Raw genomic sequence first — 72,089 nt, 5'->3', positions numbered from 1 at the left:
ACACATCGGGACGTCCCGCGTTATTGAGACGTTCTCTGTTGTCGCGGATTACTTTCCTACAACGGCACAACAACTTCAGGAGTGCTTTATGTCTTTATTAGGGATTGAAATGAAGCGTGCCGACCAACTTGTAAATGGTAAATATCTCGTAAACGATTTTAATTGACCACACATTACAGCTGGCACGTTGCAAAGAAAAAACTTAAGAACTCAAGTCACTTTTTTTTTTCTGGTTTTTTTTTTTTTTTCCTTAAAGTCAGTTTTACTCGTTACATTTCAAAAAAACACCCCAAATTTCGACGTACTCGACGGGTGAATATAGTACACCAAGACACCACTGTGGATTACATTTGACGTAACACTTCCTCAGGATCACCTTCACTGAGATCAATATACTGAATTAGAAACTTTGTGTATCCCATTTTGTTTGTTTAAAAGCACAATTTTTTTTTTTATACTTTCTGAAGGAAGAAAAGAAAAAGGAAGGAAGAAAGAAAAAAAAAAAAGATACAATAATGAAAGTAAGGTAAGTGTGATGGCAGCGCGGTGGAGGAGCCGGATGGTGTTGAACAGCATCAGAGAGAGAGCAGGCAGCTGGGAGTCGGAACGTGAGCACTCCCATCTCTACTGCTGCCTCCTGGTGCGTGGTGTGGGTCGTGTAGCGTGACGCGCTGCTGGATTGCCCCACCCTGCACTCCTCGTGTTAAGCTCAGCTCCGCGGGCCGTTTTGTCGTTTCTCGTTTATTCTTTTATTTTACTGGGTGATGGAGATTGAGGTGGCACAGCACTCTGCAGGGGATCTGATCACATCTGATCTGGGCCTGTCCTGGACCTCTCTCCTCTCCGCTCCGCTCCACTCGCTCGCTCTTCCCGGTCCACACCTCAGGCCTTGATCTCAGCCGGAGGGCAGTACAGAGCGTCCGAGTTCTCCGAAGACAGCTCCTCTGTCGGACAAGCGTGCAAAGATTTTAGCTTAGAGCTGGGCGATACGACCTAAAATATCGTATCGCGACCCCCGGGCATTTCTGTGACACACGATACGCATTTTAAACGTGACTGCTGTAAATAATAAAAACAGTTTAATCATTTAAACAGGAAGTTCCAGCTGATTCCAGTCGGCTTGTAATGATTAAAAAACTATTATCGTAGATATTGCGATATTTCTATATACAGTATTATTTCGTCATATCGCTCAGCTTATTGTAAATCTCTCTCTCTCTAAAATATATATATATATATATATATATATATATATATATATATATATATATATATATATATATATATACATATACATACACACACACACATAATTAAAATATACTGATCTTGAAAACGAACTTTAGCGGTTAGCTAGCTAGCGTAGAAGTGTTAGGCTTTAACACGTGTTAAGATGCTAGCATGGTCATTTTTGAGGTACTGTATGGATGTATGGAGATGTTTCGGGGCGTGGTCAGCGTTAGTAAGGACGCAGATGGTTCAGGCGAGGTGTGACGAGGACTCACCGGGCAGCACGCACTTCCACAGTCCGTACGTTTTCCCTACGGCGGTCTGCCACAGGCGCAGCGTCCCGTCCTCGGAGCCGCTGGCGTACAGCTCTCCGTCAGGACTGAAGCGCACGCAGTGCACAGGCCCGAAGTGACCCTTATACGACTCTGTAAGACGGGAGAGTCGAAGAGAAAAAAAAACAGCAAAAAAAAAACAGCGATTACACTTTAACCCCACGCACTGTTTCGTTCCTACGTTGATTTGCATATTCAAATCCAGCGACGACGATGTCACGAGTCTGAAATAACTCTATAAACACCGGCTGGTGAGAAACACCTCCGGGAAAGCCTCCGCACTACGGTCACTACGGTGAATATGCTAAACGAACAGGAAGTCCCTTTAAGTTCCTACCCATTTCCTCCTTGGTGGTGTAGTCGTATTTGTAGAGCTTGAAGTCGTCTCCTCCTGCGACGAAGAAGTCTTTGTCGGGATGCAGGGAGGCGGAGTGAATGGAGGCCGGAGCGTCCACGGTCTTGATCAGGTCCAGGCTACAGACACAGGATGTGTCGTGAATAACCGGTTATATAATAAATTATATATCTCACCCACACACACACACACACACACACACACACACGTAAATGAATTTAAAATTCATGCATGGCTTCCCTGCTGAAAAAAAAACAAACAATAAACAACCATCAGACATTCTAATGGTTTCCACTACAAATCCCAATACAAACCATCGGCTAACTGTTAAAACCATTACAGATCCTTAATGGCATCCACTAGACATAACATTCCCATTCACTATAACCATTACAATTCCCATTAAAACCATTACAAATTCTATGTAGGTTTCTATTGTTTTTTCCCCAGCGGGGTTTCTACAGACGCTCCCTACATAACGTGTAACGACTTACGCCCAGCACAGCGCTGCTTAACTCTGCATTCTGATTGGTCAGAAGGAAAATCAGCCGCAAATCGCAGGGACTCGTAATGATAAACGGGTTTAAAGTCCGTATAATCCTTGAGGCGGTGACGCTTTCTGCGAGGAGACGTTCGATCGACGTTTACGGACGTTGAAGGAGTCTCCGGCGTCGGAGGTAAAGCCGTAGCCACGTTTTCCGCCGCGTTTACGCTCGTTTCTTGCTAAACGGGAACTGGCTTGTTTTCGCAGATGTTCCACGGCGTTACATATCGCACGCGTTTATACAGAGCGATTTCTCCTAGTGTGTACGTGTTCGAAATCCACCGATACGGATCGGCGATTCTGACGACGTCATCCCGCGCTCCGTACCGCGTCAGATTTTCGGTCCGCTCGGACGCTCTCGAGAATCTGAAGCGTAAAAATCGCCTCGCTGAATCCGTTCCGAGTTGGGTTTTTTTTGTTGAGTACGGATTAGCCCGGGCTGTGAGGTAAGCTGAACGCTATTGGCGGTTTAAAAAGAGGGAGGAGCTACTCAATATACCCCACCGTGACTTCCCGTTTCAGTGGAAATTACGTCAGCGCCCCGAATAACTGCTATTTAAAAGCTTGTTACTTTAATTTAACAGCTCTTTCGTTGGCTGTTAATATATTTACTATCTTTGTAGTAGCTTTAATTAAAATATATTATATATATATATATATATACACACACACACACACGTCCAGTTTGATTTCTCTTTAGACACACGTCGTATTTTACGGGTCGTGCTACTTAAACCTATTCTGCTTGGTGTATTCCTTTAAGATGGCTCACGTGCAATGGCACAAAGGAAGCCTAACACGCACATGGCATCTGTCACTCTCACACACACACACACACACTCCAACACCTGTCGCCCTTCATGCAAACTCGTGTGTGATGAGCAGCTTGCGCTTTACAGGACATCCGCCCTGGCGACCGCAGCATTTGTTATTTACGTTTGAGCGTTGTAGAAGGCGACGGTCCTTCCGTAGGTGATGACGAGGACCTCGCCGTCAGGGACGTACTCCATGCTGCCGACGGACGCCTCGAACGACAGCGTCTTCACCACCTCGCCCGTGTTCCTATCCCACAGACTGAATCAGACACAAAAACAAGAGCAAATGTTGACTCTTCGGGCGAGGAGGAGTCACTCGTTTACTGACTCCCCACACACACACACACAGGGAGCGTGCAGAGATGAAAGGGTGTTACCGTATGGTTTTATCATCGGCGGCAGAGAGGATCTGCTGATCATCGTTACACCACAGCGCCTTCTTAATGGCTGATGTGTGGCCCGAGATCTCTCGCGGCTCTACAGAGGAAGCACGATAGTTTCATTCACGACACGCAGGGCTTGTCGATGTTCACGCAAATATAATCGAGGTATTCACTTTAGGATATACAAGTACACACACACACACACACCGCCGGTCAAAAGTTTGTGGACACTCGAATGAAATGTTTCTCATGATCTTAAAAAGCTTTTGATCTGAAGGTGTGCGATTAAACGTTTGAAATCGGCGTCGTAGACAAAAAAAAAATATATAATCGTCCCGACGTATGCGTTTCTTTCGTTAGAATAATACTTTCCCTTTCACAAATAGTTCCATTTGTGCTACTCCAGAGTTTTGATGACTTTATTATTATTCTAAAACGTGGGGAAAAAATAAAAATAAAGAGAGAGTGTGTCTAAACTTTTGAGCGGTAGTGTATATACGAAAGTAAGGAAGATAAGAAAATGAGGTTATTTTTCGTACCTGCTTCAGGCTTGTTCAGGTCGTAAATACGCAGCACTTTATCATTTCCTCCTGTTAAAAGGCAGCTACTGTCCTATTCAAATATATATGAAAAGAAAGGTTTAGGTTAACAATATATACATTGAATAAGGGATAAAACACTGCGTGTCATGCTGTTACAGGAAAATACAGAGAAATAATCAGCGACGTGACGAAGATACCGCATCCGGAAGCGTTTTATTCCTTTGACACAAAAACAATCTGCGTGAGATCACGCGTTTTTAATCGTTGACATTATATGTAAATTGATAGATTTGCAGCTCCGTTTCATTTTTTCCCCACTCCGTCTTGGAGCGGTGGTTAGCTAGACCGTAGTAAATCTAGCTAGCTGACGTTAACTAGATGATAGAGGACGTTACAGATTGATACAGCTGAACTTTATTACAAAAACAAACAGTACTGACTGTACCATGAAAAGTTACTGCACTTCTTTAACTGAAATAAATAATAAACACATTTTAACTATTAATAAATCTAAAAGTAAATGGACATTCATTGGAGTGGAGTTACCAAAAAGTAACACTTGGAATAACAAATAAAAACGAAGGACAATTAATTAATCAAAAAACACTTCAAATAACACAACAAAATTTGTCGGATAGTTTTTATTTCCACCTCTAGAGGCCGCTCTCGTGCTGTGTAATCCGTGTGGGTTTTTGCCAATACTCGATCATTTATCGGTGCCGGTTAATCAGCAAAACCGGTCGATCGGTCGGCGTCAAACACGTGACCATCGTTATCTAGGTCTGCTAGTCTCAAGTCAAACGTGTACTGATCGATTTTATTTCACATCTATGAACCCGAAAAGCGAGGACGCGAGACGGGAGCACGTCACTAACCCGAGTGACGCTTGTGGGCGTGTTGCGTCCGTCCAGAGTGTTCAGGACCGGAATGTAGCCTACGGCGCGCGATTTAGCGCAGTATGCCATTTGTTTGTCATTTAAATATATTTTAAATTAATTCGAATGTATTTAAATAACATGAAAAAAGTTCACACGAATGAACTAAAAATGCGCTACTCGGCGTTAACGGGGAAAATGCAAAGTGGGTGGTTTGCACGGCCGAGCTCGAGCGTGAGGACGAGAAAGTGCAGTGCGACAGTATGATCACGTATACATTACAGCACCGTGAAATTATTTTCCTCGCATACCCCAGCATGTTAGGAGGTTGGGGTCAGAGCGCAGGGTCAGCCATGATACAGCGCCCCCTGGAGCAGAGAGGGTTAAGGACCTTGCTCAAGGGCCCAACAGTGGCAGCTCGGCAGTGCTGGGGCTCGAACCCCCGACCTTCCGATCAGTAACCCAGGGCCTTAACCTCCAAGTTGTTATTGTAATATATATAAAATAATAATAATATATATATAAAATATCACATCAGCACCGTGATTTGAAGGTCTTCTTCGTGTATGCACGCTCGTAAGGGAAACTTTGCGATGGAAGATCATGGATGCATCATTGTACGCGTCATGAGAAAGTGACAGCTTCCATTGTGTAAAAAAACAAAAACAAAACAAACAAAACACCTGGCCAGGTGTGACACAGGTGCATGCTCGGTTACCAAAGCAGACTCAGGGGTAGAGATAGAGATAGAGAGGGAGAGAGAGCGCTAACGTTTCTATAATGCCCTGCTTCGTGAAATGAAAACATTCAGAGTGAGGCGTGTCTAAATTCTGGATTCTGATTGGTCAGAATAGCAAGGTGTTGATTTATTTTCAGTAACAGCCGCTCCGACAGTCGTGCAGCTTTACATCCACGCGCTCTTCCTAATTCGTTACCGTACTGCTGTGGTGTAAGAGGAGTAAAACGCGTAACGGTGTTTTTCTTTGCGCTGCATGTTCTCACCTGCGTGAAGTTGACGGATTTGACGATGTGCTTGTGCGCCAGCGTGAGGACCTCGTCTCCCGTGACTGCGTCCCACACCTTTCTGCAAAATTAAATTAAAATAAAACAGAACCACTCCTTTAGAACCCATAATGGTACCAGCGTTGCGTTTTACTTCGTTGATCAAGCTGGATACGAACGGATTTCTACGTAAATCCTGCTGGGAGAAAGTATTTACCCCCCCCAATCCTGATTTCTTCTGTTTTTGTGCATCTCTCATACTAAACAGTTTCAGAAATTAAAACAAAATCTAAGCTAAAACAAAGGCAACCTGAGTAAACAGTTTTTAAACGATAATGTTATTTATTGAAGCAAAAAAAAATTTATCCAATACCAACTGGGCCTATGTGAAAATGTATTTGCCCCCGTAGTGCTAACTCCCCAAATCTGTGAAACTGCATTCATAGGTTACTGCATAGATTACTGCAAACCCTGTTCAATCACATCAACACTTAAATAGAACTCTCTCAACAGCATGAAGTTGGTTACTTACTGAATAACACACTATGACAAAGTTGAAAGAAATTCCAGAAATGATGAGGAAGAAGGTGATTGAAATGCATCAGTCTGGGAAGGGTTACGAAGATAATTCAAAGTCTCTGGGACTCCAGAGAACCACAGCGAGAGCCGTTATCTCCAAATGGAAAAACTCGGCGCAGTAGTGAACCTTCTCAGAAGAGGCCGACCTTCCAAAATTCCTCCAAGAGCACAGCGACGACTCATCCAGGAAGTCACAAAGGAGCCAAGGACAACATGAAAAGGACCTACAGGCCTCTCTTGCATCAATAAAGGTCACTGTTCATGACTCCACTATCAGAAAGACACTGGGGGAAAATGGCTCCATGGAAGAGTGTTGAGGTGAAAACCACTGCTAACCCTGAAGAACATTAAGACTCGTCTGAATTTTTCCCAAAACACACCTCGATGATCCTCAAACCTTTAGCGAGAATGTTCTGTGGACTGATGAGTCGAAAGTGGAACTGTTTGGAAGACAGACGTCCCGTTACATCTGGCGTAAACCAAACACCAATATTCCACAAAAACATGAAACATCATACCTACGATCAAACATGGTGGTGGAGGCAGTGTGATGGTGTGGGGATGCTTTGCTGCTTCAGGGCCTGGACAACTTGCAGTAATTGAAAGAAACATGAATTCTGCTCTCTACCAGAAAATCCTAAAGGAGAATGCCCGGTCTTCAGTCCGTAAGTTGAAACGCGGACGCAACTGGATTACGCAGCAAGACAATGATCTAAAGCACAGGAGTAAGTCCACCTCTGAATGGCTGAAACAGTGTGCCTCCAGTGTGGCTGAACTAAAGCAGTGGGCCAAAATTCCACCACAGCGCAGTGAAAGACTGATCTCCAGTTATCAGATAAGTTTGGTTGCACTTATTGCTGCTAAAGGTGGCACAACCAGGTCTGAAGTTTAAGCGGGCAATTGGTTTTTCACACAGGTGATGGATAACTTTTTTGTGTTTTTGCTTCAATTAAAAAAAATTAAAAGATCTAAAACTATTTAGTATGAGAGATACACAAAAACAGAAGAAATCAGGATGGGGCAAATACTATTTCACAGCACTGTAGAAGTGAATCAAAACAACTTCCGGATTCTGGTTTTTTTCAGCCTTCACCCTGATTGTCCGTTTCAGGTCCCAGCTCTGTGCACGTGACCTTTTATGGAGTTTTGTGGGCGTCGGAGCTCGACTTAACAGATGATACACTAACTCGAGGGTTCGTGACCAGATTCGGACAAACTGGTCGATTTGTTAAACAAATGCTACGTCCAGAGCAACGCAGGTTCGGTTAGCGAGCACAAGGTAAAACAAAACAAAAACGTTTTCACGTTCCTAAATTACCCACAGTGCTGTTCTGCTCGTAGTGCTGCAGTGTTATTAAGCCCTCGCTTCAACTTTTAACAAAAGAGAGCGATGCGGCGGAGCTTTAGTGCTTCGGTCTGATCACCTTCCAACCCTTTTATACCTTATCTACATCATCTCATAGATCACTAACCAGCCACGCGAATATACGAGCTCGTATAGCCGAATTGCATTCTGGGCCGTCTGCACGATTATTAACATGACGGCTGAGCGAAGTGAAGGAAACCTCGGAGACCGTCTACGTTTTTTTTGTTTTTTTAATCGCCAGCAACATCCTCCACGATCACTAAACGCCGCCGAAATATTTCAAAAACAACCAGAGTGTGGAGTTTTTTCCTTACGCAGAGAAATCGGCAGCCGCTGTAGCCGCCTTCGTAGCTTCTTTGTTTAAGGTGGCGCCCCAAACAGCACCTTTGTGACCCAAGAACGTCCCGATCCAGTCCCCTGTGTCTCCCTGGCGCAACATTGGTTTACCATCTGCCCAGGAGGAAAGAAGAGAGAAGGTGTTATGTCATACTAAAGACTGATTTGCATAAATTTGCATACAGGTGTCAAGGTGCTAAGCGAAATGACAATAACAAAAACGTGACAAATACCGTCAAGACGTGATTTAGGCTCGTCAACAGACTACGTGAACTCGATAACAGACTACGTGAAGGAGCGCGTATGTTCTTCGTGAAGATCCTCCGACGATAGATCTACGATGAAAGGAAACGATTCCGAAACGATTTTTGCGAGTTCATCCTCTTGTGGAAAACTACTCGAAACGCTGAAAATCGTTGATGATGTTTGCTGGTAAACGAGACCTTTCAGCTGTACTCGCGTTCGACGCGCGTGAATCGCAGAAGGCTTCGGCTGTCGTGACGACGTCACACGACGCGCCTCGGCCCGAACGTGCGAAAAATCGGCGGTAATGTTGAAAAATAAATAAATAAATAAATCGTCGCGAGATCCTCCGAATATCGGCAGAACTTCAGATATTCGTGAGACCGCGAAACCCTGGAGGGACCGGATATTTTCCGTTCGGGATCAAAAATCTCGTCCGAGCTGGGATAACGTGTCGTTCTTCCTGTCGGTGCGTTTCACGTAAACGAGCGTCGGCCATCTTAGGTCGTGACGTCACGTGTCCAGTGAAAGATTTCGAGGTTCTTCTTAAGGGGTTCCGTTCAGTTTTTTTCCAGCTCGGGTTTCTGTTTTAAAACGTTTGACGCTGTGAAAAGCTTGATGATGTTTTTTCTTCTTCTTTTGCTTCAGATTAGATGATCATACAGTGAGTATGGGACATGAATAAGGATGATGAGGAGTGCCATTCAGACTCACCTTTACAAGCACTGATGAGAAAATAGCCATAAGGAGTGATTCCGCTGAAGGCCAGATCCACAACAGGCCTGGTGTGACCGGAACACGTGAGAGGAGTCTGCCTCATAGCCATTTCTACAACGTTAAACCTTGGATAGAAACCGGAAATGACAGGAAGAATAATAATATTAGGGTTAGATAGCTATATATATATAGAGAGAGAGAGAGAACACCGGGCCTGGTCAAGACATTAGGAACAGATGATTATAATAATAATTATTATTATAATAAAAACATGTAAAATATGCCCAAAACATTCACAAGGGTATGTGTTTTTTTAAAAAAAAATAAATATGTCAAATATCACGCGCTAAGCTAGGTAACTAGCCACGTTAGCTTAACGCCACACAGCTAGGCGCCTAGCTTAGCATTAAAGCACCTGTGACAGCGCGCGCAGACAGCAATGTAAACAACACGCTAACGGTTCCTCCAGACAGGACAGAGAAAGCACTAAAGGTGGACTTCGTGACGCGGAGAGCTTAGCGAAGAACCGCGCACCCAGTGCAAAGTGCTGTGCCACCGGCTGAAGCTACACCGGAACACCGTTGGTCAGTCTTTCCCACGGGGAAAATCGCTAATGCTAACGCTAACGCTAATGCTCATAAAGACCGATAGAGGGCGCCATGGGCTGATTTGCATATTCATTGTAGCGTCATGATTATTTGCATGGAACGATTTTTTTTCTGTATATATTTTATATATATATATATTTTTTTTTCAGATTAAACATTATAAATGTATTTCTTATAGGTAAAAAAAAAAAAACTTTGGTCACGGCATCACAGCCTAACCATTTACTTATATACGTATGAAATCTAAAAAAACAAAACAAACAAACGACAAATTAGATCGTGTTTGTGTGGGCGGGACAAACAATTCAGATGATGATCAGTGATTGGGCGTTTCTTACAATACTGATCAGTGATTGGTCTTTTCGAACAATAGTGATCAGTGATTGGTCGTTGGCATTACACCCTAGCGGAGAGTCGAGTGAAGTTGCTCTCCCGGCTCGTATAGTCATAACGTCTGCTCAAAATGGCGTCAGTTTTGTGTCGAGCCTCTTTTTATTTTCGTGAACTAAAGTCACTGAATCAGTCTAGCGACAAAGTCAATAAGGAGCCTCGAAACCAACAGGTTGCTAAGAGACAATTATGGGCTGGATTCCAAACCACCGCGTATTTCCTGTAGAAGTGCACTTACACTGTGTGACATAACGGGTTCTACACCCCACCTAGTGCACTACGTGAATAACTGGGAGTCATTTGAGATGGACTCACATATAGATGGTTCAGAAAATTATGTCCGAGTTGAAACAAAAACACTGCAACAACAGTGCCGTTTTCCCCAGAGCCTCTTTAATTAATTGTTATAACGTATTTATACTCAGGGTGTCATGTCTAAAAGACGCAATTTTATTTTAATAAACTAAAAAAAGTGTTTCTGGAAATTAAGAAAAGGGTAACAAATCCGGTCATTTAAAAAATATTGCATTTATTTCGATGAAATCGTTAAAGTAGGCCTATAAAATGTCACAACATTCAGAAGAACAAACAAATACTTCTACATTTATTACAAAATTGTGCACAATGAAAAGTGAAGAATTGAGATTCCTAAACTTTCCAAAACTAGTGTTTGTGCTCATACAAGAGAGAAAGTCTGTCCATAAAATAATTACACCAATTCATTCATTCTTTCTATCCTGATATTTTAAAATGCGATCCTCGTATAAAAACATCAATACAGTTTGCTTTGTCTACACACGAACAGTGATTATTCATTCATTCGTTCATCACCAGTAAGCACTTTATCTGGGTCAGGGTGAGGGGTGGATGTGGAGTCTGTCCCAGGAACACTGGGAGCAGAGCAGGAACACACACCTGGAACAGGACACAAAGACAGAACAGTCACCCATGTAATCCTTATTTACAAATAAATTCTCATTAAAGGAAATGCGGATTTCTCATTTTTACTTATACAAGAAGACGTCTGAGAGTATCAGTACCGAGGTTCCGGGCTCGGTATCACCTGGTATCGTATCGACATGTAGATCAGTGACCTATTGGCCATGACTAAGTGCTTTGCTTTGCCTAGGACGGAACAATGTTTTGTATTGAATACTTAAAGAACATACATTATATAAACAATGCGTCTATAGAGGAGCGTAACATAGACAAGAAGGTTTTGTTTAGCCCCCCCCCCCCCCCCCCCATTTGTCTTTTTAAACTGTAACCTACATCTTCATTTATAATGGATGTTTTTTTTGTATTTAAAGCCTGAGATGTTTTAATGCCTTTTTGTTTGTTTGTTTGTTTGTTTGTAATTTACGGAGGGAATCAGCAAAACCTTAAAGTGAAGCAAAGTAAAATCGGGATTCGTAGCTGTCACTCTGGATTCTCTGGATTCGTGGATGTTTATGAATAATAACAGGACCATTTCTTCTTTCGTATCGATCATTCAAGTTATTGAATTAAGTAAAAAATAAAATAAAATCAGCAGTGCGATCTCAGTCCAGAATGAGGTTGAATATATCAGGGACGTGTGAAAAAAGAGGCTAGATGAGGCACTGATTCGTCTTCGGAGCCACAGAAAGAACATTCCGGTTGGATTTCCATAAATTTACATAAGAATCAATTACAAGAGTAAAAAAAGAAAGGATTTTACTAGGACTGTCTTCAACCTCAGGTGGTATAGACTATTACAAGTTAGTTGTGTTCACACCAGGCATTATCAAAAGATAATGAAGGACAAGTCTGTCTCCATAACACCATAGATTTTGTAGATTTTTAGTTGGGAATAATGGTGATCCGTGATTGGACATTGACAACAATCGTGATCAGGCATTGTTGGTTGGGAATAATGCTGATCAGTGATTGGTCGTTGAGAATAATAGTGATCTGTGATTGGACGTTGAGAATAATAGTGATCTATGATTGGACGTTGAGAATAATGGTGATCGGTAATCGGTGGTCGGGAATAATGCTGATCAGTGATTGACCGTTGTGAATAATAGTGATCTGTGATTGGACATTGACAACAATGGCGATCAGTGATTGGTAAACTAGATAAGGATCAATTACAAGGGTAAAAAAGATTCTACTAGGACTGTCTTTAACCTCAGGTGGTATAGACTATTACAAGTCAGTTGTGTTCACACCAGGCATTATCAAACGACAATGAAGGACAAGTCTGTCTGCATAACACCGTAGATTTTATAGCAACACTGTTCTCATAAAGTTTTTTTTTTCTTCTAATAATAAGTTGTTATTGCACGTGTGATCTAAGAATCCTCCTCCTATCATCAGATCGTTCTTCCTCCTTTACCCATACTGATGTAAAGGGATGAGTCACACAGAGGACCCAGCATGCACTGCGCGCTCTTTTCCTCCAGAGGGGCGGGAGAAGAAGAGAAGGCGTAGCCGTGCTGCATTAACACTACTAACCCGCTTTAAATTCCGCTCCCGGGTCCGACGCAGCGCATTTATACGGAAACTACTGCAGCAGCGCTGTCCGACTTAAACCTTGAGAAAAAAAATATATATCTTAACCTTGCACGAGACAAGCGTTTCATTCCTAACCCATGGCGAACTACATCCACGTCCCTGAGAGTGCTCCTGTAGTGCCCAAACTGGACGTGACCGTGGACGAGCACGACTACAGACCCGCAGCGCTGCAGCTCATCAAGGCGCTCAGACCGCACTGGAAACCCACTGAGGTCAAAATGAAGGTAACAAATCCGTGTACAGGTCCCCTTACACCTTCTGCACGCACCTCTAGAACCATTATATGCGTAATAATGAGTAAATCCCCGACTGGCCACTGAGCGCGCAGGAGGTACATCTCCAGGCGCAGCTGCGTCACAGCGCGCCGCGGCCGAGCCTGCGTTTCCGACATTCAGGATATTTCAGGATATTCCAGGATATTCCAGGATATTTCAGGATAGTCTGTCTCTCCACTTGTAGCACCGCCAGGGACGCAGTTTGCGTGGTGATTGGAGTGATGTGGGTGGGTGGGGGAGCCTTCACGTGTCATCAAGAGGAAGATACAAAAAAAAACCATCTTCCTTTCTAATTTCCGACATCTCATTCAAAGGCGATTTCTACACTTTATCCACCGTTATTCTCTCTCAAATACACGTCTAAACGATCTCGAGACGCGACACTTCACCACACACACTCGGTTTCATCTAGATGACGGGGATTTCCTCGACAGGAGCGTAAAATCGGTGCTGCGGCTGCATCCGACTTCCGCGAGTTCCGACAAATAGAAATAAATCAATAAAAACAAAACGCCACACTTCAAGGCAAGACACTACACCTGAACAGGTTGCTGTTTTTATCAACAAGGATTGTTGGTATGTTGCTGATAACGTCTTCGAAAATGGACATTTTGTATGCAGTACGCATAAATTTGCACTCTCAGGCCTCATAAATACCATCATTGTAGTCTTTCAGTGATGAACACGCTCTGGAAAGAGAGATTTACAGGAAAGTTGGTTGTCTAGAGCGATAAACACAATGGTTGCTCAGCAGTTAGGTTTCTAAACTACCGATCAGAAGGTCGTGAGGCCGAGTCCCGGCACCACCAAGGTGTTGGACCACGGAGCAAGAACCGTGACCTTCAAGCGCTCAGCTCAGTGGATAAAAAAAAACATCTGTCGAATGAATAAATGTAAAATATTTATCGGTGTAGGTATGAAAATTTATTTTTTGGTCATGTGTCAGTTTTAAATCTCACATCAAATCTCAAATCTAATAATCAGCAACATTTTGCGAAATTCCTCTGTAACAGTGATCCGGTGGACGTCGAGAACAATCGTGATCTGTGATTAGCGATCGGGAACAGTCGTGATCCGTGATTGGATGTTGAGAACAATCGTGATCCGTGATTGGTCATTGGGATTAATGGCAGGAATAAAAGTGTCTGTCAAATGAATAAATGTAAAAATATATTAATATTAGTATAGGTATTGAAATGTATTTTTGGTCATTTTTTTTTCATTTACATTTATTCATTTAGCAGACGCTTTTGTCCAAAGCCGCTTACAAATGAAATCGTCAACATTTTGCGACATTCCTCTGTAACAGTGATCCTTGATTGGATACTGAAAACAATCGTGATCAATGATTGGCCATTGGGCATAATGGTGAATTGAGAATAATGGTGAATTGAGAATAATGGTGAATTGAGAATAATGGTAATCCGTAATTGGTCGCTGGGAACAATGGTGATCAGTGATTGGATATTGAGAACAATGGTGATCAGTGATTGGTTATTAGGAATAATGGTGATCCGTAATTGGACCTTGAGAACAGTGGTGATCAGTGATTGGATGTTGAGAACATTGGTGATCAGTGATTGGCCATTGAGAATAATGGTGGTCTAGATTGGACGTTGAGAACAATGGTGATCAGTGATTGGATGTTGAGAACAATGGTGATCAGTGATTGGATGTTGAGAACAATGGTGATCAGGGATTGGACGTTGAGAACAATGGTGATCAGTGATTGGATGTTGAGAACAATGGTGATTAGTGATTGGACGTTGAGAACAATGGTGATCCGTGATTGGACGTTGAGAACAATAGTGATCAGTGATTGGACGTTGAGAATAATGGTGATCAGTGATTGGATATTGAGAACAATGGTGATCCGTGATTGGACGTTGAGAACAATGGTGATCCGTGATTGGACGTTGAGAACAATGGTGATCAGTTATTGGCCATTGAGAATAATGGTGGTCCATGATTGGACGTGGAGAATAATGGTGATCAGTGATTGGACGTTGAGAACAATGGTGATCAGTGATTGGACGTTGAGAACAATAGTGATTAGTGATTGGACATTGAGAACAATGTTGATCAGTGATTGGATATTGAGAACAATGGTGATCAGTGATTGGACGTTGAGAACAATGGTGATTAGTGATTGGACGTTGAGAACAATAGTGATCAGTGATTGGACGTTGAGAACAGTGGTGATTAGTGATTGGATCTTGAGAACAATGGTGATCAGTTATTGGCCATTGAGAATAATGGTGGTCCATGATTGGACGTTGAGAATAATGGTGATCAGTGATTGGACGTTGAGAACAATAGTGATCAGTGATTGGACGTTGAGAACAATAGTGATCAGTGATTGGCCATTGAGAATAATGGTGGTCTATGATTGGACGTTGAGAATAATGGTGATCAGTGATTGGATGTTGAGAACAATGGTGATCAGGGATTGGACGTTGAGAACAATGGTGATCAGTGATTGGATGTTGAGAACAATGGTGATCCGTGATTGGACGTTGAGAACAATGGTGATCCGTGATTGGACGTTGAGAACAATAGTGATCAGTGATTGGACGTTGAGAATAATGGTGATCAGTGATTGGATATTGAGAACAATGGTGATCCGTGATTGGACGTTGAGAACAATGGTAATCCGTGATTGGACGTTGAGAACAATGGTGATCAGTTATTGGCCATTGAGAATAATGGTGGTCCATGATTGGACGTGGAGAATAATGGTGATCAATGATTGGACGTTGAGAACAATAGTGATCAGTGATTGGACATTGAGAACAATGTTGATCAGTGATTGGATATTGAGAACAATGGTGATCCGTGATTGGACGTTGAGAACAATGGTGATCAGTTATTGGCCATTGAGAATAATGGTAGTCCATGATTGGACGTGGAGAATAATGGTGATCAGTGATTGGACGTTGAGAACAATAGTGATCAGTGATTGGACATTGAGAACAATGTTGATCAGTGATTGGATATTGAGAACAATGGTGATCAGTGATTGGACGTTGAGAACAATAGTGATCAGTGATTGGACGTTGAGAACAATAGTGATCAGTGATTGGACGTTGAGAACAGTGGTGATTAGTGATTGGATCTTGAGAACAATGGTGATCAGTTATTGGCCATTGAGAATAATGGTGGTCCATGATTGGACGTTGAGAATAATGGTGATCAGTGACTGGACGTTGAGAACAATGGTGATCAGTGATTGGACGTTGAGAACAATAGTGATCAGTGATTGGTGGTTGAGAAGTTGAGCGAATCTACTCTTACACAGCTGTGATATGAGTTGGAGAGCCGTATCGAGTCCAGGAAAGTCACTAATTGCCCTCTTTCTTAAATAAAGTCACCAAATGGTTCTAAACAGTCACTAAATCTAGCTACACAGTTTGTGGGATTGTCTTTCTATTTAATTATACAGCATGCCACATTCGTTAGGATAATTGGTTGACGATCCTGTGTAGGATTTATTTATTTTTTTTTTTGGTTCACGCCAAGCTCACTGAAGAGTTTTTATAGCTCAAACACTGACTCTACACCCATCTCGTATGCAGTACCTGGATATTCATCAGGTAGAAATATCTCAAAGCAAGCGCTGAACAACAACATTGTGCACTAAACAGACTTAAAGCCTCAAATGACTAACTCTCAAGAACAGTCTCCGTGGAAACACCAATTTTTAAAGCACAAAACATCTGGTTGGAACGTTTCGTGACACTCTGCGTTTGATTTTTTAGCGTTAATAGACGTTATCTCAGTTTCCCCGCACAAAAAATAGCATGAAGGCTTCTGTGTGCGGTTCAGCTGGAGGCTTTTGGACGACGGTACGAACGCTGACGACAGACATAAAACGTGTCGGGTTTTCTACCAGGATCACAGAATCTAATCGTCACCGAGCCACTGATACGACAAACAGGCCAGATGTTTCATGAATAGATTAGAAATAGATGTCGGAGTCACATCTATTTTTAGCCATGTCACGTTGTGGACTCGGAAGAGCAGACGTGTGTGGAATCGTGGCTGTGAAATTGTGCTTCCTTTGCATGAGCGTGGCTGAAATAACCGGTCACGCGAAGCTGCAGGTCCTACGGGTTAACGTAGGATCGTGTTGCAAGCGGCACAGAAACGTCACATTTTCCACCCGGGGTTAAGATAAACGACGCAGACAGAGCGCGGACGCTCTCTCGTAGGATCTTCTCCGACTAGGTAAAGTCGAGTGATATTTCACAGACTGCCGGTGTTTTATTGGCGTTACCGTATCTTTAATCTACATCACGTCACACTAAATGTTTATTAAACCGACAGAGTGACATTCACGTCGACCGATCCTCCGCGCATTATTACTTTTCTATAACAGCAGCTCTGATACCGTCCTGCCGCTACAGATCGTTAAAATATTTCAAAAATCGATACGGATACGGTATCGTCTCTATCGGTCTCACTTAACGTGAACGAATTTTACAAAGCGTGCTCCGGATGATGTGGGGACGTTTTCCGTAAGGACGACGCGTGCGTCTATGTAAACACCGATGGAAGGAGTCTCCAGTGTCGGTGCTTTGTAACAGTCAGAGGTAAAGCTGTTTTTCAAATATACGCCATTACGGTTCCTCAGTAACGTGACAAGCCGCGTTTGAAACCTCATAACTTCAGCAGAGGTACAGGATTTCATTTAGCGATCGTTTGCGGCCAAGGACGCTTGATTTCGATGCGGACGAGAAGTCGAAGTCCGGTCCAACCGGTCACCGTCGTTTGCATATTTTGCCTGGGCGTTTAATTCGAACGTTGCTTGGATGTGAATAATCATTTTAATTATAGCCGCGTCACACGCTAATACGAGAGGACAGCTACCGTATGAGGGGAGAAAAAAAAAAAACAACCCAGCGTTGTTCGCTGTTAAATCTTGCGGGATCTAGCGACAGAGCTGGGAGATCTACAATCTTTAAAACTAGTCATTTATTTATTTTTGAACTCTTCCTCTGAGAAGACGTTCCTCTGGGGGAAGCGTTAAAGCTTTTCTGTAAAATTCTCTTTCTCGCTCCACCCCCCTCCCTAAGATAAGCACTTATCATGTAGAAACAACACTAAATGCACAAAAAAACAAAACATTTGACATATTTGCTTATATGATTATATAATAAAATTTCAAACTATTTATTTATGTAAAGTCTGTTATTTGGTGTGTTTAGTGATTTTAGTGGTGAAAAATTAAATTCTAATTAAATTTTTTTTTTAAAAGCACTTGTTATATAGAAGTAACACTAAATGCACAAAAATAGAATGTTTTATCCAGCATACGAAGGGATTATAAATATATCGGTTTATTTTTGCGTGTTTGCTTCTTTCTGGGGAATGGCGCACGGACACGACTGAGAACTACTTCTTCTTTTTTTAGGGTTCATGTGGTGATAACTTTATCAGAACCGGCTCTATTTCTTTTACACGCTGTTAAACTGGCGACGGAGGACGGTGCCGTGCTGCGTGTAACTCAGCTTATTTCCCTTTTATTTGGATGACAAACATGGGTTGGGTCGAGAGCGTGTTGTGAAAAGACGCAGAAACTCAAACCAGTTCAGTCCGTTCTGTATTACGGCTCGGGTTTCCGCCGGGTTTATTGTGCTGACTTCTCCAGCGAGCGCCATGGAGACCGGATACTTCTCTTTAACCGAACAGGTTTGAGTGTTAGCTACGTCCTGGCTGCTTTCTTCTTCTTCTTCTTCTTCTTCTGTGTGCATTAAATAAGCCGCAGGGTCTCGGTCACGACGCTGTGCAGATCTTCAAATCACAGGTTCAGATCCACGAGGCGGTGTTTATACCTAGCGAGGACGTACCGCATAAAACATAACGGCGTCTGGGTCCGTGTGCAAAATGAAACGTTTTTCAAAAGATGACGCGAGAGCTGTTATTAAAGTTACTCGGTTATTTCTCTTACGCATAAAGCCGTGTTTTGTTCCCAAACACCAGGGAACATCCTGTTTCCCAGTGGAAGTGAAGGAGGCGGCGACATCACACGCGCGTGTATCCAATCTGCGCGGAGGGCGTAGCACACGCCGGACTGTTTTTTTTTTTTTTTTGTTTTGTTTTGTTTTTCCCCCGTCCACGATGAAATGAAGCAAAACGGAGCGCTCGGTCAGCACATGCCAAACCCTTGTACAAAAATAAAATTCCTGTCATTCTTCTTGCCTCTTTCCGAAGAATCTCCTGATAGTGCACGTGAGTAGGGATTTGGAATATTCCAGATCCACTTTAGACCCGGAGACAATGAGGATTTGTATGTGTGAGTCTCTGACTCTATAACGTCTGTGTGCCTCTTTTGTATCAAAGACGGGGCTAATGACGCAGTTTTAGGAGCAAACACAACAGCGAGGGTGGAGTGACACAACATATACCACGTTCCTCCTCATTCACGGCAGTGCTGCTGTACACTGTACAGATGAATACTCGGTGACATTGTTGGGGTTTTATTTTGTCAGCAAGGCCAAATTATAAGTGAAACAAACTGTTCATACATTCACACGCACACACACGGGGGTGTCGGGCAGATCGGGTTCGGTAGCTTGAAACCGCAGCGCCGTTCAAACCAAACCACACGTAACTGCACGCGCGTCCATATCCATAAACTACCGTACGTTTCTTTAATGATCCCCAAGGCTCATTTACATCGACTCACACCCCAAGCAGTAAAAACATTCCGCGCAGTGAGATGACTTTCAGTAGCAGCGATTAAACAAGGACTAACGTTTAGGACGTTATAATCGTGCGAGTGTCTTCTCGACCTTCGACACTTCACTTCCTGGAACATATTCAAATATCCCAAATGACATTGTTACAGATTAACAACCCCTCCGAAACAAAAGAGAGAGAGAGAGAGAGAAAAAAAACAATGCTTCATGGATCCGTCGGCACTCGTCTGTGACGTTCAGACGCCAAAAGGAGAAAAGGAGAAGTGTTGTTGTGGTGAGACTGAAAGTCACAGTGAGGAATCGGGGGGGAAAAGTGAAAAACTAGTACAACGTGGACAAATCGGTGAATTTCTAGACTCCTACGTTAAATCCCTTATTTTTGTCGTGTCGACTGTGTGGCGTTATCGTGAACAGGGAATACTCGCCATCGTTAGATTAGTCTCGGTAGAGACGACATTTTTTGAAAAAAAAAAAAAAAAAAAAAGCAGCAGCATTTGTTTTTTCGGCCTCAACGATCAGCCAAGCCCGACGGAGAAGGTGCTTAAATGTTAACGTTTGTCCACGTCATATAACGAAACACAAACGCTAAGCGATATCCGTTACAGCCGTTCTCACTCATAACGCCACGTTTAAGCCGATTAACACGTGTGAATACGAATAATCGCCTGCTAAAATATATTTTTTTGCAGCTGTAAAAGTGGCGTAATACAACGACGCTACCTGTATCTGTATTCGGGTTTAAACCCGGAGTGGGCGTGGCTTAAACCCGAACGCTTTTCTTTTTTAATTAAACACGCACCCTTTTACTACCTAATTCTGAGGAAACCCCCCCCCCCTTTAGACGTGGAAATGTCCGCAGTGTCATGCCGTGTGAATTCTCTGGTGTCTTTGTATAATTCGTTATAATTAAGACCTTCGTAAGTAGTAGCTATAATAAACCACGAACTACGAACACACTGGTATCGTGTTATAATGCATTACACTATACAGTATATTATTATGTTCACATAAAACACATCACAGCACCACTACCTAAGAAAACCGGCACCACCGCATAGCGCCGTACGAGACCTGTTTTAGAGAGAACGTCAGGAAATAACACTACGGGCTTTAAAGTCAAGTATTTTGACCGAGAACTTGTCGGCGTTTCTACGATTAAACATGACGCACTAGTGAACTAAAGTTTATATTTAGTGCAGGTGTATTACTGCGTCGTAAACCCTGCTAATAACGCATGGTGGGGAAACGTATATTCAATATGAATGTCACTATGAACTGGAACGCCTTGTCGTCAATAGTTACAGCGGGATATAAAGGAATACAATCAAATAAAATGTCGTATGAATGCTTTATAACAGGTTACGAATGTATTCGTATGACCTTCATGGAAAGTAAATGTTACCATTGTGTGTATATAGTGACGGGGGAAAGCAACAGCACTAACCGTATCTGTATTCGGATTGAAACCCGGAGTGGGCGTGGTCTCGGCCACTAACTTAATCCCGGGGAAAACCTCTGGGTAACAGCTCCACACGTAGAAACGTCAGCATGGCGTGAGAACTGTTCATGATGTCGTCTTCTTATCCTGTTATAATGTCTTCCGAATGCATTTCCCACGTTGTTATAATCATTTATGAAAATGCCCTAGCTTTATTATGCGCTCTGAATTACTACTACTGTAGCGTGATGCAGTGTTTATTATTATTATTATTATTATTATTATTACATTATATCAGCAGTACGTCACAAAACGATCCCAGCTTTGTATCGTGCATCATGAGATTTGTGTTGTTCAAATCCCTTGAACTTGTGTTTAAACACTATGACTATATATGAACACTGCTTATAATATATTCGCAATCTATGAACAATTTGTGAAACGCGTTATAAACATCGCGTTGTAAACCGTCACGTAAACTATGATAATACTATAGCGCGTATAACGCCTTGCGGATGCGTTCCGATGAAGTGTATGAATGTAATCGTATGTCTTCATAGAAACGGTTAGCGTTTGTGTTGAACAGATAGTTCAGTTGGTTTATTTCTCAAAATAAAACACACACACACACACACACACACACACACACACACACAAAAAACACACGTTCTAGTAGCGGTGACCCTGAGCAGGCGATTACTAAGGACGATTTAATGAATGACGTAACGCATGACGCAGCGTTTAACGTGAACGCGCGCGGTCTTTCTTTTTCCCGCACGCTCCGTATCCCACAGCTCTCGCTCGCTCTCTGTCGCGCGCACGTGAAAGTAAAAGCGGACTCTTTTTTTTGTCGTCGTTGCGTCAGTGCGTCCAGATGCACGCTGCTAATCTCAGAAACCTTCCCAAAAAAAAAAAAAAAAAAAAAAGGAAAGCAAAACAGAACAAAAACCCCCATCAAAAACTGAATATTGCGCCTCCTATTTGTAAAATTTAAAAATACCGGCGTTCAGAAATAAAGTCGCATGTTTTTCCGATAATATTAAGACCTTTTAAACATTTTTACATAATTACAAATATAACAAGGTTTTTCTCGATATGTCGGACATAATACGCCGTCTCCTTTGGAGCGGTTTTAACGCACTGCTGAAAGCCCAGTGGGTAAATATAAAAACTGTGGTTTTCTACATTGGAGAAGGAAGGAAAAAAATGATTTGCTTGCATGTCGCTTCATGTGGGGGAAGTATCTGCATCTCTCTCTCTCTCTCACCACAGAAACAGCATACGTGTGAGGCATGTATACGAGCGGTTCGAAATCTAAGGCACTGAACCACTGTGGCGGCCATTTTTATCTCAGGGCTGTTTTATGACGCCAGGAACTTTTGAAACTAGAGATCGGCGCAGGAGAATAGAGAGGTTCTACACGCGCACCATGGAAATAGTAATAAAATGTTTAGTATTAGCAGTGTAGGTGATGGGAATAAAAAGACACGTGTTTGGAAGGGAAAAAAAAAAAAAGGCCGTCAGTGTATAAAAGTTGCTTCTTGTATGAGAGTCATATTTTGGAGAAAGACTGCGGTACGTGACTCGTGTTCATTTCGGCCACTAATACGGATTTAGTTTGAATCTGTATAGCTGATAAAAAAAATAAACAATTTCAGTCAATGAAAATTAGGTTTCGTTTTTCACCTAAAAGTTTCCCGAAAGAGAAACACAAGTAGTTTGTTAAAGGGAATACCAAATCGTTTCCTAAATAAAAGCTGCCTATCTCCTTAACAGGGAAGTCGCGCTAGTCCAACGCTATCATATGAGTCATCAGCTATGCTAGTTCTAGCTAGCTAGTCTTAACAAAACACCCTGACAAAAAAGTACGCTACTCAAAAAGCAGTTTTTCCTGTATGGATTAATAATTCATCACGAGACAACATCTGACAAGTAAGAAGTAGGATCGCATATTTTGTAAGTTAGCATACATATGCGTGCGTGATTAGAGAGTTTAGCTAGCGGTCTACGTGACCAGAGCAGCGTCCTCGAGTCTTGCTGGCCTCTTGTTCTGCTTCGTATAATCGTCTTTTGCGAAATGAGTCAGTAAAAAAACTACACAGGAATTTCGTCATGTGTTTCGAGGAGCGTGATCAATTTATTATTTAGTCATCTTGTTTTTTTTGGTTTTTTTTACGATGATTAACACCGGCTTAGAACGACGTCGGAAACATTTAAGGCGCTCATTTACAGCCACTCCCTTGTCGGGAAGGCAACCATTTTGGAATTTTTCCTCGTGCCAATGCCACGTGAAGCCATCCGATCTCATTGTTTCGAACTGCTGCTCATGTTGTGCCACAGTGCGTTTTAAGACCCTCAGAGGAAAGACGCCAACGATTGGCTCGTGTCGTTCTGATTGGCGGGGGAGACCGCGTATGCCCCTCCCACCTCAGAGAGCACGGTCGGTTTTGCTCTCTTGGCTGCCGGCTACAGGAAGCCGTTGCGTCGTCAGGATCCGAACTCGTGATCTGCTGGTGATCGGGTGAACACTGTTCTGTTGTGCAAAACGCTTAATTGATTTTTAAAACCATTTTTTTTGAACGCTAGAAAGAATAATTGTTAAAAAAGAGTGCAAGGACAAACGTGATCTTGAAATATGATAAAAATACACATGTATATTGTTAACATCGGCGAAGAATCACTGTTCGTGTTTGTATTATTATTATTACGACGTGTTATGTAAACTTTTTGGGACGATTAGTGTACTCTCATTCCTGCTACATGTTGAAACACGTCAGGGATTATGGAGCACGATTCATATATTCTTCAGTGTTTATGTAAATTCTTCTCTTTGTTTTGGCAGACTTTCACTGATGGCATCACCAACAAGCTGATTGGCTGCTACGAGGGTGGGGCGCAGGAGGACGTGGTGCTCGTGCGTATCTACGGCAACAAAACAGAGCTTTTCGTAGACCGTGACAATGAGGTGAAGAGCTTTCAAGTGCTGCATGCGCACCGCTGCGCCCCGCGTCTCTACTGCACCTTTAACAACGGCCTCTGCTATGAGTTCCTGGAGGGCGTGGCTCTGGAGCCCGAGCACATCCGTAACCCCGCCATTTTCAGGTGAGGAACCGACACCGTACACGGCACATCGAACTCCGTGGATGACTTACTACAGTTTTGCATGTTTGTGACTCAGCAGGTATTCTGCATGGCATGAGCTCCAGTCTTGTTTCCTCTCTGTGCTAAAGACACCATGGCCTTCTTTGTAACATGATCCTTCTGCTTCGTGACCTTGCCAAGCCCCCAGAGCCCCCCACCCCCTGCCTCATACACATGAGGAAATGCCTCATGCCTTGCCAAAGTTGTCTGTGGCATCTTTCCATCTCGTGTCTATTCACAGCCTGCCCTTAAAAACCTTGCGCACATAACTGTGGATTCACGTAACCGTAGTGGCACACATATGTAAGAAACATGCCTGTGAGGGCGTGTCCACACGCCCAAGAACACAGCCAATCAGATCAAACCGTTTATAAAACACTGGACAAAATGAATCATGTCTCAACAGGTAATTTTTTTAGTTCTTCTCAAAAAAAGGTCAATTCTTTCAGTGACCAGTATATCATCGCTCTATTGTTGCTTGTGTAATGTGAAAAAGAATGGGTGAAATATCAGTGTTAGCAGTAAATAGTGCACACGTTTCTGTTCAGAACAGTCGTCAGGTTTTGCCCATCTCTGCTGAAAAATCTAGTTCAGCTCAGTCAGCTGCCAAACCCCTGGTTGAGAAAGGAAACATTTTCTGAAATACTGTTAATAATGCTACACCACACACAAGTTCTATAAGAGACACAGCGGTAAGGCGTTAGTAGTGACGTCTCTGTACAGGACATATTCTTAAAAAAATCCTCAGAAATCACTGTAAAAAATTAGCTTACATTAGCCATCTAGCTAGTACTAGTAGTATAGATCATATACAGTACATTTATGGATATGACATAAAAATCCCCTCAAAAATCCAGTCAGGTTTGCACCTTAGCTTATTGGCTAATGTTGACGGTAAATATTGAGAACATCTATTGACGTAATTTAAACTTCCTCAGAGTAATCCTGTCAAAGGATGTCAACTCATGTTGGCTAGATGGCCAATGTTAGCAGTGAAAATTACAGAAAATTACATACAAATACTATATTAACTATGTAATTCCTTAAAAATCCTGTCAGGTTAACTCATAAAGCTTGTTACATAGCATTGGCAGAAAATTTCACAATATCTGTACAAGAAAATAAATAAATAAATAAAAAGACTATGGCCTATGGCTTTTAGGAAACCTCTCAGCTGGCGGGTAATGATTGTAATAACTATTATAAACATTCATGAATATCCTGAAAAAGAAATCCTGTCAGCTTAGTTCAGTAGCTTGTTGGTTAGCATTAACAGTAAATATTAAGTTAGCCATCTAGCAAGTCCTAACAGTATAGATCATATACATTGATGATAAGAACTCAAACTACACTCATAAAACCTGTCAGTTAGCTCATTAGCTTGTTCACTGATGTTGACAGGAACTATTACAAACATAAACGTGTTATAAAGTCCTGTCAGTTAGCTCATTAGCTTGTTCACTGATTTTGACAGGAACTATTACAAACATAAACGTGTTATAAAGTCCTGTCAGTTAGCTCATTAGCTTGTTCACTGATGTTGACAGGAACTATTACAAACATAAACGTGTTATAAAGTCCTGTCAGTTAGCTCATTAGCTTGTTCACTGATGTTGACAGGAACTATTACAAACATAAACGTGTTATAAAGTCCTGTCAGTTAGCTCATTAGCTTGTTCACTGATTTTGACAGTAACTATTACAAACATAAACGTGTTATAAAATCCTGTCAGTTAGCTCATTAGCTTGTTCACTGATTTTGACAGTAACTATTACAAACATAAACGTGTTATAAAATCCTGTCAGTTAGCTCATTAGCTTGTTCACTGATTTTGACAGTAACTATTACAAACATAAACGTGTTATAAAATCTTGTCAGTTAGCTCATTAGCTTGTTCACTGATTTTGACAGTAACTATTACAAACATAAACGTGTTATAAAATCCTGTCAGTTAGCTCATTAGCTTGTTCACTGATTTTGACAGTAACTATTACAAACATAAACGTGTTATAAAATCCTGTCAGTTAGCTCATTAGCTTGTTCACTGATGTTGACAGGAACTATTACAAACATAAACGTGTTATAAAATCTTGTCAGTTAGCTCATTAGCTTGTTCACTGATGTTGACAGTAACTATTGCAAACATGAATGAAAATAAACCAAACATCCAGTCAGAAATCCTGTCAGGTTAGCTCATTAGCTTGTTGACTAGCATGATGGCTGTACAGGATTTCTCTCAAACTCAGAAATTCTGTCATGTTAGCTCAAGTTAGACATCTAGCTATGAATAGGACTCAAAATCCTGTTCGATTAGCTGACTAGCTGGATAATGGAAGACATGCTGATGTATAGCTTTCTGATGTTTTTATCTCAGGCTCATTGCAAGGCAGATGGCGAAGTACCACGCCATCCACGCGCACAACGGCTGGGTTCCCCGGTCTGATCTCTGGCACACGATGAGCAAGTACTTTTCCCTCGTCCCCACCCGCTTTGACAATCTGGAAAAGAACCAGAGGTGAGCCTTTAGGTGACATTATGAGCCGAGGGAGTTGACTGTGTGTACACAGAGCCACATTAAGCTAATACATGTACACAGTTTAAGTATAGATTGAGTAACAACATAGACACAACAGGAATCTCGTCACTAACACAACTAACACAAAGCAGTAGAGCAGCAAATTCGTATGATATTGTTATATACAGACCAAATCTCTCTCATTTGTCCTCATTAAATGTACTTTGGAACTTTAAAACTATTATATAAACTACACTGTGGTTTCCACAGAGGACAAAAAAAATGTACTGATTTACCAATTTACAATTTTTAGCAATACATTTAGTTTTTTTTTATTATTATTATTATTACTTAAACCTGTTGTGCTTTCCCTTTTTTTTTTTTTTATGTCGCCCGTTGTCGTAACATAGCCATGGATTTACAAGAAAGAGAAATCTGACGAGTCATTAAAGGTGTCATTTCACCCCAAAATGAGCTGTTATGTAAGGAATAAAACACTGTGTGTCGTGTGTGAAGTTTGTAAAAACGATTTCTAATTTTCACGTGTGTACTTTTTTATTTGATGTTATTTGATCCATTTATAGTTACGTTTAACGTTGTCGAACGTGGAGAAAAAACGAGCCCGTTCCTGTTTATCGTTTACCTTATAGCAGCTACAAAGGGTCATTCCTTCGCGTCATCTTAAAGCCAATAAGACGGAGAGAACTTCGTCCGTTCTTAAACTTTCCCAGGGTGGAAAATAAAAAAAAACAAACAAACAAACAAACACAAAAACATGTTACAGCTTTAGCTCTGACTGTTACAACATTGGAGACCTTATCCATAACTGTTAAATAAACATCTTACAGAAAACATCATCATATCAACAGTTAGACATATGTTTGTTTTTAGTTTATCCGTGTATCAGGTTAGGATTATGCAGAGTGTCCGCCTGTTTCAGCTGTCACTATAGAAACGATAGCAGGTTTTAAAAAGAATGCATTGTTGTAAACCTGTGATTTGCCTCTGTAATCCTTTTGATAGGTTTGTGTTTAGAGTTTCTATGCAAAAAGCTATGAATAAATAAGAGTCGCCCGTCTTACTTGTTTAACTGGCAACCATTAATTATCCTGACAGCTACACCCGCTCACGGTAAATACCAAAGCTATGGGGATCGGCCCGACGCGTGCTTGGCTGCTTATAGGCTGATATCTTCTCTTGCGTATCTATAGCTGTCGTCATGTTGTTTTAATCACAAAGTGGATTAGGCGAGGTGTTGATAGTATTTCTCAATTACAGTCAGACATTTCTTATTAAAAGCTAAGGATGGGAATGTGTTACAAAAAGCAACACTTAGGATTAAGAGCAAAGATTATGGAGGTAATCTAAGCAGTAAGTACGATAGCTTCATATCCCACACAGTACACCACAACATTTCCTGTTACATTAAAAAAAGAAACCCCAACACTTTAATGAATTTGTGCTATTAATAAGCATTTGATTACTGGGAAACTTCAGGAAGCCTGTAATATAATATAAACAAATTGATAGTTGGTAGTTACTTACTACTTAATGGTAGTTATTGAGAAACTATTACTGAGTTATGATGAGTGATTAATAAGGCAAAATTTTAAGCAGTCTCAGTATTGCTCGGCTGATTGCAACAGCCATTTAGGAAATTGATCCGCTGTGTATAGTTTTACGTGGGGTGTTGGAGTTTTACTCCTTTTAAGACGATGAAATCAAAGTCAAGAGCCGGTCCCAAGTCTAAACTTTATGGCTGTTGAAAGGGAAACGGAGTTAATAAGGGGTGAGGTACACTCTCAGAAATAAAGGTACCGAACTGTACTTTTCATTGTCACTGTGTTGGGACCATGACGCAAGTGCTCTCTCAGGCAAATCAGCAGCCACCTACAGCGTGCAGGCCTTTATGACAGACCCGGCACCGGTTGCTATGCGATGCCCCGTGTCAGGGTAATCAGCCTAAACGCGCTGCACCTGGCCACACCTCTTGATAAGCCCTCGAACGCCTGGCTTCGTGTGCAGACGTAGATCTGTGCCAGGTAACAGCAGCACCACGTTACTCTGATGTCTGATTGAAAGAAAGAAAGAGAAAACAGTAAGGAAAATAAAGAAAAGGAACTCCGAATGAGGGAAGACAGAGTTAAGAAAGGGAACTCAGAAGTACACAGAAAGTTGATTAAGGAAAATACGAAAAAAGGAACGTTGAGACTGAAGAGGAGGCTAGATAAAAATATAGGTCCCTTTAAGTGAAGAACGATTTGTTCTTTCATCGTTTGGTACCTTTCCCAGAGTTGTCATTTCCCACCTCACCACAGAACTCTTTGTCTTGAGACTAATGTTCTGAAGCTCCCACATTTCTGACTCCATGTCGTATCACATAACCACCACCACTACCATCACGTGCACTGCTCCCGTAATCAGTTTGTGCTGCGCTACGGAGCGGCGTTCCAAAACCACTTGGCTCGTGCCTCGGTTAAGGCGCTCAGATTCGGTTGAGCTGTTTGGCAGCTAGCGTACATTTCCTCATCCACCCCGCTCTCGCACTTGGTTCCCTTAACGATATATCGTCCTTTCAGGGACGAGCGGGCCTTATACTGCGCTGAGCCCCTTAACCACTATAAATGCTATAGATAACGTGTCAGAGTTTTACTCAATTGAGAGTGGAAGTCTCTGGCCAATAATACCCTCAAGCAAAAGTAAAAAAAGTTTACTTACATTTTTTTTTTAATCCCCTCCATTTTTCACACTAATTTGTTCACCTGCTAATTCCCTCCCAGCAGCCAGCTCTCCCGTCTTTACATCAATGAATTTGATTGGATGCTTCAAATGGAAATGGAAATACGATGCATGGGAGTCCATTCAGTTGATGCGTAGTGTCCAGCCGTTGCCCGAATTAGAGAAGAAAACACCTTTGAGATTTGTAACGAGTACTTTGAAGGTCTAAATAAAAATACAAGGAGAAAAAAGTATGGTTTTTAAGTAAGTGTACAAGTATTCCATTTTAATAACCCTTACGTAAAGTATAAAATATGGCCAAAAGTACCGTATGTGCACCCCTGACCATCACACCCATATGTCCTTGTTGAACATCCCGTTCCAGATTTATTCCTCCTTGACTGTTATAATAAGCTCCACTCTTCTGGGAAGGCTTTCCCCTAGATTTTGAAGCATGGCGGTGGGAAATGTGAGCTTTAGTAAGATCAGGTACTGGTTGTGGTGCGCGGTCCTCGTTCTGTGGGGTTGAGGTCAGGGCTCTGTGCAGGACACTCAAGTTCTTCCCACCTTCACACACCATGTCTTCATGGAGCTCACTTTTGTGCACAGGGGCTGGAACAGGTTCAAACAAAGGTGCTGGAACAGGTTTGGGCCTCTTAGTTCAAACAAAGGGAAATTGCATATACAAAGACATTCTATACATTATATTTATTGCAGCTTTGGCAGACGCCCTTATCCAGAAAGACTAGGTTAATGGCCTTGCCCAAGGGCTTGGCAGTGCTGGGGCTGACCCTCTGATCAGTAACCCAGAGCCTTTAACCACAGATATCGGTGTGATAGTTGTGTGTCCACATAATTCTGGAGTCTATAAATACACTATAGTCTATAAATAATATTTTTCACCCCTGGGCAACGTCAGTAGTACAAAACATTTGTATCTTTTACCTGGAAAGGTTCGTATGGTGGAAATTTTACAGTAAATAAAGGTATATCAATGATCCTTAAGGTGCCATTGACGGTACCATACCCGCAACGAGGAAAAGTACAGTACCACCTGGTACCTCTATTTCAGGATAATAACACACCGATGAGTGAGAAAATAACAGTACAATATACATGCGATTGACACCTGGATCCGTCGTGTGCAGGAGTTATGCTAGTGATATGTGAAAGTCTATATATATATATATATATAAAAAGTATGGTGTTAATTATTTATGAAATGTCAGTGTTTAGTCTTAAACGTTCTACGCTAGCTATAGGTTTAATTATTTACTGAGAATAGCCTTTGGCTTTTCCTTATGCACGGCTTTCACTGAGTGTATAAAAAATGCATCATTTAAAAACAAAAATGATTAACTGAGCGCCAGCAGAGCTAAAAGGGGAATGTAGCAGATATCACATGACACACTTCCACCTGTTCATGCAAACTGCACGGGATCTGCGCATGCAAATGTGACGTGACTGTAATCAGATCGGACCAGCCCGGTTTTTGATTTGTATGAGGACTTCACTTGCATGCAAAATGATATCAGGCCATGTCTTGATGCTGATGAAGTGGTTTTGTTATTGCCTGTATGGAAATAAAAATAATAAATTAAAAATCCAAATATATTCCAGGTCTATTCAAGTTCACTATGAGTATTAGAGTACTCAAGGGGGAAGCTTCATGAGGCAAGCTTTCGCCGGTTTATGACTTATAAAACTTGAAATAGAGAGAAATCAAAGTTTCTTGATGATTGCACTTCTGTCGTTTATTATAACGGAAGCGATGTGTTAGCACCGAGGCCGCGTTGCTGCTCACGCGCGGTGTAGACGTGGAGATACAGAGTGGGAGCGCCAGTGAGATCTGTAATGTTTAATTAAAACATTATGATCGAAAGTAAACACAAGTAAAACAACATGTCTCAAAGCAGTGAGGAACAGAAACCACAAGGTGCAGTGAGGGAGTTTTTATTCTTCATTTAGGACTGGAGTTTAATTCTGTGCTTTTTGTGCATCCATGAAAAGTAATGCATATGTACTATTATATATATATATATATATATATGTATGTATGTATGTATGTATATATGTATATATGTATATAAGCACAGAATTATACTATGGTCCTACATTAATAATATATTCTGGTGTGTGTGTGTGTGTGTGTGTGTGTGTGTGTGTGTGTGTGTGTGTGTGTTGGGTTCCTTTCTGTTTTGGACAAACAGTTTTAGTCTGAAAAACGTTTATATTTGTAACACTCAGTTTGTGGATTTTATTTTAAATAAACAAAAAAAAAATGGTGCTGAAAGTTTGCCCCGCCCCCATACGATTAATCGGAATATATATATATATATATGTATATAATCGGCAGACTAATCGATTATGAAAATAATCGTTAATTGCAGCCTTATTGTCGTTAGACGTCGCCTGTATTTTCTGCACCGACACGTGTTCATTTAATCACATATCAGATTTCACGTGACCTCAGATTCCGGAAAAGTCTTAAAAAGGACTGAATTTCTTTCGTCGTGTAGAGAGCGAGAGAGAGAGAGAGAGAGAGAGAGAGAGAGAGAGAGAGCAAGATCCCTGTTAAAGTGAGAAATTTTTGTCCAGGTGATTTTTTACTTTTTACCTTTGAAGGTATTTGAACTCTTACGTCACATTCATGCAAACTGCACCTGGCCGGTTTTGGATCTGTGTAACCAAATCTACACGTGACTTGCATGTTCAAACATCACAAGACCAAATATGATTCATAGGTATCTCAGAAAATAAAAACAAAAACAAAGCTCCATGTAAAAGTAGATCAGACCTACAGTATCTGATCCGGCGATACGTTACGTCACAATACGCTTTTCTGCAATAACCTGGATACTCAGGATATCAGGAAAAATTAAAAATAAAAGTGTGGATCGGATATCAGAGGGGGGGGGGGGGGGGACCCCAAATCCGATCCTGTAACAAATGGAAAAGATTGGAATGAGATTAAAAGTTATTAAAAATTATATGCAAAATTATATGCAAAATTATATATAAATAATCAATTATATGCAAAATTAAATTTGCATATAATTGTATAATGCATATAATTCCATATAACAAAAACTTGTATGTTTTGTTAAGAATCGATAGTTATTAAGTAGATTTACACTCTATACATGAAGATTATTATCATTATTATTATTATATTTCCAGCACAAGTGGTTGTGTGTGAAAGCTGACGTTCTGTCGAATCACGCTTTTAGCGTTCTTTATTTTTTAAATGCTTAAATTTAAAAAAAAAAAAAAAAAAAAAACCTATATAATTCTGAAGATTAAGACTCGAGAGGTTTTCGTTACGGTATTGGGGGGGGGAGCAGGGGGGAAGTCATATCTCCGCTTTAAAAATATTTTTTAATAACAAGCTGTGGATTTGATCAAATTTCCTGCTGTTTCTCCTTTTTTTAATCTCTTTTCATTTACTGTTAATTTGTCTTTGTTTATTTTTTACTCCTTGGCAGTTTGTGTATCTTAGAAATGGCGATAAATGGCGATTTTGTCGTATCTCCCCACCCCTAATCAGACCTTCGACCTCAGTAACTGTTAAAAGAAGTGGAATGAAATGGCTATTTGGAGCGTGTCATCATGCTTGAGTAACTATTGACTTTGTGTGCGCGCGTTTGTGTGTGTGTGTGTGTGTGTGTGTGTGTAGGCTGAGCAGCCAGGTGCCCAGTCCGGTGTGTTTGAGAGAGGAGCTGCTGTGGCTCCAGCAGAGCCTCTCCAAGCTCGACTCGCCCGTCGTTCTCTGTCACAACGACCTGCTGTGTAAGAACATCATCTACCAACAGGCAGGAGGTGAGCACCTTTACCTCACCCTGATTTCACTAATAAACCCACTGGCTTCCCCACAACACACTGTCCTGCCTGAGGTAGGCCTGGTTTTTACACTTTTCTGCACTTTAAAAGAAAGAAAGAAAGAAAGAAAGAAAAGAAAACCCCCTCTGAAAGGCCTTCCTCGACCCGTTTCATCTTAAAGTCCAATAACTATAACGTAAATCCAGGAAAGCTTTATTTTTTGTTCTACATTGTGTGTGTGATTATATCAACAGCAGCAAAAAAAAGAAAAAGAAAAAAAAAAAAAAGTGTGGGAATTCTGTTTGGATATTTAATTCCCCTGTTGTGTGATGTTTTGAATGCTTTCTGTGTTCCCTATGAATAACCGAGCACGAGCGGCGCGGCGCGACGGCTGGCACGCGCTTCGAACGTGCGTTCGAACGCCGCAGCATTTGCGAGTGTTTTGTACGGAAGGAAGATGCTGACAACAAGGCAATGCCACTTCCTCCAGCTAACATTAACCACACAGAGAGAGTGAGACGGAGAAAGAGAGAGAGGGGGAGGGGTTAACACTGTAAAGCTGAATACTGTCTTTTATGAATTTTTTTTTTTAAACTGCAAACAGACAGACAAACAGAGTCTCCCTATCCTTCATCATCATTTTGTGCTTTTATTTAATATACTTTTGTGAGTCAGAGTGTAGCGGAAGTTCCACCTGTGCGGGGAAAACTGGGCACTCGAAGCCGATTGGTGCCCTTGGCGGCATTGGGTTGGTGGGCGGAGAAAGGCAAGGTCCTCGGTGAATCGAGTATTTTTTTTTAAAACAAAAAAGAAAGGAGGAAGGGGGAGGGACGCAGAGGCCGCTCTGCAGTGAAGCTGTGTGTGTTCTGTGACAGATGTGAGTTTGCCCCAAATCTCTTCATCTGCTACACAGGCCTATAGCCACTGGCTGGAGCTGTTCTGTGTGTCCGGCTAGGATGCCAACGGGCCCGGTAACCACCTCACGTGTCTCTTTTTGTAGACCAACACTTCTGTCTACTGTCAAATCAGAACCTTGTTTTTTTTTTTTTAAATAAAAAAAAAAAACCACACACACACACACACATACACATAAGTTGTATATATATACACCAGTACATACAGTATATATATACATACAGTACACACACAAACACCATAAGTTTAGGAAAGCAAGGTGTTGTTTAGATTGTTTGCACACACACTTTACATAAGCTTTATTCATGTTCAGAGAAACACAAGAGTGTGCTGTAATGGAGGAGGAGTGAAGGCTTAGTGTTCTGAAATGTCGTCTTCCGTCGCCTGATATTTGCTTTCCCCAGCCACTAGACGGCGCTCTATCATCCCCCCCCACCTCCTCATCACTTCGTTCTATCTTGTACATGTTTTGCTCTCAAAGCATGAAGGAAAATCTCTCCATTTTCATGCCGATACTTTTCTTTCTAACACGCCTTCACGTTTTTGCTTTTCACAGAGTTCCTGAAACTTTCCGGACCCGGGGTGGATTATAATTACTCCAGCAGCTGTGCTTTGTCTCCACACTATAAGTACTGAAATTGTGAAAACGTAACGCTTACGGACGTACTCGTACGCCGCGGCCCGCTGTACTCAGAAACTCCGGAAAGAAAGTTCCAAGTCGATTTTCTAAAAGCGATTCGGAGAAAGAAAACATTTGTGGCTCGTCCCGGAATTTAAAAGCGGCGGAATTACGTCGCAAATCGAAAACGTACAAAGTTGTTAAATAAAAAAAGCCAGAAGAGCTACGTGTAAAGTATAATCAGGTTTTATCGGGCAGAAATCCGAGGCAGAGGGAAATCTGTTCGCTGTTTACTGCGTGCGCCGCCATATTGTTTTGACATCAGGTGTGTTTATGTCGGAGAACTCACGCCCGAGTTCCCGACTTGGAATTTTCCACGTCCTCCACACGTACTGTGCTTTTCCGAGTTCCGAGTACATTGGTCCGCTGCGTTACTAATAATTAAATCTCCGAAAGAAAAAACAAAACATGCTTAAAAAAAAATTATTAATTATTATATATATATATATATATATATATATATATATATATATATATATATATATATATAATTTTTTACACCAGAGATGGCACTGTTCCAATACTGTCCCTGTCTGATATCAGCAATAAATAAAATAAATAAATAAATAAATGGTGGATCAGATTTGAGTTGATCCTGGAACAAATGGAAAAGATTGGACTTGGATTTGGAACTGGATATGTTTACATTGAAGGAGAGTCAGAATTTTAAAAAAAAATGATATCATGATCATTATTTACATTTTATTTTTAAGTGCTTCGGTTAAAAAAAAAAGAGCAATAAAGAAAAAGCGTAATAGTTTTTAAAGAACAGATATATCGGATGAGTATCGGTATCAGCCAGTACTCGAGGGTGAAGATCGAGTTGGATCGTGCCACCTCTGATTTTTCACATTTTTTACTCCTTACAGTTTGACATTTTATTTGACATATACATCAAATTCACACGGAAGTGAAATGACCCCGTGCACAACCGAGTTAAATAAACGAAGTCTGGATTGCACTTTTTTTTTTTTTTTGGAATACTTCGCACAAGTGCGTTTCTTCAGCTCTGTATTTCTACTTTTTTTAATGAAGCTTCCCAAACTTAAGTACAGTTCCTCTGTATTTTCTCCACTCCGGTTCCTCCTGAGTTTCTGTAACAACTTGTGAGAATTGCGTCAGTGATGTTTTCTTGGCTCCGAGCTCTTAAAAATATATACAAAACACAGTATCAGCAGAAATCAGGTGAAAACAGCTTCTTCACTTCCTCTGCTCGTCGTTCTCTTTAACCCCGATGCCATGTAAGCAACATAAGCATGTTTTATAAGTGTGTGTGTGTGTGTGTGTGCTTGTATATGCTCTGTGCTCAGACTGCATGTCCTGATCCGCCTCAGCGCCTCATTAACGTGTAAAGTTTGTTGGGTTTTTTTTTTTTGTTGTTTTTTTTTTTGCGTGCCGACTCTTATGCACTCCTTTCACAACACGAAGCCTGACTCCGACTCCGAGCTGCCACCGTCACGTTACAGCTCAGATATAACAGTGTTGATTTGGTTTGTGTGTAGATTTGTAATGTTCGAGGATTAGGAAGGGTTTTGGACGCGGCGTGTCAGTGTTCTCTTCTAAACAAACCTTCCTTTGTTTGCCCTCCTCAGGACATGTCAAATTTATTGACTACGAATACGCTGGGTACAATTACCAAGCCTATGACATTGGGAACCACTTCAATGAATTTGCAGGTAATTCCACGTGAATACAAATGTCATACGTCATCAAGCGGAAACGTCGGAAAACGGGAAACAGATTCGCCCAATATTTCTTATTATGAGAGCATTGGAAAATAAGACGATTAAATTTACTAGTTAGGGGTGTGTAGGTAGAGTAGTAATTCACATTGATGTGCGAATCTAAATATTGAAAATATTTTTTATATTTTATGATAGTAGTAATACACAACATTTCTCTGAAATATCTTTAGCTTGGTATATATATATAAAAAAAAAAAAAAAACCCCAATATATTTCCCTTTATATGATTTGTGCCTAAATTATATAAATAAATAAGATAATTCTTATAAATAGTCATTCAAATTATTATAATTTTTTTTTCTTCATATTTTTCATGATTTTCAGGTTTAAAATCATTACGACAATTTCATCCCTAATCAAACAAATCCTGCAATAATGACACTTTATCTAAAACATATATATATATATATATATATAAATAATTTATTGACTCATTTCAGTTAGATGATGTTTATCTTGTATGACAAATTCACAGTTGCTTTTTGAATTTTTCAATTTAGGGACTTTTCATAATTAATGACCTTAAAAAATTTCACTCGTAAAAAACCCCCCCATAAATTCTTAATCTTAAAATGTGAATACATTTAACAGTCGAATCTGATAACGCTGTGATGTTTTGTAAAAAAATTTTTATGTTGACTTGGTGAGAAACCTGTAAAGAAAATGATCTAGCTCTATCTAAACAACCCTAACATATCAGTATATATCATAATCATTTTTAATATCCCAAAGTCATCACCGTCAAGGTAGATTTAGAAAGCCGTCAAACCTAGTCTAGAATCAGTGACCGATCACAAAATCCCATTACAGACCACCAGAAACCAGTAGAAACCTGTAGTGGTGATGACATCCCTTATATATTAACAGCAGTGATAGACGGACTACATGTCCTGTTTTAATGTTAATGTTAATGTTTGTGGGCGTGGCCTGGCTGTGATTGACAGGTCTGAACGAGGTGGACTACAGCCTGTATCCTGAGCGCAGCCTCCAACTGCAGTGGCTGCGAGCCTATCTGGAGGCCTATAAGGAATATAAAGATCAGGGCACTGAGGTCTCCGAGGCTGAGGTGGAAGTCCTGTACGTCCAGGTGAACAACTTCGCCCTGGTGAGTGTCGAGCGCGTTCACTTGGACATTATAAATAACTGTATATACGAAATACAGTGAAACGAATAAACATCGGTACTCTTAAAAATATAAATGAAGCTAGTTAAAATAATTGCGATATGGCTAGCTATATCACACTACAGTACGTTCATACTAGCAAGTGATAAATTGCTGGTAGTTTGTCGCTTGTGGGTGTGGCCTGTCCACTATATGATTTATACCCACCGCATTTGTTTGTAAATGTATTTATTGTTAATTTACATGACATTCTAGGCATTGTTCTTAGATTAGATAAGCAAAGCAAGCTAACTGAACTAGCTTGAGTTTTTTTATCACTGAGTTTTTCTCCGTAAAATCTCTATACACGTTTAACGAGAGGTTGTATACGTCGGGATAAAATTATTTCCATTTTGTGCGTGAACTAGTTACTAGGAACTAAAGGTGTGAGCGGGGAGCCGAAGAAACGTCGGACCGATCCTGCGGGATCGTCCGTGGTCGGCGTTTTGATTTGGTCGATTTTGCGGAAACGAATTTGCTTAGAATTGAGAAAATCGAATCCGATCCGATTAGAACGTCGCTGAAATCTTGCAAACGAACGGTCAATCCTGTCGCGTTGTCGCGTGCTAGTGCGAAATGAATGTAGGTTTGGTCATACTCTCAGAATTAAACAGTAATAATAACAATAATGTGCAGTTTGAGATGATTAGCACATTATTTTAATGGGAGTACTGATGACCAATCAGGACAAAGCCGGCGGTAGAGACGTGCACTCCTGGGCAAAAGAAACTGTACGTCCCTACACGGCGCTATTATAAGGCCAACAGTAAACGTCCTGGCAGAACGTTCCAGAAAACTGGGCGCTTGTGATGAGCTCAAGGTCGTCAACTGACGTACAAGCTATAATAAACGTTTCACGTATCATATGAACAAATCTGCCGCTGCGATCTGCTGCCAACAAACACATTGTAATATATCAATTAAACAGCCTCATGGTTTGTGCTCACCAGGCTCCGTAAACAAATGATGTGGACCACAAATTACCAATCAGGACTCACCTGTCAATCAGATCTTGTAACCAGGCCATGTCTTTTCGTCATGTTTTGATTTCCAAATCCGCTAACTTTCACTGACCGCACCTTTAATGGCATCGTAAATACAATGCTTGGTTCCGTGTTCGTGTCGCCGAGTTACTGTTTAAAAAAAAAAGAAGAAAAAAAAGTGATTCTTATCGGTTTGTAAATGTTGACAAAAAGCTAGGCGTTCATTGCGAGATGACAATGAACATGTCGTTAATTTTTTTTAAACACATAGTGCCATTTACATCGTCCAGCAGCGGCAGGGTTTGATGTCGCGACACAAAGAAAGTGACCTTGGAAGCATCTTAGGGATTTGTTGTGCTGTTTGGATGCTTAACCTGGTCTCTAAAGCGTTCAGCTGGGAATCTTTAAAAGCATGGACGTGGATTTCTTTTCTTTATTGAAGTATCGTGTCCTGGCATGTCTGCTCTCTACACTTTTGAGGCCATGTTATTTTTCTCACCACAAAAAAAAAAAAAAAAAAAAGGGAAACTTAATTGAATCCAGCTTGTGGTCCGTAAAAGCTTCGATTGTTGGTCTCACTTCCGTTCAAACCGAACGGAACAAACAGAAAAACAAAGCCGAGAGAAATAATAAAACTCAACCGCAGTAGATTCCATTAACCGGGCTGTTTTATTTTCACTAATGCCCCGACGGGATGAACCTTGAAAAACAGTGAAAACAAAAGGGAACACCGTTCGGCTTTAATTAACGACCGACGCTGTTTTTTTGTCACATTAAACGTCTTGTTTTTGTTTCTGGTTGCGGTAATTGGAACGAGACAGAGGAATGGACGTCCGCGTAAACGAGCAGACACCGGTCAGATTAGAGCTAGAGACGTAGCTGTAAAAAAAAAAAAATAATAATAAAAAAAATCTGTGGTGAACGCTGGCTCGGGGCCTTGAGCCACTGAATCATCGCTCACGGGATAAATAACACGGATTCAGTCTTATCACGAGGTGCTTTCGTTTGTGCGCCATGTCGTCTCTAACGTGCCAACTCAAACAGTACTGGCGTATCGGGTTTTTAAAATGTCATCACTCGCAGGAAATGAAGCTCAGATAGTTCACGGTGAACACTAAAAATCCTTTCATTTTATTTATTTATTTTTTACGAGGGACAATAGCGCTTAACAGTTGCTGGTACCAGAGGCGTAGGTTTTATTTCAACACTTCTAATCCGTTGTGTAATTATAAAAGAACTCTGAGCACTTTAAACGGTGCAGTCATTACATCTTTGACATGATAACACACAAAAGAGAAACCCTTAAGGCATTCGGTTAGTTCAGCTAGTTATTTATATACTCATGCAAGTCCTTTTTTAAGCTCTGGATCTCTGTATTATTGAGATAGTAATAATAAATTAAAAAAAAGACTCGTTTACTATTTTCCATCGTTTCATCCATCAATGAAGACTCTTACTGTTTAAACTAAACCACACGAACCAAAAAATATCAGTTTCACCATTAAATGCAGCATTAATAATTATAAACAATGGGGTCTTTGTCTTCGTGGGAGCTCGTGAGCAAGCGAGGCAGGAATCCGAGCGATGAAAATAAGCAGGAATATAAAGTGCACTGAAATATTTCTCTAAAGCTGTTACAGGCTGCGGTTACAGGCGTTATTTATAGTCGAGAGAAGAAGGAAATGCACTCTCGCTCTGTTTCTATTAGCTATAATGTAGCGTTACAATACATTTCTGAATCACTCCTAGTAAAAGACTGTGTCATTTGTTTATACGTCTAATTAAGGTGTTAAGTGACCAATTTGGAATTAATAATAAAGGACTGGCATTGTTGCACAACACTAGTCTTTCTCACATTTTGTCCTTTAGTGCAAAATCCTACATTGTAGGAAAATGTCTTTTTGTATTGTAATTGTAGGTTAGTTCATTACACCAATGCTGGCTGGAATATAACATGCTCTAGCAGTGCATCATGAAACGTCAGATTTGTACGATAGTGTGGATGTGTACACGAATGTAGTGTTGAATGGAAACTCTAGGACAACGAGAAACAAACATGAATTTCTTAAACGTGATATATATGTATATACACGAAATGACTTTTAAATCGTACTTTCACATTATATTTTCTCTTTCTCTCTCTCTCTCTCTCTAGGCATCTCATTTCTTCTGGGGTCTGTGGGCATTGATTCAGGCTCAGTACTCCACAATTGACTTTGACTTCTTGGGGTAAATCTGGACACCTGAACAATAATCTTGTCACTCTCATGGAAACCTGTAATGTTCACAATGACGCATGTCTTCTTTTTTTTTTTTCTTCCTTTTTCTAGATATGCAGTTCTTCGCTTTAGCCAGTACTTCAAGATGAAACCCGAGGTCACGGCGCTGAACTTTCCAGAATAGTGCCTCGTTCTGGGTGGTTTGTGCTCCCCCTGGTGGACATGGGCAGCAACAGTAGAGCTCGTCGGTCTGTGGGTTTTTAACGCTGCACTTCACTAGATTGAATGCTAGAAAAGAAAAAACCACGAGGAAAATCCATCTCTCTGTTCAGCACCTCCTTTTTAGTTTGTTTTTTATGTCAAGAGCCGTGTCGAAGTGTCCTACATGCTCATGGGTTGTTGGTGAACTGATAGAACCCGGGATGACGTCTGTCGATGTTCTGCACAGCGTGGTCGACCTGGTGCAGGGAAAGCGGATAAGGACCAAGAAAAACAAAACAATCAAGGCCTCCATTTTTCATCATTGACTGTGTGGTCCAAAAATGTATATACAGTATATGCTAACGTCCCAGACGCTGTAGTTTATACAGTATGTCATTCCTGTTAGTTTACAGTGAAAACAAGTTGATACAGGTTTACTGCTTCCATCTGCTAGCTTTAGAGCTTTCAGATTTAGGGTTGTAGTCTTATAGCTGCTTTAAGATCTGCGATTGAGGGACCAAAGGAACCTCACGTTGAGCTCATGCTTGCTATGTTGTCGGTTTTTTTTCCATTTCCTGTCACTGTGAGCAACTTTGCTGCATTCAGAATCTGGACAAAAAAAAAAGGTGCTTAGCAAAGAGATGTGAAGAGCCTGTAGCTGTCACCCTACACCAAAGTGCTGAGGTTCTTCCTTTGTACAGATTGCACAACTTAAAAAAGAGATTTCTTTTCATATAAATATGAAGAGGTTTGTTTAGATGTTTGTTAAAGTGGCCGTGATGCCTTAATAAGGACTGCTGATGGACAGACCGTGATGCTAATCAAGTTCTCTTCAATTGGTCTTAAGTGTATTAACCCTGAGTTTTGACTTGGATTTATAAGACCAGACTTGCACTAAAAAAAACCTATATGAATTGGGAGTTTTTATTATTTTTTTGCTTCGTCTGATTCTAAACCTCTTTTTTTCCGCCTCGCAAGCCCTATTCGGACAGGATCATTTTATTAGGATGATATCTGAAATAAAGCATTTGGCCAGCTTTCATCTGGACAGCTATAAATTATATGAGCGCGATTGAAATGAAAACCGTACATTTTTATTTTATTTTGAATTGTTTCTTGCAAACAGGTGTCACTAAACTCTGTCATTTACTACATAATCTCCATTTCTTTCGACGCAAGTGTTCCAGCGCTTAACGAGTGTCCGGATTCCACGTGAAAGAAATTCGATTCACTTCTAATGAATAAAAGTGAACTTCTAACAGCATCACATCCACGATGTGTTCACACTTTATATGATTCAGCCACAGATTATTATAATCATGGTATTGTGCTAATGTGCTTATGTAAAGCGAGGCTGTATGCCCACTGTAACTATATTCATTATGCATTAATCAGGCTGTGGGATTATGATTCTTTTTTCATTATTAATACTTGTATATTTTCCTTCTAATCAGCTTCGAGTTAAGAAAGTGCATCAAAGCTGTGTGTAAATGTTTCCATAGGACAAACCAAACGAACAAATTCCCACCGACATTTACAAAAGTTTCGCTAACACTAATTTTCGTACAAACGTGCGTACGTTGATAAATTACCAAGCACGGTCTCAGCACAGCTGATTTACATTAACCACGGCCACAAAACAACAAAAAAAGGCAAAGCTAACAAAAAAAAAAAACCATAATAAAATGCCGAATAAACGGTGAAAGAGCGCCTCTTAAGTGTGGTGTACGCTAAATCTTCCTATAATGCAGCTCAGCCAATGCAGTGCATCAACTACGATACACTAACTCTTCCTCCTTTTATTGAGTGCCATTACTTTTGTCCTAACTGAATGGCTAGTATTTATTTGTTATAATTTATGGAGTTGTCTTGAAGCTGAAATGATGGAGTTTCACAAAATGTAAAATAATAAAAATTGAATAAATAAGTCGATGTATTTAAATTTCAGTAACTTAAATGCCAATTATTCAATTTGAAACCAAGGTTAACATTAGTGAGTCGCATTATACGTCAACTATTATACGTAACTATTGTAAACTAATCCTGTCCGAATAAGGCTTTCAAGACCTCAGTTGCTTATGCTATATAAGTCTCTCTCTCTATCTCTCTCTCTTGCTCCTTCTTTTGTATATCAAGTTAACTGTAACTGTAAACTGACTTTGTACATAATAGATACTGTGAAAATAAACAGATCGCTATGCTCTGTTCATAATACTTCATCTTGTTCTAGTCAAGCTTTTCTCAGAAATAAGTACTCGCTCATCGAGTACCACCTTTCAAAGTAATTCCTACATCTGGGTCCATAATTGAAAACACGGCAAGTCTGTCATGATCCATCAAATCACTGCTGAATCTGTCGCTTCCAACAAAACTGTAAATCAAAATGACATTATTTCGAAACATCCCCCCCCCCCCCCCCCCCCGCCTTCATTAGCAGGACCGTGTCTATTAAAACCGATGACATTTTTCCTCTCAGACATGTGATTGTACAGAAAATGACCCTGCGCAAGTGTCCACTACCACTTGAAGAATATATGTGAATATTTGTACAACTTTAAAAAAAAAAAAAAAAAAAAAAAAAAATCCTGCTGCAATACCTTTACTTTGTGAGTTACTGTACATAGGGGAGATTTACTTTTCTTTTTTTTTGGTTTATTTTCTAAAAATTAAATGCTATGAAAAGAAGAAATAAAATCTGTAATTTTTTTTGGGGGGGAATAAACAAATGGGATGTAGAGATGGAGTTTAGAGTCTGTATTTACATCATCTGAATGCTAATAAAAGTATCAAAACATCCTAGCATCTGGTCCTGTTTGCTTTCTCTCAACAGCGGCTAGCTAGTCACTATAGCCTACTGTGTAAAGCTAGCTGACATGAGCCAAGTCTAACAGCATTTCTGAGAGGAATTTTAAGCCGTAAAATGTGTACACAATTAAACTGAGTATGATTACACGTCAATTTATAATTTATTGTAATATAAACGTAATTTAAGCATCCATTTCAACCAGGAACTAGTAATGCTCACGAAGCCACACGGTTTGTCTGGGCTCAATTTCAGGTGCTAGTTAGCTAGTTAGCTCTGATGCTGAGGTAATTTGGTTGTTTTTTTTTTTTTTTTTAGCAACTCCTTATCTACATATAAATAAGTACCATTAGCTGCTTTAGAAATGAAAACACTGACACATCTAAAATAACCATTTTATAACATAAACTTTATTATGGGCCAACTTCCGCGTTTGCTTTCCTGAGGAAAAAACTACTTACGTATGTGAGCGAATCGGTTCTTTGAGTCGACTCTTTGAATCAGATTTTTAAAAAATGGGCTCGGTTCTTTTAAAACGAGCCGAATCACGGTTCCGAAGAGTCGTTTTGTTGTTCGGACAGCAAAGAACCAACGGATGAATGTGTGGTGAAATTGAGTAGAGTAAATTATGTTAAAGATGTTAAAGGTGTTCGTACACACTTGCATTTAAAAAAAGTTTTTTATTTAATAATTCTCCTTCATTTAATCAAAAACAGGAACAAAGGAACTATTTGGTTACATACTGATTTGACTAAATGTCTACCATAATAGCGCAAAGGGTCTACTTCCTGTGTTGAGACTAAAGAAATGGCTGTTGTTCTTCATTAAATATTCATGTGGTTCTGTTACAGAACTAGTTTTAGGTTCAGCATTGGGATGTTTGGCCTTCAGGTGTCAAACCGTTCAGGAAGCAGGGCAATTATTTACATATGACACAGTTTGGTCGCATATCACTGGTCTACATCTCACTTTATTTGACTATTAAAATGAAACTGGTGTCAAATTTCAGACTTTAGGCTGTCTCATTAACCTTCTATTGCAGATTGATTCAGTTGGCTGCTTCCAAGCTGTCACTTTTGGGCCCTTGAGCAAGGCCCTTAACCCTCAGTTGTGTAAATTAGATAAATGTAATGAAACTAGTATAATTTAAAGCTGTCCCTGTATGTGTGTCTCTTTATGAACTAAAGATAAGTGTTGTGATAAATCGGAAATTTACGTGTGCTATTATTCCAGTTTAGTTGCCACAGTTGAATTGCGTTCATTCTGCTATATAAGAACACCTCGCAAAGCCGATAGTAGCAAGCTAACCAGAGAATGCCAAGCTGTCCTCTATAGATATTGTTGAGAGTGATTATTGCAAGCTATCTAGCTGAACGACAGCTGAAGTGTTGCTCCGTTTGGGAACAAAATCTCTGCCCGTGACTACGTTTAAGGAATATTGACAAAGAAGAAATCTATACCACTCTGCATCTTTTAACTTCAACGGCTCAAGTATTTCACCGAATGTCTCCGTTGTGTAAATTACTCATCTGGATATTGATGAAAGTTCAGCAATCGTTTTTAGCACTAGTGTGTGGGCGTATTTTTATATCATGCTGGGGACCGGCTGTCCAAACATGGACGGCAATATCTGACTGCGGACATTTGGCCGGTCCCCATGAAGAAAAATGATGCTTTTTTACAAATAAAATGTATTATTTTTACAATACAAACGCTGTAGCATTTAATAAAAAATAAAAGAGATAAATGTTTTTCTTTTAGTTCCTGAGGTTAAAGTTAGGCTTAGGTTTAGGTGTAACATAGCATTAATTAGCTGTATTAATAATTACATTAATGGAAGGTCCTCACAAGGATAGTAAGACAAACGTGTGTGTGTGTGTGTGTGTGTGTGTGTGTGTGTGTGTGTGTGTGTACATGAATATGGGTCATTCTCAAAATATGCTGACTTTCTGACCATTGAAATTTTCAGTTAGGTTTTCATATTCTATTTAGATATCGTGACCATAATGAATTATTATGATTGATTATGACACGTTAGGATTAATCCGGTGCCATTACTTTAAATCACCGGCATTATTAATCTTCACTTGTGTCATAAGAGCAGGCCGCTACACCAGTGACAGTAACATCAGTGACGATTTCATTTCGATTAAAAGGCGTAGAGCATTTTCCAAGATGGCGTCCACTGCATTTCAAAGCACAAATGATTTTACAGAAAGATACACATTTAAATATTCAACATCTACATTTATCCAAAATGGCCGTTCATTCTTCTGAAATTTCACATTTGAAGCACTTGTATAATGAGGTCTTTTATTAACTTGATAAGTTACTTTGATAATCTATCCTTACTAACCCTACTACTACTACTACTTAAACCCTTTCTCACTTCTGGAAAATGACTGAATTAAAGATTCGAATCAGAATCAAATGACACGATTCGCTAAAAAAACCCCAAACCAACCCAAAACAAAACAGCAATTTTGCACATCACTACCACAAGGAGGTGATAAAAGACTACAATTTCTCCTGAACTACTTTTGAAATCCTATAAATAAAAGCTTTACTGGCCTACAGCAGGAGTTTATGGGCATTTTATTTAATGTAATAATACCCAGCGTCACATTATTACCAATGAAGCACCGAGTGTTTTACAGAGACAAGGTTAGGGTAATGTGGTTTGGGAAATGAAGACAGTAAAAGCCTCTGGAACGATGGCTGAATCCCAAATGGTACATCTAGTGCACTAGATAGTGTGTACGAGGCATTTTTTATTAAACCTAGATGTAGTGTAATTCGATAGGAAATAGGGAGAGCGTTTGGGACGGAGCCAGTGCGACGACGTGGGGAGCGGAAAACGGGCCAGGGTGTTCATTCATCTTGATTAGACGTGCCAACCTAATTACAAGCGGAGGAAACAGTAATTAGCACACGTCTCACCTCGTTAATCACAAAAGATTCCTCCGCTCTATTTTTATCTGATTAATGACTCTTTGTGCGTTGGTGGTGGTGGTGGGGGGATATTTATATTTGGGGCTAGGCTAATTGTACACAGCTTTCTCGCCGTGGATTCATTTCACTGTAACCTCATTAGGTTCCTCATTGTTGAGCAGAAAGTCTTGTTAGTGCTAATTTGTGCACCTTATCAGCCAAACAGTCAACTTCTTCTTCTCTTTAAAATGATTTGTGGAAGTGAAGTAGATGTAAACAACATATCATGAGTTAAACGCTTATATAATAGGAGTACGAAATATGAGCCGGGTTATTACTTTGTAAATACAGCGATCACTTCAGGCGCCGTTTAGATACGCGGAGAGGTAGAGAATGTAATATTTTGCTTGCGAGAACAAACTTCTGGCCTTGTGGATGGTCAGAATAATGAAGTGAAAACAGCCTAAAGATTTACACATCCCAAAACAGTTTATAAGTCTCAGCCTCGCTTCGGTTGATAGCATAGAGCTGCTGCTGCTGTAATCAGAAAGACTCTTAATGGGGGTGGGGCCCCACTACTCAGTCCATGCAGGATTTGGCCATTTTATGTCCACAATATTTGGGAGGAGCGTGCAATTTGTCAAAACTACCGCAGATTATCCATGGATTTGGGCCGAGACGTGTCATGTGACGTCATCGTGACGCGCATTCAGCCAAATCCCTCTTCGATTCACGTGCGTTGAACATGAGTACAGCTACTAGGTCTCGTTTACCAACAAGCATCACTGGGAAAGAAAAAAAATTCAAGTCATTTCCTGAGCAACAACAAAAAAAAAAAGCATAAAAAAGTTGCATTGGAAATTTCGAGAGAAAAAAGCAGCAACAAATTCAAGCTTTTTTGACGGCAACAATCACAAAAAAAAACTCTGTGAAATCCTGTACGGACTGACTACTGTTGTCTCTTGTGGACGGGGCCTGTCCAATGAGAAACAGTAGCTATATATAGCTTCGAAATCCAACCAGTTATACACAAAAATCAGTTGTTTGATGCGCCGTGGTCAGATCTTCCAGCAGGACAATGATCCAAAACATACATCAAAATCAACACAGAAATGGTTTACTGACCACAAAATCAAGCTCCTGCCATGACCATCCCAGTCCCCTGACCTGAACCCCATAGAAAACCTGTGGGGTGAACTGAAGAGGAGAGTCCCCCTCCTTGGATCTCGAAACGTGAAGGATCTGGAGAGGTTCTGTATGGAGGAACGCTCTCAGATCCCTCGCCATGTATTCTCCAACCCCATCACGCGTTATAGGAGAAGACTCAGAGCTGCTATCTTGGCAAAAGGAGCTAGCACGAAGTATTGAATAAAAGCGTGCCAATAATTGTTGCACACCTATATTTAACAAAGATATCGGTTTTGTATAAACCTGTGTTGTGTTTGTTTGATATCCATGACAAGAGTATTTCTTGTGAATCTTTTGAACAAAAGATCAAAAGCTTAAACAAGGAAAAGTTTTCACAGCCTTCTTTGCTCATATTTACAGTACCAAGGGTGCCAATATTAGTGGAGGGCACTGTAAATACATCTGACAGAACACAAACAAACTGCTTCAAGAAGACCAAATCCGGGACAAAGTTCTAAAAACGTACCGAACAGGAACTGGAAACCCATATCACAGTATATCCACGGGTGAATATTTACGCATTTCTAACTTAAACACGTATCCACATGTATGTGTATTTAATTAGATGAATACTCATTTGCATAAATGCATCTAATCGAAGAACTGAAACGCAAAAACATACTCGTACGTGTATAAGAACATCACTAATCCACGGAGGAAGATGAATTCTGATGTCTGTTTTTCACCAGAACATGATACCAGTATTAAAATGAATACGATGCCTACGATTAACGAGAAGTAGGAGGACGTTTTGGTGCGGCCCTGATCCCTAACAGTTTTCCACCCCTTGATTTCGACCGCAGTCCACTTCCACTTCCATGGGATTACGACGCGACGAAAACGGTCCCATCTCCGAAACGTTGTTTTCCCCGCAGGCTTTGAAGCGCGAGCATTATCAGAGTCATTTCGACTACTTATTCTGAGAGAAAGCTAAACAGCTTGCAATCAGCTGCTCTGTGTTCGCCGCACGCTCGTCGAGCAGGTGTACTTACAGTCTCCCATCCCTCACACAAGCCCGAATCAAATATGGCGGGCGGCGGAAAACATCTGGCAGCAGCTGCGGCGTGGTGGAACGCTTCTGCTTACAGATGTGGACGGGTTCCAGCGCAGATTTGCGCTGAAGAATAATAGGCGTCGTAATGACCGGGGATTCAAAGGCCCGAAATGGAAGAGTTAAGATATCGGAATCGGATGAGCGACGCCTGCACAATGCGAACAGCTGCTCATAACGCGCCGGCTAAAAGATATATTCCCTCAAGTTAACGGCAGCTCTGTAGTACCGACAGCTGCCGAGGCAGAGGATAATACAATAGGCAGTGGAGAACCGTGTGTGTGTGTGTGTGTGTGTGATGGGTAAGTACATTGAGGAAAAACATGTGCTATCTCCACAAAAGGGCCTTGCGGCTTTGAAGGTCTTACATCCTTCAATCCTCCGGGATCAAACGGGCTTTGTATCCGAGCGCTGCTCGACACTCGTGCTAATCTCGACGCTCTTTACGGCTTTCCGTCGCTCAGAGTGCCGAGTCAGGCAGAACGCTGCAGTAGCTAGTAAAAAAAAAAAAAATCAAATCCCAGACAGAATAAATCTCATCATCGGAGCCTGATCGGAAGCCGATTTGCCGCTGCTTTGAATCCATTAGCGGAAATCCCGAGACTGACTACGAAGCTCTGTGAAGGCCAATGAAGCCTAAAGATCCGAGGAGCACTCTCGAGTTCTGCGTCCTGATTGGTCAGGAGAAAGTGTTGATGCATTTTCTATATCGGCAGCTCTGACAAGCGTGCAGCCGCAAAGCAGAGGTTTATATCGTATTATAATCGGCCCGTCCTGGATTTTGCGATCACAGGCATCGGAAACTCTGAGGAGGATATCGAGGAGCGTGCGATTTTTCAGAATTCCCGCAGGTTCACGCCGAGACGTGTCACTTGACGTCATCACGACGCTCATTCAGCCAAAGCGGTCTACGATTCACGTGCATCGAAAAAGGAGTACAGCAGAAAGGTCTCGTTTACCAACAAACATCGCTGCGAACGAAAAAGTTACCTCGCAAATTAAAAAAAAAAAAAAGCCGCGGTAAACTCTGTGCAATCCCGTCCGGACTGATTAACACGTTATTGTCTCTGTAACACGTAACAGCTCATTCACAGGGACTTGAAAAAAAAAAAACGTGTGTAATCGCTGATACGGCGAAGTTTACTTAAAGAAACCAGACGTTTATTTAACGTCTCCGGAAGGAGTCTCCAATCCGACAGTCAGATCTTAAGCTGTAACTTTTCTGACACTTTCAGGACAGAGGCGTTCACGCTTTGCGGTTTCTCGCTAACACGACAAGCTGCGTCTTTTATTATTATTTTCGTCTTATTCGATTTTATAGCCGCGTTTGTGACGTAAGCGAAAAACGGGAACCGACCTATTTCGGGGATGCTCCACAACATTAAGTGGAACTCATTTTAAATGCATGAATTAATAAATAAAATAATAATTATAATAAAAAAAAAAAACTAGGCCTATATAATAGTTGACAAAAGTGCTCTAGTATAAAAGGAATAAAACGATTCGGGACGCGCTCTCGTAACGATCCAGATCCAAAAAAAAACAAACAATCTAGGCTTGATATATTTTTCAGAAACATGAGAAATAACACCGAAAACGTAAGCATTTAAACCGACACTCAAATAGAAGGCAGATACGTAAGGGATACGCCGTTAAAGGAAAATAATGAAGCCGAGCCAGGCTACTTTTACCCACCCCCAAAATGGATAATTTTCCTATATCGGGACGTCCTGAAGTGCTTTACAGTTTCGATTGTATTCGTTTATGACATGTACTGTGTATAGTTATGTATAGTTTAGTTACGTTCCAGAGAATTCAATCCCATCACGTCGATCGTCACTTCCCACCGAAATCTTCACACGTCACTTCACAGAACAGGCCAGCAGATGGCAGCAGTGTGTCGTCCATACGTCCGTCACACACTGAAGCGTCTTTCCCGTCCACATTATGCTGAGAAACAAGCCGAGCTCCAAAAAGCGTCGCTTTCCAGAAAAAAAACATCAGTATTGAAGTGAATTCCTGTTATTTTTTAAATAAATGGTTTCATCTTAAACCGTTTGTAAATAACACGTACGCTTACTTTTATACAATTATTCCATTGTGGAGAGAAGAGAAGACATACCGCATTACGTTGAAATCGCAAAACCTTTCTACGACGCTAGTGTGTTCGAATGTATTTCTATAAATCATGCTGCCCCAGTCTGAGAATCACAACTGCGCAGTGTTTTAGGTTGGGTTTTAATTACGTTTATAACAAAAGAAGAAGAAGGTGTTGAATATTTAAGCATGGTGAGATATTACTATTTCACACTTGACATAATCTATAAATGTTTTCCTTTTAATGTTGTTTTGTGTGTGCGGCTCTAGGTCATCTCGATTCCAGTCCATCACTGCAGAAGATAAATCTCATCACGGTGACGCTGAGCTGCGTTTGGTTTGAAGGATTATTACAGAACTCCAGGCTCCAGGAGTTCCAGCCTTCTGTGTTTTCAGTAACTCGTAACGCGACACCTTTCCTTTAACTTACACTTTAAGACGAATATCTGAATAAGAGCACGGACGGACATTACTGGCTTTAGACGTGAAATTAGGTTTTTAGATAAAAAACCTCAATCAGCACCATCATCATCATAGGAACATTTGAGTCAAGTATGGATTTTTTAAACATTTTTTAAATGAAAAGAATCGGATGAAATTCTCAAATCTAGTGTTATTGTTAAACGTCTAAATGATCTTGGTGTTCCAGCGTGGTGTGTGTGAAGAATTTGGATATAAATTCACAGACGGGTCGACCGTGGCCGTTACAAGAGGCGATCGTGTAATAACTTTATCGTGTAAATAAGTGTGTCTTTTGGTTAATCTGCTAAATTCATTTGTGGAATGAACGTCAACATCCGGCTGATTTAAAAGGTCATGCGGGAAAAAAAAAAAAACAACCCATGAAAAACATCATTTCTGGAAATTCAGGACAGCCAGCGTGATGTGTAGTTGTAAATCATGTTTGTAATGATCGTATAAATTAGCGTTGGGATTGTATCGTGGATTGTGTTGGGGGTTTTTAGTGGCACTGGTGTTTTTCTTGTGTTGCGTAACCGTGTCCGTTTATTGCCGTTTTAAAAATGATTATTTAAAAAAAAAAAAAAAAAAACAACAAAAAAAAACATCAGTCTGCCCAGAGACAGCGGAGGAAAACGAGCCTTTTGGTGAAATCAGACAAAACTGATGTCGATTAATGTGTATTGTCCGTGTTAAATAAAGAGATAAATAAAGTAAATTGAAGGTGTTGTAGGTCTGAAACCTGTCCACAGTCGTGTGTGTGTGTGTGTGTGTGTGTGTGTGTGTGTGTGTGTGTGTGTGTTATTCTCTTTATCCTCAGAAGCAAACACACAGGTCCATTTAGACTTCAGAGTAAAAAAGTAGCATTACCAATAATAACTATTCATTCAAAATAATTATTCCCATCGACCTTGGACATTCGGTTGCCATGACAAGCACTGATAACTATCATTAAAAAAACTCTCTCTTTATTTATATATATATAATTATATATATAAATATATATATATATAAATATATAAATATATATATATATATATATATAGAGAGAGAGAGAGGCAAAAATTTTTTTTAAAAAGTGCAAAAAAAAAAAAAAAACCCAAACATATATATATACACATATATTCACCCCCTTGGCATTTCTCCCAGGAATTAAAAAGGATATTTTTAATTGATTTAATTTTTTTCATTTAATTGATTACCACTTTGAGGATGCAATTTTTTTTTATTGTGAAACAAACAAGAAAAAAAAACCACAGTAAACTTGAGTGTGCATAACTATCACCCCCACAAGTCAATACTTTCTAGAGACACCTTCTGCAGTAATTACAGCTGCAAGTCTCTTGGGGTACATCTCTATAAGCTTGGCACATCTAGCCACTGGGATTTTTGCCCGTTCTTCAAGGCAAAACTGCTCCAGCTCCTTCAAGTTGGATGGGTTCTGCTGGAGTACAGCAATCGTTAAGTCGTACCACAGATTCTCCATTGGATTGAGGTCTGGGCTTTGACTAGGCCATTCCAAGACATTTAATTGTTTCCCCTTAAACCACTTGAGTGTTGCTTTAGCAGTATGCTTAGGTCCACTGTCCTGCTGGAAGGTGAACCCTCTATCCCAGTCTCAAATCTCTGGAAGACTGAAACAGGTTTCGCTTAAGTATTTCCCTGTATGTAGGGCCAGCCATCATTCCTTCAATTCTGAAACAACCAGTTTCCCAGTCCTTGCAGATGAAAAACATCCCCACAGCATGACGCTGCCACCACCATGCTTCACCGTGGGGATGGTGTTCTCGGGGTGATGAGAGGTGTCGGGTTTGCACCAGACATGGTGTTTTCCTTGATGGCCAAAAAGCTCAATTGTATTCTCATCTGATCAGATTACCTTCTTCCATATGATGCTCAAAATTTCGCATATTTTTTTTTTCAATAACCCAACCCTGATCTGTACTTCTCCACAACTTTGTCCCTGACCTGTTAGGAGAGCTCCTAGGTCTTCATGGTGGTGTTGCAGACTCTGGGGCCTTTCAGAACCGGTGTATATATACTGAGATCATGTGACACGCAGGTCGATTGCACACAGGTGAACTTTATTGAACTAATTATGTGACCTCTGAAGGTAACCGGTAGCACCAGAACTTATTTAGGGGCTTCATAGCAAAGGTGGTGAATACATACACACGCACCACTTTTCCGTTTTTAATTATTATTATTATTTTTTGGAATTTCTTTGTTTAGAAACAATAAATTTTTTTCATTTCACTTCACCAAGTTGGACTATTTTCTGTATGTCCATAAAAAATCCATTTAAATGACAGGTTGTAACGCAACAAAATAGGGAAAATGCCAAGGGGGGTGAATACTTTTGCAAGGCACTCTACAGCACTGTGCAAAAGTTTTAGGCGCATGTAAAGAAATGCCGTAGAGCGAAGATGCCTTCAAAAATAACGAAATGAAATGTTTCTACATTTTACTGACACACACACACACACCCACACCCACCCACACACACACACACACACACACACACACACACACACACACACACACACATTTGCTTAATTCTGTGCTGGAAAACTAATGTTTGGAAATCTAAAATCTTTTTGTTCTGACTCGATAATGTAGAAATCATCAAATAAAAATCTGTAAAAAAAATTAAATAAAAATAAGGTGCCTAAAACTTTAAAACGCTTTTTTTTTTTTTTTTTTTTTTTTTTTTTTTTTTTTTTTTGCAGCACATTACTTTGCCCTGTTTGAAGGACAGGTGTTTAACTGCATACCAGCGTGATTGTGACTGAAAAGTAAAAAAACAAACAAACAACAACAAAAAATAAAACCCCACCAGAGCATGTGGACTCAGAAACAAACACGCACGCGCTGTTTAACGAACCTGCACGAGGAGAACAAAAATGTTCCTGCGTTTCCATTTGTTTTCAGACAGACGCGCGCGCGGGAAACATCAAAGCGGATGTAACGGAGCACAAAGCGACACACAAATTAAATAAATAGAAAGAAGAAAAATCGGCCTTGTCTACAATAATTAATACGTCCTTGAGGAAAACAAAAGGCCTCGTGACAAACGCGAGCGACGCAGCGAGGATGAGGATGAGGATGAGGATGGAAAGAAGATGAGAACTGTTTTCAAGTCCTCGACCACTCTGTAAATGAGTTGCGTGGAGCTGAAAACAGCGTTTCCTGTCTTTTAATTTAAGTGTGTGTGTGTGTGTGTTTATCCGTTTCTACCCATCCTGACTCCTAACACCTGACGGGCTTTCACTCGGCTCGTCCTTTTGTGTTGGAGGCTTTTAACATGTCAGTGCGTCTGTTCGGTCCTCGTTTTCTCCTCGCGCTCGCCGTGGACACGAACCCGGTACAATGGTAGACATTTTAGCCTGTTCTTTCATCCGTAATCACACAAGGTTCAAGTAAACATGTAGAACGGCCTGCGCAGTGCAGGTGAAAAATACACACACACACACACACACACACACACACACACACACACACACACACACCGTTTGTGCGTTTATAGAAAATAGACATACTCGAACCACTCCTTTCACACACGGGGTTTTTATTCATATATATATATATATATAATTGTATGAAACTGTATGGTACAGTGTTAAATGTTTTACAGTATATTATAAACAAAGTTCATTATTCTCTGATGTAGACTACTGAAGCAAAAATGGGATGTTAGTTTAATATGTAAACTATGTCTTCCTTCAAAAACCCATCAAATACATGATCTATAGTCTTAACAACAACACTGTGCACGAAAACCTATTATATAATCCAGGGAGTTTTATATATATATATATATATATATATATATATATATATATATATATATATATATATATATATATATATATATCTATCTATATCTATCTATCTATCTATCTATCTATCTATATCTATCTATCTATCTATCTATCTATCTATCTATATATATATATATATATATATATATATATATATATATATAAAATGTAATGACTGTGACTACAATGTGACTATCTGTGTCTGCATCCGGATTTAAAGCTGAAGTGGGTGTGGCCTAAACCAGTACACCTCTCCTACTGTACTTATTGTTTTTGTAGTAGCAGGCATTTAAACGGCTGTGACCCTGACCAGGCAGTTACTAAGGATGAATGGACGAACGCTTGACTTGATAATAAACGCGGTCGTTGTTTGTCCCGCAAGCTTCGTGTCTAACTCTAACGCTCACGCGAGTTTTTTTTTTGGTTGTGTTCCTCGTGAACATCTCGGACACAGAAAAGCCCAGAAGAGTCATCGTCATATCGGTATCTGTATTTGTATCTGTTTAGAACATACGATCTGTTCATTTTGAATAATGAATTCAGATTCGGTTAGATTTATAATAATAAACGAGACTAACGCTGTTAAATACATCAGTCGCACCACAGCACTGATGATCACAGCGGCATTTTTTCTTTCTTTCTTTCTTTTTGAAAGAGAGATATCGTGTATTGCGTATGATACAGATATAAAGATACTGTGAATTGTAGAAATGTTGTGTATTGTAGATATTGTATATATATATTGTGTATTGTATAGATTTTGTGTATTGTATATATATATATATATATATATATATATATATATATATATATATATATATATATATATATATAGTGTATTGTATAGTTTTTTTGTATTGTGTATAGATATTGTGTATTGTAGATATTGTATAGATATTGTGTATTGTATAGATGTTGTGTATTGTAGATATTGTAGAGATATTGTGTATTGTAGATATTGTATATTTATTGTGTATTGTATAGATGTTGTGTATTGTAGATACTGTAGAGATATTGTGTATTGTAGATATTGTATATTTATTGTGTATTGTAGATATTGTATATTTATTGTGTATTGTAGATATTGTATATTTATTGTGTATTGTAAATATTGTATAGATTTTGTGTATTGTATAGATTTTGTGTATTGTATATATATATATATATATATATATATATATATATATATATATTGTGTATTGTAGATATTGTAGAGATATTGTGTATTGTAGATACTGTATATATTTTGTGTATTGTAGATATTGTATATTTATTGTGTATTGTATAGATTTTGTGTATTGTATATTTATTGTGTATTGTAGATATTGTTTATTGTGTATTGTATAGATTTTGTGTATTGTATATTTATTGTGTATTGTAGATATTGTTTATTGTGTATTGTATAGATTTTGTGTATTGTATATTTATTGTGTATTGTAGATATTGTTTATTGTGTATTGTATAGATTTTGTGTATTGTATATTTATTGTGTATTGTAGATATTGTAGAGATATTGTGTATTGTATAGATTACGTGTATTGTATAGATTTGGTGTATTGTAGATATTGTATATATTGTGTATTGTAAATATTGTATGTAGATATTGTATATTTATTGTGTATTGTAGATATTGTTTATTGTGTATTGTATAGATTTTGTGTACTGTATAGATTTGGTGTATTGTAGATATTGCATATATATTGTGTATTGTATATATATTGTGTATTATAGATATTGTATATATATATTGTGTATTGTATAGATTTTGTGTATTGTAGATATTGTATATATATATTGTGTATTGTATATATATTGTATATATATTGTGTATTGTATATATATTGTGTATTGTATATATTGTATAGATATTGTGTATTGTATAGATTTTGTGTATTGTAGATATTGTATTTATTGTGCACTGTATAGATTTTGTGTATTGTAGATATTGTAGAGATATTGTGTATTGTAGATATTGTAGAGATATTGTGTATTGTAGATATTATATATATATTGTGTATTGTATATATATTGTGTATTGTAGATATTGTAGAGATATTGTGTATTGTAGATATTGTAGAGATATTGTGTATTGTAGATATTATATATATATTGTGTATTGTATATATATTGTGTATTGTAGATATTGTATATATATTGCGTATTGTATAGATTTTGTGTATTGTATATATATTGTGTATTGTAGATATTGTATAGATATTGTGTATTGTATAGATTTTGTGTATTGTAGATATTGTATATATATTGTGTATTGTAGATATTGTATAGATATATATTGTGTATTGTAGATATTGTAGAGATATTGTGTATTGTATATATATTGTGTATTGTAGATATTGTATATATATTGTGTATTGTAGATATTGTATATATATTGTGTATTGTAGATATTGTATATATATTGTGTATTGTATAGATTTTGTGTATTGTAGATATTGTAGAGTTCTGGACGTCACTCCATGTCGTTCTCATCAGAAGAACCGAACATCTGTAATCTGGGAGTGAGGACTTCAGGAAATGAAAGAGCTTTGGCTCTGTTCCACTTCCCAAAGGAAAAATATAAAAACAAAAAGTGTTTGCATCCCACTGTAATTATAACTCTAACTGATCATCCATCTACATACAGTATCCTTTTATCTAACACTGAAAAACATTTAAAAGCACTTTGCCATCCAAGCACAACTATCAGAGACATGGATTTTTTTATAGATAGATAGACAGACAGACAGAAAGATAGATAGATAGATAGTAGAGGTGAAGACGACTCGAGCACAAATCAGAATCACAGTCTGAGACTGGCGTACGCTGTTTACACAAACATCTCAAGCACCGCGCATGCAACATTAGTCACGGTGAGGTCACATGACCCCTCACGTGACCCGTCCTTTTGCTTTCCTCCTCCGCACTTTTCTCTCTTATTTCTCTGCTTAGGATGTGACGGACGGACTCTGGGGAGCGAGGTTTCCCAGACGCGTCTCGCTCGGCGCTCCGAGCTCCACTTGTGCCATCAGATAAATGGCAGTTATACATAGCCTATTTGCATAGCAAGTTTCGATTAAATCCACGTGTGTCATTACAGTTCAAATTCTTAATTATGCCACAATTTTCCCTGAGGGAAAATTCATGGAGGCCACTTCTCTCCACAATCTGTCCATATGGCGTTTAATTAAAAGTTTTCTTAAGCAGTAAATTGTGTTCAATTCAATTAAAAAAAAAAAACTGTAATGTCATAGCAAAATAATGGGCATAGCCTTCTACAGGAGAGAAAAAAAAGGGGAGCTTTTTTTTTTTTTCCTTCTTTTTTTCTTCTTCTTTTGCAGCGTTTGCACTGGAATATGTGTGTTTCTTGGCTTTGCGAGGAAAAGAAAGAAAGAAAGAACGAAAGAAGCCCAGAACAAAATATGCAAGAAGCAAAATATCACCAAAGCCTCCTACATGATATCAGGCCTTAGGCATTGCAAATGAACGTCGCAGGAGCTATTTGTAGATTCCACTCTCGGAAAAATTCCGACCATGACAAATGAAGCATTGGAGTTCGGGGTTCCTATTTATCTGCGCCGTACAGAGGCGCCTCTTTGGGGGCGAGAAAACAGAGGATTTAAGAGCAAGACAAAAACAAAACAAACAACAACAACAACAACAAAAAAAACCAGCGTTCTGGTGGGATAAATAAAAAAATAGATCGATTGTGTAGCGTCGAAGGTAAACCGGTGCAAATTTGGTCCTTTGAGCGGGTGGAGGAATGAATTTTTTTTAATCTGGCCAATGAATGAAGTGACCCTGAATAAATCCTGCAGGTGGACTCCAACAGGAGTCTTCATTTGATTCCACACAATGCCAAACGCTCTGAATGGACCGGAGCATGTGTTTTGGGGACCGTTTCTCGCTTCTCCGCTACACAGCGGGTACGCTGGAAATATTTCCGAAGAGGACGGCGCGTCCAAGCCACTTCACGTGTCTTCAGAGCAAAAACGAAAGCAAACGAACGTGTTACAAAAGTAAGGGTCCGATTAAATATGAGCGAAAAATGATTAAGACGTTTCCTGGTATAAGATCTGGTCCTGATACAAGATGTAAATTTTGTAGTTTTATTAATTTAGCGATACAGTGATATGGTGACGTTTTCCGAACGTAAGGAGATGTTGAGTTATCACTTACGGATGGGATGGAAGGAGTCTCCAGTGCTAGCGCTTTGTAACAGAGATGAAGCAGAGAGAAAACTTGAAGTTACGGCGAGGTGGAAAATCAGAATCGCTGAGGTTTAAGTGGAATAAAACGCTCGGGGAAAATAATCGGCTTTTTTATTTTTTTTGACCAATTAGAAATCTGCTCATTCAGCGACAGGTTCCTGAGCATCACGGACGTATCTGCGCTCATAAACCCACACAAAAACGTCTCCTCTGTTTGAAATGGCGGATTTGTTTTTGGACTAAACCTACACTAGGTATAAAAAAACAAAAAAAACCCAACAACAGCAAACAAACCAAGAACTGTTCGCGTTTTTCCGAGGCTTCTTAATGGTATTGCATATCATTAACACCATCTTATAACACGGTCTTCCTCTACAATATTCCCATTTACGTGTAAATTACGTCCCCGTCCCCGTCATCCAGAATCCGCTTCATCGCTTCATCTCGGAGACCGTGGACGTCTTGGAGAATTAGCTTAGCTTAAGGCTCTTAAACAGCCTCAGACCCATCACTGTCTAGCTAAACAAGGCAGTCAAAAAGCCCCCGAGGTCTCCGTGTGTCGTCCCCGACGTCTTCTTTTGCTGCACGCGTTTAGCCAGAATAGAGACAGATGAGCTCACTACGAGGCAGCGACGACAGATAGATGGAGTTGAAAAAACCCCAAAACAACAGCTCGGGAACGGGGCAAGCTTGCTCGTGAAGAAGAAGAAGAAGTGAGGAGCTGCATCTCATTCTTCACTTTTAATTGCGTGTCAAGAGCAGCCCGGAGATTAACTACGCTCAAATCGCGCAGATAAAGCCATGCCTCATTACAGATACTTTATTTGTTATTGATATTTACGGGGTGTCATATTTTCCCTCGGGGATTAAAGCTTAGAGCGAGTGGCTTAGCGGGAGAGCACCCCGGAAAATATACTGACCCCCCCCCCCCCCCCCCCAAACACACCCATTACCACCCCCAACCCCAAACACACGCACACACACACACGTCTCAACCGTCCCAATCATAAAAATCCCCGCTTCCTTCCAACTGATGTCTCGTTCCTCAGAACGACTGCATGATGGGAATTTTTTTTAAAAAAAAAGAATGGACGGAGACGAAATCACTTCTGCGATTAAAACAGCGGAGGTTCGCTCTTTACTGTAAAGTCGTTAAGTTATGGCTCCGTGTTTTTCCCTCAATACGTCTCCAAAACTAGCCAATACTACTCATTTTTAAGGTGTTAAAGTCTTCATTTATTCCAATATTTTATATATATATATATATATATATATATATATATATATATATATATATATACAGTATCTCACAAAAGTGAGTACACCCCTAAGTGAAAATGTCCAAATTGGGCCCAAAGTGTCAATATTTTGTGTGGCCACCATTATTGAAGGTGATGGACTGGCCAAGCATGTCTCCAGACCTAAACCCTATTGAGCACAAGGTCTCTAACATCCACCAGCTCCGTGATGTCTTCATGGAGGAGTGGAAGAGGACTCCAGTGGCAACCTGTGAAGCTCTGGTGAACTCCATGCCCAAGAGGGTTAAGTCAGTGCTGGAAAATAATGGCGGCCACACAAAATATTGACACTTTGGGCCCAATTTGGACATTTTCACTTAGGGGTGTACTTACTTTTGTTGCCAGCGGTTTAGACATTAATGTCTGTGTGTTGAGTTATTTTGAGGGGACGGCAAATTTACACTGTTACACAAGCTGTACACTCACTACTTTACATTGTAGCACAGTGTCATTTCTTCAGTGTTGTCATATGAAAAGATATCATCAAATATTTACAAAAATGTGAGGGGTGTACTCACTTTCGTGAGATACTGTATATCTCCAAGCAAGTGCTAAAGCAGACCTAGCATACCTGAGGAATGAATTTTGGACCGATTATGCTAACTAACTAACCACGTGAGCTCTGCTGAAGTGAACACCGCCTCCATTATAAACTCCATTATGATCAGCTGGCTTGCTAATGAAGCCAAACGCTGCTGCGTATAATCACCTAGCTAGCTGATGTTAATGCCGCATTCACCGTAACTCAGAAGTGCTGCAGTCGTGTCAACTAGCTAGCTAAGTGTTAGCTTGCGAGATGTAATGAGATGCACACCTCGCGGAGTGCGAAAAGAAACACGGGTGCCTCTACGAAAGCGTGTCTTTTGTTTGGAACACGTGAAGCTCATAAAAATACTTTGAATGCACGTTTACAGTCACAGGTCCGAGCCCGTTATTGGTTCTGTTCTACCGTAGTGAACTTGAAACATTCATGCAGCATTTTAGACTGAAACTGCTACAACAGCGGACAATAGCGAGTAGCTTAGCAAGGAGCTAGCAACTAGCTAGTGATTAGTACGGTCAGAGTTATAGATTTAACCAAATACTGTCTCTATACGGTATATGAGCTGATTGAAAGCCTATACAGCTATAAACTCGTTTAAAAGTAGAGAAGCGGAACTTTATACTGTTGATCTGACGTCACGCTGTAAACAGGGAAGGAACTGCTAGTTTAGAAGACGTTGAAGAGTTGAAATCGCAAGTTGAGGGGTGTTTTCGGTGGAAGTCGCAACGTCGCCTCGGATGCAGCATCGGAACTCATTATATCTTCCATTTATAAGAGCTACGAAGTGAGGAAAAAAAAACATGGACGCCTCTACAGTACGTTCATCTTCGGTTAGCAACAAGCTAGCCAGTTAACAAGCGAATGTGTTGATCGTGCTAAAGCTAATCCTTGTATATACAGTATAACTCATAAAAGAGTAAAAAGTGAAGTAGGCGCTTTGAGGAGATGAGGAGACCTTTCCAAGTAGGACGTCGATGGGACATTTCTTTGGTTTTTCCTAATCGGAGTTACAAGATACGTGCAGCATGAGAAATGTGACGTTAGCCACAGCCGTTGGGGTTTTGGTAGCTTGCTAGGTCTATTAGCTAGATGTAATTTTAGGTAGCTTTATATCGCGTGTATTTACACACACACACGCACACACACACACACACACATATATATATATATATATATATATATATATATATATATATATATATATATATATATATATATATACACCCCAAAATATTCCTTCACTCATCTTCAGTAAGCACTTTTATTGTCATCAGGGCTGTGGTGAAATCCGGAGTCTATCCCGGGAATACTGCGTGCGAGGTTGGACCCATGCACACACACTTTGACACGCTCGTTCACACCTAGGGGGTTATATTCCGAGTAGCGAATCCACACACTGGCACGTTTTAGGAGGTGGGAGGAAACCGGAGAACCAGGAGGAAACCCAGATGGAGAGAGCATGCACTCAGACATGAACCCAAGCTCGGGATGGAACCCTGGAGCTGTGAGGCGTCAAAGAAATATTATTGTACAGACTTAAATAATGAGCCTTGAGAGGGCTGAGACGGTTGAGAAAGTTGCGAGGAATTTATTTTACAGTTGGAGGAAAGTTTGATGTTGAAGACCGTCTGATCCTGTACTCGTACACTATACAACTTAATAATTCATTGTGCATCCGTCTACAGTTAGAGACCGAAAAGCAGAAACATGCACATGTTCTCTTTCTCCATCCCGTACTCTCTCTCTCTCTCTCTCTCTCTCTCTCTCTCTCTCGCTCTCTTTCTCTCCGTGTTCTGCCTGTTCGTCTGACAGACAGCTCGTGCTCTGGTGGCATCTGCCTGCTGCTCCGCAGCTTGCCTGTGTGATCAGCTCTTTCCAGCTCCTCAACACTTCGTCTTCCCTTCTTAGCCCTGCTCTCCCTTCAGAACGCGCAGCTTGTGTGCCAACTCACTGCCTCTATTAACTCGCATACCATCTTATGTACTGCCAAAGCAGATTGTGTTTGGAGGGCAGGCAATTAAGGGGGAGAAAAAAAAATAATCGCAATGTAATTTTGGCTGCAATATTTACGAAAAACGCCCAAGCTTAAGCGAACGAACATGACAAAGTCAACACCGTGGAGAATAATGATTTAGTGCTGAGATTTAGTGGGAAGGGAAAGCTGGCACATTCCTAATTACGCAAGGCCAAATGTCAAGCCTGCTCGTCGTCAGCGTAATTTTTTTTCTCTTTTCCTCTTCCTTTCGTTTCCTTTTTTTTTTTTTTTTTAATTTTTTTTTTTCAGCAAGTTTAGCCTGTTTTATGAATCTAATTATAAGTCATTAAACTGCATCGGCTCCTCGAAGAGTTCTGGTACGAGAGCCTGTGAGCGTTCGTGTACGGAACCGTGTACGGAACCGGTGAAAATGACCGCCGTTAATTCGTCTCCGCTGCAGAACGTCGAAGCGGCAGACCGAGCGTAAGTGAATTACGATGTCCAAATTAGTTCAGGGTAACACCGCTGTGTAATTCGGCGTGTAATATTACCATGCCCTGACTACTTCTCCCCCCGAGAGTGAGAGAGAGAGATCACCTAGAGCTTCCTAATTACTGTGAGACGCTCTGATGAGATCTGCGGCTTGCTGCCGGTTTCCTGCGAAAAAACAACATGAAGCTAATCAGAAGCGAGAGGACGAAGGAATGCGCTCTGATTGGGGGTTAAACCCCTGTCTCATTACCAGCTGAGGGTCTAGCAATAGATAAAGCTTAACCGAGGTGTGTTTATGGTTTATGTATATGTGTGTGTGTGTGTGTGTGTGTGTGTGTGGTGGAGGCTGTGCGGGGGCTTGTGCTTTGGCAGCAGCCAGGCGTTGCGGTTGCGTTAGCAGTGCTGCAGATGGTGAGCACTCTGAGCTGAAGGTGATAGAAGTGTGTCTGCATGTGTGTGTGTATGTGTGTGAGCTTGGCGGGCCATGCTGTGCCAGCGAGAGCAGGCAGGCGTCGGCGGCGTGATATTGATACCGCGCCGCCGCTTTGCTCCGAGCCCCGCCGGCACCCTGCGACTTGGCGAGGGGAGAAACGAGGCCTGCGTGGGCACCAGACACACACCGTTCCACACGTTTTGTGTGTCTGTGTGTGTGTGTGTGTGTGTTTGCGTGACATACACGATCCTTCTCACCTGTCACTTGCTTGTGATATAGTTGATGGGCAAAAAACAACAACAACAACAAAAAAAAAACAAAACGTCGAAATATAACGAAGCTAAAAGTGGAGATTTGCACTAAGCACCGATTTACAGGTCCTCCGATGTTAAGGGTGATCTTGACGATCTTGTGATTTCGGTTCTTGAGGCCTATCGAGGCTACGGGGTCTGTTTGAAAGCGAAACTTTTGAAGCAGAACATGACTTAAAAACTTAAAGCAGACGGAGTGCCGAGAAACGCGGAAAGTTGGCGCGCGCCGATGACCTCAGCGAAGTGGGCGGGCTGCGAACGTTGACAGTCTGTTCGATCTCGGCTCGACCACGAAGCCGAACCTTTATTGTATATCTCTCTCTCTCTATATATATAATAGAGACCAGAAAACACGGAATATATTCTCTGTCGCGGTAAGACGTCGCATGACGCTTTGAAAGACCCCGATAGAGTTAGAAATGGGTCAGAGATGACGAATAAACAGACGGTGAGTGTACGAAGACCACAAAAAGTGAACCTGATCAACGAAGAAAGTAAACATTTCTAATTAAGCTTTAAGTTTAATTCAGTTTCAATTCAATATAATTTTATTTGATAGCGCGTTTAACGATGGACGTTGTCTCAAAGCGGCTTTACAGAAACGTATAAACACAGGATGGAGATTTTAAGCGTGTGAATTTATCCGTATTGAGCGAGACGGTGGTGACGGTGGTGAGGAAAAAACTCCCTGAGATGATACGAGGAAGAAACCTTGAGAGGAACCGGACTCAGAAGGGAACCCGTCCTCATCCGGGGTAACAACGTTGAAGCCTGGCGTCACTGTTTAATTCCTCGTTTTACCACAGCAATTTCCCAAGAATTAAAAATGCTATTTTTAAAATTTTATTTTAAGAACTGCATGTGGTACTTAAAAGAAGAAAAAAAACCCCCAATTATTTATAGTTACATGAGATATTAATTAGTGAAGAAAGTTCCTGTATCACGTACGTTAAAGTTCCCACACCAGAGTCTCATTTTTCTCTCGCTTGAAGTTAATACTAATTTTATAATATTAATTAATAATAATAATAATAATAAAAAAAAACACAGATTATCATGTCACTGAGAAACCAGAAAGTGTAAACATCTTCTTTCCCGAAGCTGTCTGAAAGCTTAAAGTTACAGCACTACCTCTGACACTGGTGGAGACTCCTTCCATAAATGTTAAAGAAACGTTTTTAATGTTACTATAGAGACGTGTGATTTGCAGAGATATTACTGCCGTTATAGAAAATGAATCAACACCCTCTGACCAATCAGAATCCAGAATTCAACAGCGCTTAGGTATAAACAGTATACGAACGGTAGTCTCTAAAGTCTGAGGGGCGGGGCTAAACTAAAAACGACTCTCTGCATAATAAAGCGTTCTAAAACGTTCCAGTTTTCAGTCTTGAGCCTGCTTTGCTCCGACTCGGGTGTTTTAAGGCGTGTGTGTGTATGTGTGTGTGGGAGAGAGACTCCGTTGTACTGTAACTCCATCATATAAGACGCTGACTCTGAGGTGAGGTGATGAGGAAACCCCCACTGAGCTTCAGCGAGACACTAAGCCGGGCTTCACAGCGAGCCTCAGCCTCAGGTGATGTTAAGCTCGGCTCTGGTTTTCTGTTTCACCCTGATAAACACGTGCGCATGATGACGTGACGTGACCTGACACAGACTCCTTCAGACTATAATACAAGTTAATAGATAGGTTGAAAGATGTGACATGTGCAAGGCCTAATGTGCTAATCAAATTACAGCACTAGTCATTATTCGCTATTACTCTGGAGCTGTACGTGTCATTATTTATGCTGGGGAAAGTTATTCCGAATCGGGTTGCAGCCTTTAAACACAAGGGACTTACCTTTAATCCCACCCAAAAAAATCAGGGACTGTAGAAGAAGACGACGGTAAATGAACGAGAAGATGGCCAGCAGTGAAATAAATCTAACAGGGGTGTAGAACACGGCGGATATATCGCTGCATGACGAGTCCTAGTTGTAGCGATCGCATCCGTCACTGTCAGAGTGGTTTCATTTAACAAAATGGCTTCCACACTTATCATTTAGCAAGCTGATAAAACAGCACTTGATCCAGCACACTGTAGCACAAACGTCAATCTAGCCGTGACGTAGCCACGTGTGGGTATCTATCTACGCTATAGTATTAAACTTGATCAATTTTACATCTGTATCCGGACTTGATATGTTTCTGCAAAGCTGCTTGGTGACATTGTCCATTGTTCAACGTGCCGTACAAATCAAATGGAATTGAATCGAGTTCACTGTTTTGAGTTGAACTCGATAAAAGCGTCTGCTAAGTGAATAAATGTAAAATGTCATGTAAATGAACTGATAAAATAATGCAAATATTTTGGCAACCCAGTGTTAAGTAAACACCAATGATGTCTGATGTGAGCTGGCTGATCAGACTCAGTATTTGTAAATATGCTCATATATATATATATATATTGCCAGAGAGGGGATTTTCGGTCATTTATTCCATCAAAAAAGGTTCCGCTTACATTTATGTTTACATTTATTCATTTAGCGGACGCTTTTATCCAAAGCGACTCACGAATGAGGAAATACAAGCGAAGCGATGTATCACGTGGAGAACAATACGAGTAGTGCGACCGTACAAGATTTATAACTGAGTTCTAGAGAAGCAAAGTGCGCAGAGTCGAGCTGTAAGAGCCAGAGTAAGGTTTTTTTTTTTTTAGGATAATGTGGGGGTTGGCAGTTTATGGGTTGGTTAGGTGTTCAGGGAAGAGGTGGGTCTTTATCTGTTTTTTGAAGATAATGACAGATTCTGTGGTTCTGGATTGAGGTTGAAGTTCATTCCATCGCTGAAGGACTGTTAGTGTGAAGGTTCTGGAAAGGGACCACGAGCCACACTGAGTAGGAACTACTAAGCGTCGGTCGTTAACCGTTCGCAGATTGCGTGAGGGAACGTACGCCTTCAGGAGAGAGTTGAGGTAGGAGGGAGCTGTTCCAGACAAGGTCTTGTAGGTGAGCATCAAGGCCTTGAATTTGATGCGGGCGGATACAGGAAGTCAGTGGAGAGAGATGAAGACGGGTGTGACTTGGGTTCTCTTGGGCTGGTTGAAGACGAGGCGTGCTGCTGTGTACTGAATCATCTGAAGGGGTTTGATGGAGCTGCCGGGAGGCCCGAGAGTAGTGCGCTGCAGTAGTCCAGTTTTGATATGACAAGAGCCTGGTTGGTGCCAAAGGAAGACAAGCTGATATTAAATCTTTATCAGGTCACTCAGATCAGTTGGGGAACAAAAACGCCGGCACTCTTTACAAAATGTTCTGGGAATAGGTTTTCTGTTGACAGTCTTAATTTACTTTTGGATGGGAAGAGTGTAACATGTAGATTTTGTAATGCAAAACAGTACAGGTTGGAATTGGCGTAGGGAGAGAGTGAGAGCGTGACAGAGAAAAAGGGAGAGAAGGATAGGAAGTCTCCGTAGGAAGACGGAGGAGAATGAGTGAGAAGCGAGTGCCAAGTGAAGAATGCATGCCTCTGAGGTTAGGGACTGATGGGAGTGGGCGTCAGGTATGTCTTTAACACCATCTCTCTCACACACACTTGCACACTGAAGGACTGTATAACAGATCAGTGCTGGAAGCGGCTTCGTAAACCTCCTCGGCTCGTCTAATAACATTTGGAAATGCTAAGCTTGTAAATTAGCGAATCTGGACCGCAGAGGTATTATTTATGGTTGTCTCTAGTCCTGAAAGAGGGAGCATGATGGGTAAATTGTGTTTCATTCTTGGACGAGGTACTTTTTTTTTTCTCCACCACAGCATGATATGAGATTAATCCCTTGACAACCTTTGCGACACAAATGTCAGTGCTGCAAGATTTTGAGGCGAAATGAAGAGGGAGACATAAAGCACACAGGCTCAAGAGCACACAAAAACCCTTGTCATCTTATTTACCCACACTTACACATTCTGCTTCACACACTTAATATGTTCCATGTAACAAGAGATCATAGTCACACACATACTGTGTCCTGAAGGCTTATTAAACGGCACTAATACTTAGGAATTCTCCAGAGCTGCTTTCCCTGAAGCTGCCTTTTCCAGGCCTACTTTCTCAAGAATGGTCTTGTCCAAAGCTTTCATTTTCCTGAACAATCTTCTTTGGGCTTGCCTTTTTAGAGTTGCCTTCTCCACAACTGAACTCCCCAGTGCTGCCTTTCCTATAGCTGCCTTCTCCAGAGTGACCTTTTCCACAGCTGCCTTACCAGGGCTGCCTTCTACAGAGCTGCCTTTTCCACAGCTGCCTTCACCACAACTTCCTTTTCGAGGGCTGCCGTCTACACAGCTGCCTTCTCAACAGCTGCCTTCAACACAGCTTCCTTTTCCAGGGCTGCTTTATACAGAGCTGCCTTTTCCAGAGCTGCCTTTTCCACAGCTTCCTTTTCCAGGGCTGCCTTCTACAGAGCTGCCTTTTCCACAGCTGCCTTCACCACAGCTTCCTTTTCCACGGCTGATTTATCCAGAGCTGCCTTTTCCACAGCTGCCTTTTCCACAGCTGCCTTTTCCAGGGCTGCCTTCAACACAGCTTCCTTTTCCAGGGCTGCTTTATACAGAGTTGCCTTTTCCAGAGCTGCCTTTTCCACAGCTGCCTTTTTACAGCTGCCTTCACCAGAGCTGCTTTAACCAGGGCTGCTTTACCAGGGCTTTATCTAAGGATGCCTAATCCAGAGTGGCATTCTCTTCAGATGCTTTCTCCAGCGCTAACCTCCTTACAGCTACCTTATCATTGGCTGTCTTTTCTCAAGCTACCTATCACATGCAGGTCTTCTCCAGAGCTACCTTCTTCTGAATTGCCTACTCAAGGCCTGCATTCTCCAGACTTACTGTAGCTTCAGGGCTATACATGGCTTCTACACATATGTCATCTTTAGGGTTGCCTTCTCAAGCAGCTTCAAGGGATACTTCTCTTGGGCTTCTTTATCTAGAACGGCTGGGTTTTCTTCCTTAGAGCTGCCTTCTACTGGGCTTTCTTCTCTACCGCTTCCTTCTCCCGGGCGATCTTCTCTAGAAATGCCTTCTCCTGGGCTTCCTTCTCTACAGCTGCCTTCTCTTGGGCTGCCTTGTCTAGAGCTGCCTTCTATTGGGCTGCTTTCTCTAGAGTTCTCTAAAGCCTTCTTCTTGGTTGCCTTATCAAGAATGGCCTTTTCTACTCCAAGGGCTATCTTTCAAATGGCTACCTTCCTTGTCTGCCTTCTGCACCTCTGCTTTCTGTAGTGCTCCTTGCTTCAGAACTGCATTTCTATGGAGCTGTCTTCTGCATAGCTGCCTTTCTTCAGAGCTCCCTTTCCCAAACTGCCTCTTCCAGGGCTGCATACTTCAGGCCTGCCTACAGCTGCCTTCCTATGGCTTATTTTCTCCAGGACTCCCTATGTCCTCAGTTATGCCTGTTTTACCCCTCATTCTTCACTGAACTCAGGCCTGTCTTATCCAGATCTAACATCTCCTTTTTTAGTAGTACAATCTCAAGGGCTATCTTCTGCAGAGCTGCCTTCTAAGGACGTACCTAATCCTGAGCTGTCCTCTCTACTGCGGTGATGTCTTTTTCAGAGCTACCATACGACTGTACCTATACTGCTAATACGTTAAAGAAACATAATAGCTTTAATGTTTACGGGCCTTTAAGGGCTCACGGAAATAACCAGACAGAAAGCGAGTTTGTCACCTATGGTGTAGGTGTTACTTTTAATTCAAGATGTTCTTTGCAAAGCGGGTTTGAGTTTGACAGCTCTTGGTCTCAGATCAGAGCCCTGAGGCGCCTGGATCACTTTCAGAGGTACCGTATCTCCGTATGATCTCTGCGGGACTCTGACTGTCAACACGTATTTACCTTCTGTGGGATTTTCTTTCTCTCGTTCTTTCTTTCTTTCTCTTTACCCCTGTGTGTGTTTTTTTTTCGTGGAAAAAATCTGCAGGTGGGAGGAGACGAGTGGAGTGGAGTGCAGACAGTAATTAGATTGTAAATGCTTGCTGATATCAGGGAACCTCAGAGGGCAAAAGAACAAAAAAGGAAACGGCGCGTGCATCATCATTAACAAAAAGGCCACCGACTCCGACTGCCCCTGCTTTCTTTCTTACCAAGCTGAAAATGACGAAATGATGTTTCACATCTCGGTACGCGAGTTCAATTCTGCAATAAATCAACTCCAAAACAGAGATGCTCTAATGGACGGGTGGAGACACTCACGAAAAAAGACAGCGAGTGGCAAAAAGTTTTTGTCAACATCTGACCGCGGCAATCCAAATAGAAAATGACACGTCGTCTGTTTTCATGGAACAACTCATTTAATGATAATTACTGTTATTTGCAATATTTCAAACGCACCAATTATGCTTGCCTAATGTATTTCTCCACTCAAAACAGGGGTCTGTGTGTGTGTGTGTGTGTGTGAGAGAGAGAGGAAGGGAAAATACATTTGTCAGTGGAAGAATGAATAATTTGTCAAGCGTTTTCGAAAAAAAAACGAAAAAAAAAAAACCCCCAACTTCCTTTGATAATGACAGCCTGAAAAACATCTCTGAAAATTTCTCGCGTGACGCTGTTTATCGTTAAACATTCGGAAATGAAGCTTATACGTTCTTTCAGTCATACGAGACAAAAAACTTTTTGTCAAGCGAGATTACACGCTTGTGCACATTTTCCGAGACGGAGAAAACAGCAGAAAGCAAAATGTCATCGCCGATAACATGACAAGAGACAGCACTGCAAATCCACTCCGAGTTACTTGAGTTCATTTCATTTGGCCCGTGATCTTTTACCATCGGTCACACACTACATCCAAACATTTCTCTCATTTATCTAACGTGAACTCTGACTCCTAGACCATTCTCTTGCAAAATGCCTGAAAAGGAAACGTTTCTCTGCTGAAAGATGGGGCTTTAAACTTTTTTTGGCATCAAAGAGTTTTTTTTTTTTTTTTTTTCCATTAAGAACAGTATAATCCATAAAGCTGGTGGATTGAGCAGGAACATTCTCTGCCTCCGCACGAGCGCGAGCTGTCGGTGACCCTGTCGGCCATCGCAGTGTGAGAGAAGAAAGCCTGAGTGAGAGGCGCGCGAACACAAAGCACCAGTAAAACGTT

The 72,089-nt window shown here is 40.6% G+C and overlaps 2 protein-coding genes across 6 annotated transcripts; one reads left to right on the top strand and one right to left on the bottom strand.

The window, feature by feature from the left end:
* Positions 1 to 74: 74 nt before the first annotated feature.
* On the bottom strand, positions 75 to 9,959 carry strap (serine/threonine kinase receptor associated protein). Of its 2 annotated transcripts, none has more exons than XM_017493941.3 (10): positions 9,735 to 9,959; positions 9,317 to 9,444; positions 8,338 to 8,473; positions 6,079 to 6,160; positions 4,199 to 4,271; positions 3,654 to 3,753; positions 3,398 to 3,535; positions 1,900 to 2,036; positions 1,506 to 1,655; positions 75 to 944 (listed from the first exon to the last, which is right to left on the bottom strand). In XM_017493941.3, exons 2-10 carry the CDS (start codon positions 9,426 to 9,428, stop codon positions 883 to 885), a joined length of 990 nt encoding a protein of 329 aa, XP_017349430.1. In that variant the 5' UTR covers positions 9,429 to 9,444; positions 9,735 to 9,959; the 3' UTR covers positions 75 to 882. The 2 variants fall into 2 exon arrangements, with proteins under 2 accessions (XP_017349430.1, XP_053544049.1); XM_053688074.1 differs by having other exon boundaries at positions 9,854 to 9,950.
* Positions 9,960 to 12,747: 2,788 nt separating this feature from the next.
* etnk1 (ethanolamine kinase 1) lies at positions 12,748 to 44,166 on the top strand. 4 transcript variants are annotated; one of them, XR_008398353.1, is made up of 8 exons: positions 12,748 to 13,079; positions 24,112 to 24,371; positions 26,786 to 26,926; positions 33,321 to 33,463; positions 34,139 to 34,234; positions 34,339 to 34,434; positions 36,650 to 36,733; positions 37,747 to 37,803. XR_008398353.1 is itself a non-coding variant. In XM_017493940.3 (8 exons), the coding sequence occupies exons 1-8, from the start codon at positions 12,933 to 12,935 to the stop codon at positions 41,348 to 41,350; spliced, it is 1,083 nt and encodes a 360-aa protein (XP_017349429.1). In that variant the 5' UTR covers positions 12,752 to 12,932; the 3' UTR covers positions 41,351 to 44,166. The 4 variants fall into 4 exon arrangements, 2 of the variants coding, with proteins under 2 accessions (XP_053544051.1, XP_017349429.1); XM_017493940.3 differs by lacking the exons at positions 34,139 to 34,234; positions 34,339 to 34,434 and adding exons at positions 41,103 to 41,176; positions 41,278 to 44,166 and having other exon boundaries at positions 12,752 to 13,079; positions 37,747 to 37,907; XM_053688076.1 differs by lacking the exons at positions 36,650 to 36,733; positions 37,747 to 37,803 and having other exon boundaries at positions 34,339 to 34,531.
* The last annotated feature ends 27,923 nt before the right edge of the window (positions 44,167 to 72,089 follow it).

Source organism: Ictalurus punctatus, chromosome 19, assembly GCF_001660625.3.
Source record: "Ictalurus punctatus breed USDA103 chromosome 19, Coco_2.0, whole genome shotgun sequence".
NCBI lineage: Eukaryota > Metazoa > Chordata > Actinopteri > Siluriformes > Ictaluridae > Ictalurus > Ictalurus punctatus.
The sequence above is the reverse complement of the archived record's forward strand: the minus strand, read 5'-3'. Positions and strand labels throughout refer to the sequence as shown.

What these genes read in the sequence shown, in the direction of transcription:
- strap (XM_017493941.3), bottom strand. Translation starts at nt 9,428, where the DNA reads ATGGCTATGAGGCAGACTCCTCTCACGTGTTCCGGTCACACCAGGCCT. An exon ending in GCGGCTGCCGATTTCTCTGC is followed by an intron (nt 6,161 to 8,337) that starts GTAAGGAAAAAA and finishes TTAATTTTGCAG; the next exon opens with AAAGGTGTGGGACGCAGTCA. An exon ending in GCCTTCTACAACGCTCAAAC is followed by an intron (nt 2,037 to 3,397) that starts GTAAATAACAAA and finishes CTGTGTCTGTAG; the next exon opens with CCTGGACCTGATCAAGACCG.
- etnk1 (XM_017493940.3), top strand. Translation starts at nt 12,933, where the DNA reads ATGGCGAACTACATCCACGTCCCTGAGAGTGCTCCTGTAGTGCCCAAA. An exon ending in CGTAACCCCGCCATTTTCAG is followed by an intron (nt 24,372 to 26,785) that starts GTGAGGAACCGA and finishes TTTTTATCTCAG; the next exon opens with GCTCATTGCAAGGCAGATGG. An exon ending in CCACTTCAATGAATTTGCAG is followed by an intron (nt 36,734 to 37,746) that starts GTAATTCCACGT and finishes TGTGATTGACAG; the next exon opens with GTCTGAACGAGGTGGACTAC.